The sequence below is a fragment of the Triticum aestivum genome, chromosome 3D, assembly GCF_018294505.1.
Source record: "Triticum aestivum cultivar Chinese Spring chromosome 3D, IWGSC CS RefSeq v2.1, whole genome shotgun sequence".
Classification (NCBI taxonomy): Eukaryota; Viridiplantae; Streptophyta; class Magnoliopsida; order Poales; family Poaceae; genus Triticum; species Triticum aestivum.
This window is the reverse complement of record NC_057802.1, coordinates 603,271,435-603,343,523: the sequence shown is the minus strand read 5'-3', so window position 1 is coordinate 603,343,523 and position 72,089 is coordinate 603,271,435.

The window sequence follows — 72,089 nt, the reverse complement described above, 5'->3', positions numbered from 1 at the left end:
CCAGACCGAAATTACATGACCGCGTTCATGAGCTGATTCTACCGTCGTGCTTCGCACACAGGTGGCTAGTGGGTGTCTGTTTCTCCAACTTTAGTTGAATCGAGTGTGACTATGCCCGGTCCTTGTTGAAGGTTAAAACAACACACTTGATGAAAAATCATTGTGGTTTTGATGTGTAGGTAAGAACGGTTCTTGCTCAAGCCCGTAGCAGCCACGTAAAATTTGCAACAACAAAGTAGAAGACGTCTAACTTGTTTTTGCAGGGCTTGCTGTGATGTGATATGGTCAAGACGTGATGATATATAAATTATTGTATGAGATGATCATGTTTTGTAACAGTTATCGGCAACTGGCAGGAGCAATATGGTTGTCGCTTTATTGTATGAAATGCAATCGCCATGTAATTGCTTTACTTTTCACTAAGCGGTAGCGATAGTCGTAGAAGCAATAGTTGGCGAGACGACAACAATGCTTCGATGGAGATCAATGTGTCAAGCCGGTGACGATGGTGATCATGACGGTACTTTGGAGATGGAGGTCAAAGGCAAAAGATGATGATGGCCATATCATATCACTTATTTGATTGCATGTGATTTTTATCCTTTATGCATCTTATTTTTCTTAGTACGATGGTAGCATTATAAGATGATCTCTCACTAAATTTCAAGGTACAAGTGTTCTCCCTGAGTATGCACCGTTGCTACAGTTCGTCGTGCTGAGACACCACGTGATGATCGGGTGTGATAAGCTCTACGTTCACATACAACGGGTGCAAGCCAGTTTTGCACACGCAGAATACTCGGGTTAAACTTGACGAGCCTAGCATATGCAGATATGGCCCAGGAACACTGAGACCAAAAGGTCGAGCGTGAATTATATAGTAGATATGATCAACATAGTGATGTTCACCATTGAAAACTACTCCATCTCATGTGATGATCGGACATAGTTTAGTTGATATGGATCACATGATCATTTAGATGACTCGAGGGATGTCTATCTAAGTGGGAGTTCTTAAGTAATATGATTAATTGAACTTTAATTTATCATGAACTTAGTCCTGATAGTATTTGCATAACTATGTTGTAGATCAATAGCTCGCGATGTAGCTCCCCGTTTATTTTTGATATGTTCCTAGAGAAAAACTATGTTGAAAGATGATAGTAGCAATGATGCGGACTAGGTCCGTGATCTGAGAATTATCCTCATTGCTGCATAGAAGAATTATGTCCTTGATGCACCGCTAGGTGACGGACCTATTGCAGGAGCAGATACAGACGTTATGAACGTTTGGCAAGCTCGGTATGATAACTACTTGATAGTTTAGTGCACCATGCTTTACGGCTTAGAACCGGGACTTCAAAAACGTTTTGAACGCCATGGAGCATATAAGATGTTCCAAGAGCTGAAATTGGTATTTCAGACTCATGCCCGAGTCGAGAGGTATGAGACCTCTGACAAGTACTTTGCCTACAAGATGGAGGAGAATAGCTCAACCAGTGAGCATGTGCTCAGATTGTCTGAGTACTACAATCGCTTGAATCAAGTGGGAGTTAATCTTCCAGATAAATAGTGATTGACAGAGTTCTCTAGTCACTATCACCAAGTTACTGGAACTTCGTGATGAACTATAATATGCAAGGGATGACGAAAACGATTCCCGAGCTCTTCGTGATGCTGAAATCGACGAAGGTAGAAATCAAGAAAAGCATCAAATGTTGATGGTTGACAAGACCACTAGTTTCAAGTAAAAGGGCAAGGGAAAGAAAGGGAACTTCAAGAAGAATGGCAAGCAAGTTGCCACTCCCATGAAGAAGCCCAAAGCTAGACCCAAGCCTGAAACTGAGTGCTTCTACTGCGAAGGAAATGGTCACTGGAAGCGGAACTGCCCCAAATACTTGGCGGATAAGAAGGATGGCAAAGTGAACAAAAGTATATATGATATACATGTTATTGATGTGTACTTTACTAGTGTTCATAGTAGCCCCTGGGTATTTGATACTGGTTCAGTTGCTATGATTAGTAACTCGAAACAGGAGTTACAAAATGAACAAAGACTAGTTGAGGGCAAGGTGACGATGTGTGTTGGAAATGATTCCAAGGTTGATAAGATCACCATCGCACACTCCCTTTACCTTCGGGATTAGTGTTGAACCTAAAATAAATGTTATTTGGTGTTTGCGTTGAGCATAATATGATTGGATCATGTTTATTGGAATACGGTAATTCATTTAAGTCAAAGAATAATTGTTATTTTGTTTACATGAATAAAACCTTCTGTGGTCATATACCCAAGGTGAATGGTTTATTGAATCTCGATCGTAGTGATACACATATTCATAATATTGGTGCCAAAAGATGCAAAATTGATAATGATAGTGCAACATATTTGTGGCACTGTCGTTTAGGACATATTGGTGTAAAGCGCATGAAGAAACTATATGCTGATGGGCTTTTGGAATCACTTGATTATGAATCACCTGATGCTTTCGAACTATGCCTCATGGGCAAGATGACTAAGACTCCGTTCTCCAGAACAATGAAGCGAGCAACTGACTTATTGGAAATTATACACATTGATGTATGAGATCCGATGAGTGTTGAGGCTCGCGGCAGGTATCGTTATTTTCTGACCTTCACAGATGATTTGAGCAGATATGGGTATATCTACTTAATGAAACATAAGTCTGAAACATTCGAAAAGTTCAAAGAATTTCAGAGTGAAGTGGAAAATCATCATAACAAGAAAATAAAGTTTCTACGATCTGATCACGAAAATGAATATTTGAGTGACGTGTTTGGTCTTCATTTAAAACAATGTGGAATAGTATCGCAGCTCACGCCACGTGGAACACCACAACGTAACGGTGTGTCCGAACGTCGTAACCGTACTTTATTAGATATGGTGCGATCTATGATGTCTCTTACTGATTTACCGCTATCGTTTTGGGTTTATGCATTAGAGACCGTTGCATTCACGTTAAATAGGGCACCATAAAAATCCATTGAGACGACACCATATGAACTGTGGTTTAGCAAGAAACGTAAGCTGCCGTTTCTTAAAGTTTGGGGCTGTGATGCTTGTGAGAAAAAGTTTCAACCTGATAAGCTCGAACCCAAATCGGAGAAATGCGTCTTCATAGGATACCCAAAGGAAACTATTGGGTACACCTTCTATCACAGATCTGAAGACAAGATATTTGTTGCTAAGAATGGATCCTTTCTAGAGAAGGAGTTTCTCTCGAAAGAAGTGAGTGGGAGGAAAGTAGAACTTGATGAGGTAATTGTACCTTCTCCCGAGTTGGAAAGTAGCACATCACAGAAATTAGTTCCAGTGATTCCTACACCAATTAGTGAGGAAGTTAATGATGATGATCATGAAATTTCAGATCAAGTTACTACTGAACCTCGTAGGTAAATTAGAGTAAGATCCGAACCAGTGTGGTACGGTAATCCTATGGAAGTCATGTTACTTGACCATGACGAACCTACGAACTATAAGGAAGCGATGATGAGCCCAGATTCCACGAAATGGCTTGAACCCATGAAATCTGAGATGGGATCCATGTATGAGAACAAAGTATGGACTTTGATTGACTTGCCCGATGATCGGCGAGCCATTGAGAATAAATGGATCTTCAGGAGGAAGACGGACGCTGATAGTAGATGTTACTATCTAGAAAGCTCAAATTGTCGCAAAAAGTTTTCGACGAGTTCAAGGTGTTGACTACGATAAGATTTTCTCACTCGTTGCGATGCTTAAGTCTGTCCGAATCATGTTAGCAATTGCCCCATTTTACGAAATCTGGCAAATGGATGTCAAAACTACATTCCTTAATGGATTTCTTAAATAAGAGTTGTATATGATGCAACAAGAAGGTTTTGTCAATCCGAAAGGTGCTAACAAAGGGTGTAAGCTCCAGTGATACATTTATGGACTGGTGCAAGCATCTTGGAGTTGGAATATACGCTTTGATAAGTTGATCAAAGCATATAGTTTTATACAGACTTGCGGTGAAGCCTGTATTTGCAAGAAAGTGAGTGGGAGCACTGCAACCTTTCTGATAAGTATATGTGAATGACATATTGTTGATCCGAAATGATGTAGAATTTTCTGGAAAGCATAAAGGAGTATTTGAAAGGAGTTTTTCAAAGAAAGACCTCGGTGAAGCTGCTTACATATTTGGCATCAAGATCTATAGAGATAGATCAAGATGCTTGATAAGTTTTTTTTTCAATGAGTACATACCTTGTCAAGATTTTGAAGTAGTTCAAAATGGAACAGTCAAAGAAAGAGTTCTTGCCTGTATTGCAAGGTGTAAAGTTGAGTAAGACTAAGAAAACACACGACCACGGCAGAAAATAGAAAGAGAATGAAAGTCATTCCCTATGCCTCAGCGATAGGTTCTATAAAGTATGCTATGCTGTGTACCAAACCTATTGTGTACCTTGCCATGAGTTTGGCAAGGGGGTACGATATTGATCCAGGAGTGGATCACTTGACAGCAGTCAAAATTATCCTTAGAAGACTAAGGAGATATTTCTCGGTTATGGAGGTGATAAAGAGTTTGTCGTAAAGAGTTACGCCGATGCAATCTCTTACACCAATCCGGATGACTCTGAGTCTCAATCTGGATACATATTGAAAGTGGGAGCAATTAGCTAGAGTAGCTCCATGCAGAGCATTGTAGACATAGAAAATTTGCAAAATACATATGGCTCTGAATGTGGCAGACCCGTTGACTAAACTTCTCTCATAAGCAAGACATGATCACTCTTTGGGTGTTAATCACATAGCGATGTGAACTAGATTATTGACTCTAGTAAACCCTTTTGGGTGTTAGTCACATGGAGATGTGAACTAATCACATAAAGATGTGAACTATTGGTGTTAAATCACATGACGATGTGAACTAGATTATTGACTCTAGTGCAAGTGGGAGACTGAAGGAAATATGCCCTAGAGGAAATAATAAAGTTGTTATTTATATTTCCTTATATCATGATAAATGTTTATTATTCATGCTAGAATTGTATTAACCGGAAACTTAGTACATGTGTGAATACATAGACAAACAGAGTGTCCCTAGTATGCCTCTAGTTGACTAGCTCGTTAATCAAAGTTGGTTAAGTTTCCTAATCATAGACATGTGTTTTCATTTGATGAACGGGATCACATCATTGTAGAATGATGTGATGGACAAGACCCATCCGTTAGCTTAGCACTATGATCGTTTAGTTTATTGCTATTGCTTTCTTCATGACTTATACATGTTCCTCTGACTATGAGATTATGCAACTCCCAAATACCGGAGGAACACTTAGTGTGCTATCAAATGTCACAACGTAACTGGGTGATTATAAAGATGCTCTATAGGTGTCTCCGATGGTGCTTGTTGAGTTGGCATAGATCGAGATTAGGATTGGTAACTCCGTGTATCAGAGAGGTATCTCTGGGCCCTCTCGGTAATGCACATCACTATAAGACTTGCGAGCAATGTTACTCATGAGTTAGTTGTGGGATGATGCATTACGGAACGAGTAAAGAGACTTGCCGGTAACGAGATTGAACTATGTATGGTGATACCGACGATCGAATCTTGGGCAAGTAACATACTGATGACAAAGGGAACAACGTATGTTGTTATGCGGTTTGACCGATAAAGATCTACGTAGAATATGTAGGAGCCAATATGAGCATCCAGGTTCCTCTATTTGTTATTGACCGGAGATGTGTCTCGGTCATGTCTACATAGTTCTCGAACCCGTAGGGTCCCAACTCTTAACGTTCGATGACGATTGGTATTATGAGTTTATGTGATTTGATGTACCGAAGGTTGTTCCGTGTCCCGGATGAGATCACGGACACGACGAGGAGTATCAAAATGGTCGAGACATAAAGATTGATATATTGGACCATGTTGTTCGGACACCGGAAGTGTTCCGGAGAGTGTCGGATAAAATCAGAGTGCCGGAGGGTTACCGGAAGCATCCCAGGGAAGTTATGGGCCTTAGGAGAGAGAGAGGGCAGCAACTAGGAGGTGGCGCGTGCCCCCCAAGGGGAGTCCGAATAGGACTAGGGGAGGGGGGCGCATCCCCTCTTTCGCTCTCCCTCTCCCTCTCCTTCTTCTTCTCCTAGTTGGACTAGGTAAGGGGGGAAACCTACTCCTACTAGGAGTAGGAATCCCCCCTTGGGCGCGCCCCTTGTGGCCGGCCGGCCTCCTCCTCCCCTCCTTTATATACGGGGGAGGGGGCACCCCATAGACACACAAGTTGATCTTTAGCCGTGTGTGGTGCCCCCCTCCACAGTTTTCCACCTCGGCCAGGCGTCGGTAACTTAATCATCACCGTCACCACGACATCGTGCTGACGAAACTCTCCCTTGGCCTCAACTGGATCAAGAGTTCGAGGGTCGTCACCGAGCTGAACGTGTGCAGATCGCGGAGGTGCCGTGCATTCGGTATATGGATTGGTTGGATCGCGAAGATGTCCGGCTACATCAACCGTGTTACTAAACGCTTCCGCTTTCGGTCTACGAGGGTACATTGACACACTCTCCCCGCTTGTTGCTATGCTTCTCCTAGATAGATCTTGCGTGATCGTAGGAATTTTTTTGAAATACTACGTTCCCCAACAATGGACTAGGACACTTGTATCCTAGGCCTCTCATATATAGCGGGGGTAGACACATGATGTAACCTATGCCAACATAATAACACAGGAACGCAGGGGAAGCCGGCGGTATGTGCTGGCATCCAGGGCAACCGGGTGCGGTATTGTAGCGGTGTCATGTCGAGGAGCGCCCTGTGACGCCCCCGATTCAATTGTACACTAATCATACACGCAAACGTGTACGATCAAGATCAGGGACTCACGGGAAGATATCACAACACAACTCTACAAATAAAATAAGTCATACAAGCATCATAATACAAGCCAGGGGCCTCGAGGACTCGAATACAAGTGCTCGATCATAGACGAGTCAGCGGAAGCAACAATATCTGAGTACAGACTTAAGTTAAACAAGTTTGCCTTAACAAGGCTAGCACAAACTGGGATACAGATCGAAAGAGGCGCAGGCCTCCTGCCTGGGATCCTCCTAAGCTACTCCTGGTCGTTGTCAGCGGCCTGAACGTAGTAATTGGCACCTCCAGAGTAGTCTTCAACGGTGGTGTCTGGCTCCTGGGCTCCAGCATCTGGTTGTGAGAACCAGGTAGAAAGGAAAGGGGGAAAAGAGGGAGAAAGCAACCGTGAGTACTCATCCAAAGTACTCGCAAGCAAGGATCTACACTACATATGCATGAGTATATGTGTAAAGTGCCATATCAGTGGACTGAACTGCAGAAAGCCAGAATAAGAGGGGGATAGCTAACCCTGTCGAAGACTACGCTTCTGGCAACCTCCATCTTGCAGCATGTAGAAGAGAGTAGATGGTAAGTTCACCAAGTTGCATCGCATAGCATAAATCTTACCCGGCGATCCCCTCCTCGTCGCCCTGTTAGAGAGCGACCACCGGGTTGTATCTGGCACTTGGAAGGGTGTGTTTTATTAAGTAACCAGTTCTAGTTGTCATAAGGTCAAGGTACAACTCCAAGTCGTCCTGTTACCGAAGATCACGGCTATTCGAATAGATTAAACTTCCCTGCAGGGGTGCACCACATAACCCAACACGCTTGATCCCATTCGGCCGGACACACTTTCCTGGGTCATGCCCGGCCTCGGAAGATCAACACGTCGCAGCCCTACCTAGGCACAACAGAGAGGTCAGCCCACCGGTCTAATCCTAAGCGCACAGGGGTCTGGGCCCATCGCCCATAGCACACCTGCATGTTGCGAGGGCGGCCGGAAGCAGACCTAGCCAAGCAGGCGTTCCAGTCCAATCCGGCGCGCGCCGCTCCGTCGCTGACGTCAAGAAGGCTTCGGCTGATACCACGACGCCGGGATACCCATAACTACTCCCACGTAGATGGTTAGTGCGTATAGACCAAATGGCCAGACTCAGATCAAATACCAAGAACTCGTAAGCGTGTTATTTTGAAATAACCGCAGATGCCGACCAGGGCCAGGCCCACCTCTCACCTAGGTAGTCTCAACCTGCCCTGTCGCTCCGCCACAAAGATCCACACAGAGGGCCGTTGGGACAAAGGTCCTTTCAGCCCCCAATCCGTGAATCACTCGCGGGTACTCTTCGAGCAGACCCGACTTTAGTCACCACATGTATCATGTATCATATGTATATAGTATATACCCGTGATCACCTCCCGAGTGATCACGGCCCGATAGTATAGCATGGCAGACAGACAAGAATGTAGGGCCACTGATGAAAAACTAGCATCCTATACTAGGCAAGTAGGATTGCAGGTAAAGGTAACATAGTAGGAGCAAAGACAGGCTATGCATCAGAATAGGATTAGCGAAAAGCAGTAACATTGCTACACTACCCTAATGCAAGCAGTATAGAGAAGAGTAGGCCATATCTGGTGATCAAAGGGGGGGCTTGCCTGGTTGCTCTGGCAAGAAGGAGGGGTCGTCAACACCGTAGTCGTACTGGGTAGCAGCGGCGTCGGTCTTGGTGTCTAGCGAGAGAAGAGGGGGAAGAAACAATAAATATAATGCAAACATATGCATGACGATGCAAGACAAAGCTAACGCGGTGTTAGGTGTGCCCAAACGCGGTAAGGGCTGATACCGGCGAAGGGGGGAAACATCCGGGAAAGTATCCCCGGTGTTTCGTGTTTTCGGGCAGAGGTACCGGAGGGGGAAAGTTGCGAGTTCGATAGGTTAGAGAGGTGTGGCGGACGAACGGGATGCGTATCTGGATTCGTCTCGTCGTTCTGAGCAACTTTCGTGTTGAAAATATTTTAATCCGAGTGACGGATTAAAAGATATGATTTTCTAAAGATTTTATTAATTTAGTTAATTAATTAATTAATTAATTATTTTTATTATTAAACGTTCAGCGGGGTGGGCGGTAGTACCCCGCGGGTAAGCGGTAGTACCGCGCGGGTAAGCAGTAGTACCGCGCGTTTAAGCGGTAGTGCCGCGCGGGCGGGGATGCGGCAGCAGCAAGGCGTGGGCGCGCGCCGTCGAGCCGTGGCGCGGGCGCGGTGAGCGCGGGCAAGGCGGCTGCGGGCGCTCCGTGGTACGCGGAGGCGAGGCCAGGGGCGGGGCACGCGCAACGAGGCACAGGCGCGGGGAGGCAACAACAGCGCGGGCACAAACGGGAAATGGAGCTCCGGCCATGGCGTAGGACGGCGACATACGGCGTGAATCGAGGTCGAGACAAGGGGGAATTGGCAGAGCAGCTCACCACGGCTGCAGAGTAGGGGACGACGAGGCCGGGGATGGTCGGAGTAGTGCAGATCGAGCGACGGTGACCGAAGGATCCAGTCGGGGAAGGAGGCTGATGTCGACGGCTCGAGGGTGCTCCTGTTCTCGTGAGTTGGTGTAGATGAAGAGGACGAGGTAGTGGTGCTCCCGGACCTGCTCCTTTTCAAAGGGGAACCTGGTGGCTGCGGGATTGACGACGTGCGCTACACGGTGGCTTCGGGCTTCGGAGAAAAAGAAGGGGGCGACGGGAGGGAGAAGGATTGGCGATCTAGGGTTGACAGAGGGGGCGCGGGGCATTCTTATCCAACGCAGGGAGACGGCGGGGAGGTGCAGGATGGCCGCCCCGTGGCTATCCGGCCATGGACGACGCTCCTGCGTCCACGGGGTGCCTGGTGAACAGAGAGCAAGGGGATGACCGGGGATGGGCTGGGCCTGCACTGTGGCCACTAGGGCCCAGTGCAGCAGTAGCAGTACTCTACCTCTTTTCCTTTTTTAAAACTTTTCTGTTTTCTGCTTTTTCTTTTAATATGCACTGTTTGTATTTAACTAAGCCATCAAATATTTTTTTGCAAAATATGGAACTTGGTCCAAAATTGTTGTTGCATTTTTAGGCACTGCCACAAAAAGTTTGAGAGGTATTTGAATTCATTTGAAATTTTGTTTAAATAGAAATGATAAAATTTGAGGATGTTTGGCACAGTTTTGGATAGTTTAGGGCATTTAAACACCTTTTAGAAATGTTGGTTCACCACCAATATTAACAAATGAATATTTTCCAAATGATGAACATTTTAGTTCTAAAGTTTGAAAACTTTTGTTGTTCGCCTTTAATTAAGATTTGAATTTGAATCGTTTTGAACTAACGCAAGTTTTTCAACAGTAACTGAGGTGACATGGCATCATTAGCAGAGGTTTACTATAGCTTAATTATCCAGGCGTCACAATTCTCCTCCACTACAAGAAATCTCGTCCCAAGATTTAAGAGGGGAGTAAGGGGGGAAGGTCTGGTTACGAAATTCTAACGAATCTCCTCGGTCTTGGTTGCTCTTCTCGATGAAGTTAATCCCTTTCGTTGATGTCTTCATTTCTCTTCTTTAGGTCATCAGGATGAAGTCTTCATCCTTTCTTCGGGGGTCTCATCGTACTTATGAATAATGATAAGGGGTATCTTCAGAAGAACTGACCTCTACAAGGTCACGTATCTGGTAGAGAACATCAGGGAGGGTGGCAGATAGTAACTCCCGAATTGAAACTTAAGAAATATCGAGAGCAAGGTAAGAAGGTACCGCGAGAAATTTCAAACGGATAAGCAAGCATCCGATGCCTAATCAGAAGGTGAAAGGGGTTCAGAGCAACGAGAATAAGTATTGCGTCTGATACCTGAATAGATCACTTGGCAGGTGGCCCGTGAGTTACATCAGATGTCAAGCGCGAGGAATAACTTTGGGAACCGGGGGTGTACAGGAGAGTCAGGTTTCGATCCTGTGGAACTGTGAGTTATGGACCCACCATGTGGGTTAATAGTAGAAGGGTGGTGACGTCTTGCACGATCATGTAAGCAAGGCATATCAGAGCATAACCTGTCAGTTATGTCTGCAACAATGTCGGTACCAAGGGCGAGGGACAAAGAGAACCATTTTCCTGCTCGTTGAACGAGGCGGACCAATAGGCAAAGTTCTCGTCCATCGGTGGATACCGGAATGTCATCAACAATAGTAACAGGTTCTTACTGACAGAGTTGTACACCGAGGTGCTTACAAGAGCAGCGACTTATTACTGCATAGATCATATAAACCTCAAGAAGGTTAAACAAAACAGTGGAAAGGAAAATGTGATTATCAGATTAAACAGAACAATGGAAAGTAAAATGTGTTTAAACACATATTCGAGGGTATATCCTTTCCAAGGACAAGCGGAGCATGATATCCATGACAGGATAGAAAGTGGAAAACCATTAAGGTAAGGGGAAGGGATTTCATGATATTGCCCATACAGCGGTGTTTGAATAATTGTGCAAGAATCATTTAGCATTGGGCTTCAAATGTTCTTGTTGAAAATCGGAGTACCATAGACATGCTTCGAGATAGCATTGACATGGGCTTCAAGCAAAGGTCAGACTTTGGATACAAAGGATCCATCAGAAACAACTTATAGAATAAGTCTGACAACTTTCATCATGGAAGAATGGATAACCTTGCTAATAAGGAAACTATAACAACAGGTCATCCGGCCAGTTGTGTTGGCATGCCATCACCTTACCGGGTCATAAAAGACCTGGGTTATAACTCTTGGAAAAAGGTTACAACCATCATATCTGACCGAGATTCAGATCTGATTGGTGTTAGGATACCTCAGACTCGAGATGCCTGAGAAGAAAGGTGCAACACAAATTGTCGAGATGACATTATAAGATTCTCGGGAATTGAACTATGGAAGCGAGTTCCGAAACAAGAGTTCATCATTAAATCCAGGAGAGGTGAGGAGGTGGCTGATTGACTCAGCGACAATTCATTGAGATTTTTAAAAGATCGATTTCCACACATATGTGAACAAGGAGATAACATTTGTCAGATCAAATGATATAATGAGGTATGCTCGAGGAAAACATACACAGTTAAACATTGGTTGAAAGGTGCACCCGAAATATGGGCTTAGGTAGCATGATCAATGTTAAAATGGTGATTCGATAACTAATGGTCTAAGAATGAAATATCGACCATTAACTTCAAAGCAAATGGGTTGCTTGAATTTTTTTTTATTTTATTTTACACATCACAGACCATTTGTCAGTATTCCGGTTAGAAACAACACGAGGAAGAATGGTGATGGTGAGAAGTATTATTATATCAAGAATTGATGGTTGAGGTAATTCCCTCAACATTCTTGACATAACATATGGTAATACTCCAAGGTAAAGAAGAACAAATGCTGGATAGCAAGGAACTCAAGGTATAACACAGAACACGAACAAGTTTGTGTTGGAGGGAAGTCAATAAGTGGTCGATGACTACACAAATTATCGAGGGCAAGGATAGTATTTCTCATCATGGACTCAATTGATATACAGGAAGAGCTCCGAATGCTCATGATGATCACGACATATTTGTCGAGAGAATTCATGAAGAGGTAATCGATCGGCGATGACATCAAGTCAAAGGAATGATGAAGCGAAAGGTTATTGGAACCATGGGTACGACACAAACTCGAAATCAAGCTTGTTGTTTGAGGTGAAACGAAAGGACAAGGAAAATCGACGTAAGCTTAGCTCATCATCGAAAGTTGTGCTCCAAGAATAAGGACCAGGTAGCACAGTTAAAATTTAGTACGATAATGATATAGCCGATCAGGCTAGGAACGACTCGATGGATTAATAAACTCATAAGCAACGAAGATTACTTAGAGTTATTGAACCGTAGTGCGGACTCGGTTCAGTTATCAGTGCCTTTGAGTGTTTAATAACTCAGAACCCGAGGGGGATTGGAATCGGTGAGAATGTAGTACTAGATGAAGAACTCAGTTATGCAGTTCCATGACAATCTTGAGATACCAGGGGGTAATACTCGACGACGAATCAAAGTAGAGGTAGGACTGGGGTATTGCTCTGCAAAAGACAAGTGCTTAAACTTGCATGAGAAATGGTATTTAAAGGAGAACATGGTCGGAACCACGATTGCAAAAGCCAGATCCCATATATAAGATGAACTTATAACAAGGGGATAATTATTTTAAGAGAAGCTTCCATGATAAGATATACATCATGTCCATGGGCATGAACACGGGGTTCAAGGTCGACTCCCACTTGTTCAACGCATAACCTTTCATTCACCTCTCGTATTTCAAAAATGACATTAGTTGTTGGAAGTTTGTACCTAGTGCAATACCAGATAAGTATGACCCGTGAAATCTTTCGGGCTCACAGAGATTAAGGAAGGCACATGTTCAACCCATCGGGGCATCTTAGGAGCATAAACCACAATTTCAAGAATAAATAACACAAGCTCGACAGTAGAGCATGCTTGAGAAAGCACAGGGTACAATTTACCAAAGGCATTATGTATCCGAGGAAGGGCTCACAAGCTTATTGATTACGAAGGACGATGTCGGATAAAATCCGGCAAAGGGTCTTGTGGTCCATAAGGAATCTGATGTGAGCATCGTTACTCTATCAGAAGAAGGAAAGAATGCATAGGCATTGGATTATAGAAACAACTGTCTAACTCAAAGCTCAAATGCAAAGGGATTATGAATTCCAAGACAAGGGATCAGAAGCAATGCTCTAATTAGGGATGGATAAGTTGAATAGCCTTAGGGGTACGATCGATGGCAATTTGATTGGTCGATAACCAGCTCATGTTCAAAATGACATCTGAGCCAGAAAGATAATTTAAAAGGATCAACTGATGATTGCGTGCATTCACAACATATCAAATCAAGTGACTCGAAATGATGGTGACAGAGGATGTCAACGAAGATTACTAGAAGTATGGAATTAACCATAATGCAGGAAGACAAGGAAATTCAAGAGCAATGGGCTGCTGAGGATTTTCAGAAAAATCGAATGGTATTTCGAGGACTTATGTGACACACATAAACAACTGGGGGATGAGCGGATACTCGATAAGGGCGAGAAATTTACCGTAGGGGTATTCAGGAGGCAAAGAATTGCAAGGCGGTAGGCACAATGTATTCTCGGGGTATCTTGTAAAAACAAGATCGACTGGGAATAAAATTAAGCACGACAGGTGTAAGTATTTATCCATAGGGATATTTCGGTGATAGGGAATTGCAAAAGCAATGGGCACAAGGTCTCGAGAGAATATCGGAGAGTATCTTCAAAATCTTCTGGTGCAGCCGACGATCGTTTGTACTGAAGGGGCTCTCCAGGAGAAAGTATTTTCGAGAACCTAAAGTTAGATTTTAGTAAAATCATTTAACCCGAGTAGGAGAGAGTTCAGAGTCCTAGAGTAAATGTCGAGGAGTAAAAGATCCTAGTACCACCCAATTGGCGACGTGGGCCCGTAAGGCATACAGCCATGTTAGTAAAGAGTTTTGCAATGTCTAGACTCGACTTCGGCCAAGGAGTGTGGAAAGGGGATTCCTACAGGCAGTCGGCTCTGATACCAACTTGTGACGCCCCCGATTCAATTGTACACTAATCATACACGCAAATGTGTACGATCAAGATCAGGGACTCACGGGAAGATATCACAACACAACTCTACAAATAAAATAAGTCATACAAGCATCATAATACAAGCCAGGGGCCTCGAGGGCTCGAATACAAGTGCTCGATCATAGACGAGTCAGCGGAAGCAACAATATCTGAGTACAGACATAAGTTAAACAAGTTTGCCTTAAGAAGGCTAGCACAAACTGGGATACAGATCGAAAGAGGCGCATGCCTCCTGCCTGGGATCCTCCTAAGCTACTCCTGGTCGTTGTCAGCGGCCTGAACGTAGTAATAGGCACCTCCAGAGTAGTAGGAGTCATCCTCAACGGTGGCGTCTGGCTCCTGGGCTCCAACATCTGGTTGCGAGAACTAGGTTGAAAGGAAAGGGGGAAAAGAGGGAGAAATCAACCGTGAGTACTCATCCAAAGTACTCGCAAGCAAGGATCTACACTACATATGCATGAGTATATGTGTAAAGTGCCATATCAGTGGACTGAACTGCAGAAAGCCAGAATAAGAGGGGGATAGCTAACCATGTCGAAGACTACACTTCTGGCCACCTCCATCTTGCAGCATGTAGAAGAGAGTAGATGGTAAGTTCACCAAGTAGCATCGCATAGCATAAATCCTACCCGGCGATCCCCTCCTCGTCGCCCTGTTAGAGAGCGACCACCCGGTTGTATCTGGCACTTGGAAGGGTGTGTTTTATTAAGTAACCAGTTCTAGTTGTCATAAGGTCAAGGTACAACTCCAAGTCGTCCTCTTACCGAAGATCACGGCTATTCGAATAGATTAAACTTCCCTGCAGGGGTGCACCACATAACCCAACACGCTTGATCCCATTCGGCCGGACACACTTTCCTGGGTCATGCCCGGCCTCGGAAGATCAACACGTCGCAACCCTACCTAGGCACAACAGAGAGGTCAGCCCGCCGGTCTAATCCTAAGCGAACAGGGGTCTGGGCCCATCGCCCATAGCACACCTGCACGTTGCGAGGGCGGCCGGAAGCAGACCTAGCCAAGCAGGTGTTCCAGTCCAATCCGGCGCACGCCGCTCCGTCGCTGACGTCAAGAAGGCTTCGGCTGATACCACGACGCCGAGATACCCATAACTACTCCCACGTAGATGGTTAGTGCGTATAGACCAAATGGCCAGACTCAGATCAAATACCAAGACCTCGTAAGCGTGTTATTTTGAAATAACCGCGGACGCCGACCAGGGCCAGGCCCACCTCTCACATAGGTAGTCTCAACCTGCCCTGTCGCTCCGCCACAAAGAACCACACAGAGGGCCGTTGGGACAAAGGTCCTTTCAGCCCCCAATCCGTGAATCACTCGCGGGTACTCTTCGAGCAGACCCGACTTTAGTCATCACATGTATCATGTATCATATGTATATAGTATATACCCGTGATCACCTCCCGAGTGATCACGGCCCGATAGTATAGCATGGCAGACAGACAAGAATGTAGGGCCACTGATGAAAAACTAGCATCCTATACTAGGCAAGTAGGATTGCAGGTAAAGGTAACAAAGTAGGAGCAAAGACAGGCTATGCATCAGAATAGGATTAACGAAAAGCAGTAACATTGCTACACTACCCTAATGCAAGCAGTATAGAGAAGAGTGGGCGATATCTGGTGATCAAAGGGGGGGCTTGCCTGGTTGCTCCGGCAAGAAGGAGGGGTCGTCAACACCGTAGTCGTACTGGGTAGCAGCGGCGTCGGTCTCAGTGTCTAGCGAGAGAAGAGGGGGAAGAAACAATAAATATAATGCAAACATATGCATGACGATGCAAGACAAAGCTAACGCGGTGTTAGGTGTGCCCAAACGCGGGAAGGGGTGATACCGGCGAAGGGGGGAAACATCCGGGAAAGTATCCCCGGTGTTTCGCGTTTTCGGGCAGAGGTACCGGAGGGGGAAAGTTGCGAGTTCGATAGGTTAGAGAGGTGTGGCGGACGAACGGGCTGCGTAGCCGGATTCATCTCGTCGTTCTGAGCAACTTTCATGTTGAAAATATTTTAATCCGAGTTACGGATTAAAAGATATGATTTTCTAAAGATTTTATTAATTTAGTTAATTAATTAATTAATTAATTATTTTTATTATTGAACGTTCTGCGGGGTGGGCGGTAGTACCGCGCGGGTAAGCGGTAGTAACGCACGGGTAAGCGGTAGTACCGCGCGTTTAAGCGGTAGTGCCGCGCGGGCGGGGATGCGGCAACAGCAAGGCGTGGGCGCGCGCCGTCGAGCCGTGGCGCGGGCGCGGTGAGCGCGGGCAAGGCGGCTGCGGGTGCGCCGCGGTACGCGGAGGCGAGGCCGGGGGCAGGGCACGCGCAACGAGGCGCAGGCGCGGGGAGGCAACAACAGCGCGGGCACAAATGAGAAATGGAGCTCTGGCCATGGCGTAGGACGGCGACATACGACGTGAATCGAGGTCGAGACAAGGGGGAATTGGCAGAGCAGCTCACCACGGCTGCAGAGTAGGGGACGACGAGGCTGGGGATGGTCGGAGCAGTGCAGATCGAGCGACGGTGACCGGAGGATCCGGTCGGGGAAGGAGGCTGATGTCGACGGCTCGATGGTGCTCCTGCTCGCGCGAGTTGGTGTAGATGAAGAGGACGAGGTAGTGGTGCTCCGGACCTGCTCCTTTTCAATGGGGAACCTGGTGGCCGCGGGATCGACGACGTGCGCTACACGGTGGCTTCGGGCTTCGGAGAAAAAGAAGGGGGTGACGGGAGGGAGAAGGATTGGCGATCTAGGGTTGACAGAGGGGGCGCGGGGCATTCTTATCCAACTCAGGGAGACGGCGGGGAGGTGCAGGATGGCCGCCCCGTGGCTATCCGGCCATGGACGACGCTCCTGCGTCCACGGGGTCCTGGTGAACAGAGAGCAAGGGATGACCGGGGATGGGCTGGGCCTGCACTGTGGCCACTAGGGCCCAGTGCAGCAGTAGCAGTACTCTACCTCTTTTCCTTTTTTAAAACTTTTCTGTTTTCTGCTTTTTCTTTTAATATGCACTGTTTGTATTTAACTAAGCCATCAAATATTTTTTTGCAAAATATGGAACTTGGTCCAAAATTGTTGTTGCATTTTTAGGCACTGCCACAAAAAGTTTGAGAGGTATTTGAATTCATTTGAAATTTTGTTTAAATAGAAATGATAAAATTTGAGGATGTTTGGCACAGTTTTGGATAGTTTAGGGCATTTAAACACCTTTTAGAAATGTTGGTTCACCACCAATATTAACAAATGAATATTTTCCAAATGATGAACATTTTAGTTCTAAAGTTTGAAAACTTTTGTTGTTCGCCTTTAATTAAGATTTGAATTTGAATCGTTTTGAACTAACGCAAGTTTTTCAACAGTAACTGAGGTGACACGGCATCATTAGCAGAGGTTTACTGTAGCTTAATTATCCGGGCGTCACACGCCCATAGTCAGACCCCGTGGATGTAGCCATATCGGTGAACCTCGTTAACAAATCTCGGTGTTGTGCCTCGTGTGATTGCTTGGTCCTCGGATGATCGACGGAGTGCCTCAGATTAATTCTAACAAGTGGTATCAGAGCCCAGGTGCCCGGAATGAATCTCGGTAGACTCACGGGTGGTCGGTCATGGTTGGTGGGCCGGAAATGCTGGTGTTAGTGGGCCCATTGATGACCGATGTGTGAGGGTGGAGATTGTTGGGTTTAGTCCCACATCGGTTGTGGGAGGAGACATAACACGATTTATAAGGACGGGGGTGTCCCCTCCTAATAGGCTAGTCTTTTGGGGGGAGAGGGCCCAAGGCCTCTCATAAGTCGGTGTTGCTCTCCGGTTGGGTCTGGGTGACGCAGGTGGGTCAGAAACGCTCGTGTTAGCGGACCCGGGATTGCGTAACAATAGCTTAGATTTTGTGCGTGCAGGTCATAAACGCAATTGATTGATTGGGAAAACCACCCGGTGAGGGACGCTTATAAAAGCCTCTGCTCACTGGGAACATTCTTCTTGTTCTTCTTCTTCTTTTGAGGGGGCTGCCTGAGTACCCTTTAGCCTTGTATCGTCATGGAGAAAATGAAGATCCGAATGAGAGGTGTTGAGGATATAGCTACTGAGTATAAACCGCCCAGAAGAGGCCGGGTTATACTCATAGCGATTTACCAGTATTGAAGCCCATGAAGACATAGAAAGGTGGCGACTTACGAAGGAGGTTTACTAAGAAGGCCTGAAGCCCAAAGGCGAATTAGGGCCCATAAATGTAAACCGCCATAGGTGTATGACTTGCATTGTAAGATAGGAAAGAGTAGATACCGAGCCGGACACGTTTATATAAAGGGACAACCTGGCGGTGGTTTAGGGACAAGAAACAACAGATCGAGAGCCAGGCTAAGCGTATTCACTCCCTGGTCATCGAAACCCTAGCAATACCACCTCAAACTGGATTAGGCCTTTACATTCACTGCAAGGGGCCGAACCAGTATAACTCCATGTGTCCTTTGTTTCGATTAACCCCATTAAGCTAATCTCGTTGCGATGGCTCCACGACTAAGTCCTCACACTAGGATATCTGCCGTGAAAACTCCACGACAGTTGGCGCCCACCGTGGGGCCAGCACATGGTGGTTTCGAGTTCTTAAAGGGTAACTTCAAAGGGATCAAGGGATACGCCATGGGCCGGATGACCAAGAGTCGTCGCGGCAAGCTCTACATCGATGACGCAGGCTGGGGCTCCGAGGCCGGCTCAATTGAGTACGGGTACCGGGTCCCCATCGGTGGAATTCACGTCTTCATCGGCAAGATCGGCGAACCGGGTCGGTCTTGAGCCGGATATCTGCACTGACATCATCGAGACTGCTTAGCGTGCGAGACCCGCCCGAGTTCAGCTCGCCATGAATCGTGCCTTCGTGGGATTCATCCATGGAGCGGAATCTGAGGATGGATCGGCATCTAGCGGTGACACGGTTGTTTACTCTGATGGTAAGTCGTCCACCGGTGAGACCGAGTCAATGTATCAACTGCAAGACGGCCGGCTTGGCGGCTGTTCCGATGGCGACAGTATTTCGGACCCCTGCAATCTTCATGGCCGGTACGCAGCCAGTACAACATTCTTCAACTGCAGCGGCATTGATTTCCGGGTCAGCAGCAGCGACGGCGGCCGGGGCAGGAGGCACTGCGGGCCCGCCGGCTCAAGTCTTGTCCGACTTACTAGACACCTTGGCAACACTGCTGACGACGGAGGTTAACTCGGATAACCGAGATCAGCATAACGCGGAAGTCGCAAAATTGCGAGATCAGATAGCTCAAGCTAAGGAAGACCTGGCGGCTGAAGACACCAGGATGGCCGCAAAACGGGTTACGTTGGATGCTCAGGTGCAGCGGATTAAGTCGGAGTCTTACCAGCTCATGCTAGATGAGAACGCTTCAAACAAAGTCGTGAGGAGGAGGCATCAGACTCGTCTGCCCAGGGTCTACGAGGCGAGAAATCTCTCTAACACGCCAGGAGAAGGAACCAGTAACCTGCCAGTGGTAGACCGGGTTGAAGCACCTGGGACGGGAATGCCGGTTCAGCTGCGCACGACGGACCCGCCTCGCCAGAACAATATCCCGCCACAACACATGCCGACACCACCGGGTCATTACTCTAACCCTTTGGATAACATGATCGCCGCGGCATCACGATTGGCGGCTCTCCTAGTTGAAGGCGAGTCTCCAACGGCTGTTGAAACACGGAGGGCTAGAGAGCACCTTGAGACAGCATTGGTTTAGCAGTAAGCTTATTCTTACAGTCGTGACATGATTCAGTCCACCCCTCGCCTGAGCCAGAGTTACAGCAGGCATATCGATGAGCTGGCTGTATCAAGCAGCAGGCGACACCACAATCTGCCCCGTGGACATAACCCGGCGGGTGATGGAGCTGATGCACTGAATGTAGTGGATCAAGGTAGGACGCGTCGGTAGACCGAGCTGGCAGCTTAATATGCGGCCCGTCAACCTTCTCTGGTTCGTCCGACGACTTCGGTGGAGCCAGATGTAACCTTTGGGAATTTGGGTGTGCCGTGTTTCGTACCGGCTCTGCGTAACGTAAGTTTGCCCAAGGATTTCAAGGGTCCCCGTAAGGTGCCTAACTACACTGCCGACTTACCCCCTGAAACATGGGTTGAGAGTTATGAGATGGCGATGGAACTGCTAGATGTCGACGACGCTGCATGTGCTAAGTACTTCACCATGATGTTGGATGGGACAGCTCGTACTTGGTTGAAAGGGTTGCAAGCCAACTCCATTGGGTCATGGGACGAGTTAAAAGCCCTGTTTATCTAGAATTTTTAAGATACATGCAAGCAGCCCATGTCAATTGTGGATTTAGCCTCCTGTGTCCAAGAAGAAGTTCAGTTGACAACCCATTGGGTGGGCCAGGTCTCAACAATCCTGTACTCGTCGGATCGCATCAATGCATTCAACGGTCTTAATGTTCGAGAACAATTGTCGTTTCACGCCCCTAAAGCAGAAATTAGGGCGGCTCAAACACCACTGCAATGACATGGGGACACTCATGGCGGCTCTGGTTAAGTATGCTGACTCTGATGGTACCAAGGACCCCGAGTCTGACGATGAAAGTCGGGAAAGGGAAAGAAGAGCAGCAACACTAGATGACAGTAGCATAACCCGGCGAGCCATGGAAACAACGGTAAGTGCAAAGCTGACAATAGTTTGGACTTTGTGGCTAACACCAATACGCAGAATAATGGTCAGCGTCGTAAGGGTAAGCCGCCCCCACGGGCTGGAGGATCGAGCTTCAATCTTGAGCAACTGCTGAATCAGCCCTGCCCAAGGCATGGTACACGAGAAAGACCGTCTGGCTACCTCTGGAAGGATTGCTTCATTATGAAGGAGTGCAAAAATTCCAATCTTTTTCAAGACAATCATGGTCTGGGTGGTGGCTCAGGATCCGGCTCTCATGGACCGGGTTACGGCGGTGGTGGTTCTAGCTCTGGATTCCAAGGTAATCAAGGCAATCAAGGCAATCAGGGTGGCTACCATCAACAGTCAGGTCAGGGGAATCAAGAGCAACAATCTGGGTATCAGAGTAACCCAAAGCAGTTGAATAGTGGTCAGTACCACGTCTTCACCACAAGTTTGTGCAAACGGGATCAGAAGCTTCATAAAAGGGCAGTGAACACCGTTGAACCGGCAGTTCCCCGTTACTTGCACTGGTCTGAGCAGCCCATTGTGTGGAGTCGGGAAGATCACCCGCCCCGGGTTGATAATCCAGGTCACCTGGCGTTGGTGGTCGCACCACAGGTCGGAGGGTATAAGTTCACCAAAGTACTCATGGACGGAGGGAGCAGCATCAATATCCTTTATTATGAAACTTTCCGTCCAAGCAGAGGTATCCGCACTGGCAAAAACTTGTATATGGGGTGTTCATGGCTAGTCGGAAGCTTAAGTAATATTTTTTGGGTCATCCCATCACTGTGGTTATTTCTGCTCCTTTAGGGGATATTATTCAGAATAGATAAGCCACAGGTCGGATAGCCAAGTGGGCCATTGAACTTGGACCTCATGGTTTGAAATATATGCCTCACACGGCCATCAAGTCTCAAGCACTGGTGGATTTCATCAATGACTGGACAGAGCTGCTGATGCCTGAGGAAAAGCCAGATAACACGTATTGGACTATTCACTTTGATTGGTCCAGGCAATTGGAGGGTGAGGGAGTCCTGGACTAAGGGGTCCTCGGGCGTCCGGCCTGCTGGACATGGGCCGGACTAATGGGCTGTGAAGATACAAGATCGAAGACTCTCTCCCTTGTCCGGATGGGCCTCTCCTTGGCATCCAAATATGAAGATTCCTTTCTCTGTAACCGACTTTGTACAACCCTAGTCCTCTCCGGTGTCTATATAAACCAGAGGGCTTAGTCCGGAAAGATAAGTATAGTCAAACAGGCTAGACTTCTAGGGTTCTAGCCATTACGATCTCGTGGTAGATCAACTCTTGTAATACTCGTATTCATCAAGATCAATCAAGCAGGAAGTAGGGTATTACCTCCATAGAGAGGGCCCGAACCTGGGTAAACATTGTGTCCCCCGTCTCCTATTACCATCGACCTTAGACACACAGTTCGGGACCCCCTACCCGAGATCTGCCGGTTTTAACACCGACATTGGTGCTTTCATTGAGAGTTCCACTGTGCCGTCCTCAAAAGGTTAGATGGCCCCTTCAATCATCTACAACAATGTTTTTTGAGGAGAGGTCTTCCTCCCCGGACAAATCTTCGTGTTCGGCGGCATCGCACTGCGGGCCAACTCGCTTGGCCATCTGGAGCAGATTGATAGCTACGCCCCTGGCCATCAGGTCAGATTCGGGAGCTTGAACTATGTCGCGGATATCCGCGGAGACTTGAACTTCGACAGATTCGAGACCACGGCAGTCGCTCCCCATCACCACGATGAACATGACTTAAATCTGTCATCGGACCATACCCAGGGGATAGCACCTGTAACTGCTCTGGCCTTAAATCCGGAGCAGATAACACCATCCGAAGACGGGAAGCTCAACCCCGCCACGGATACCGTAGTCCTAGCGGCGTTCGAGCCGCACACGGACCCAACCTCAAGTGGAATCTGTGTCACCGGAGCCTCGGGCTCGTTTCCGGCTACAGGTTCCGAACCATGTGCGTCCACATGTGTCGAGCTCGATCAGTCATCGATCATTGAATTCAGCTCCGCGGACATTTTTTCGCACTCACCTTTGGCCGACGTGTTGAACTCGCTAAAAGCACTATCCTTAGCGGAGGGCTCACGGCCGAATTATATCTGGTTCGAACTGGAGGCTGATGACGGAGAATTTCGTTTCCCACCCACCGCCCACTTTATAGCCACCGTCGAAGACTTAACCGACATGTTTGATTACGGCTCCGAAGACATCGACGGTATGGACGACGATGCCGAGGAGGAGCAGGGCCAAATCCCGCCTTTTGCCGGACGCTGGATGGCCACCTCTTCTTACGACGTGTACATGCTCGGAGGACAGTAATTATCTTCCACTCTCCGAGGATGAGGTGAGCCTTGGCAACGAGGATTTTATCATGCCTGAGGAACCTCTCGAGAAGGAGCGCTTTAAGCGCCGGCTAATAGCCACTGCAAGGAGCCTGAAAAACAAGCAGCAGCAGCTTCAAGCTGACCAAGTTCTGTTCAACGACAGATGGACTGATGTCCTGGCAGCCAAAGAATACGGCCTCAAGCGCCCATCCAAAAGTTAACCAAAGCGCAAATTGCTACCTCCGTTCAATGATGAGGCACCGGAGCCCCTACCAACATCGCGCAATGCGGCTGACCGACCACTACATGGTCGGGACAAAGCAGCAACTCAAGCCGAACACCAGCCGGCCCCACCTCGCCATAAAGGTAGAGATAAAACAGCTCGGGGTTATACATATGACCTTCGGCAGGACCTGGACAGTAGAACAGGACATACCAGATTGATCTACGGATCGCGAGGACACGCCCCGACACGCGACGACGGCTATCTATTCGGACGTGACAAGCCTAGTCATGCCCGTGCCGAGAACTGCCGACGGACTCCAACGGAGCTACGTCGCGGTGTGGCCTGATATAGAGGCGCCGCACACCCTCTTTGCTTCACTGACAAAGTAATGGAGCATGAATTCCCAGAAGGGTTTAAACCCGTGAGGATTATGGTCGATGATTCCTCTCCCTGGGGATATGCTTCATTAGCAATATTTAGTCAATAACTTGGCCACTAAAGAATATTGCAAATTTTTGGATTATGACCACTAGGTAATGTAGCAGTTACCTCAATATCTAGAGAATTCATGTAGAAAAATGCATTATTATTTTCCTCTTATTTTATAATATGCTTTCTGGACCCGGACCATGTTAGAGTTAGCCTTTATTTTTTGTATTAACCTTTTATGTTCACCTAATACTATTGACTACATAGCCGTTCACACAAGCCATGGGCTACGTTTTTTGCGTAGCATTTTCGCCTATGTTGTTTGTCCACATATAGAACATCCTGGCTTTTGCAACACTACCAGAAGTATCTGTATGCCCATTTTTGTTATCTTATAACACTTTTGCACAAATAAAAAAACTTAATTACATGACAAATAAATATTTTGTACACTTTGTTTCACATGGCCTTTAGCAATGCGTATGTGTTTTCCTAATGGAGCTTTGGAAAAAATGAGAAAGCATTCGTACAGATACAGCCAGATATATACACTAGTAGAAAAAGGAGCTTTCGTTCGGGCCTGGCCAGCCCATTAGTCCCGGTTCGAGAGCCCAGGGGGCCGGCCGGGGCCTCGTGGGCATTGGTCCCGGTTCGTCATGGCCCATTTGTCCCGGTTCTTGGCACGAACCTGGACCAATGTGCCTCGCTCCTGGCCCACAACCATTGGTCTCGGTTCGTGGCAGGAACCGGACAGAAGGATGGCCTTTAGTCCCGGTTCCAAACACGAACCGGGATAAATGAGTTGCCTATATATACCCCATCCCTGGCGAGCAAAGCACTCCACAGTGCTCTGTTTTTTGCTGGCCGGCGAGGGGGAGGGCATTCGGTGCTCTAGCTCACCTCCTATGCACATGAGGTGTTCGATGAAATGCCCGAGCCACACTAGTTAAGCTTTCTCCTCTCGAAGCTCGACCTCCGAGCTCCATTTTTCCCGAGAATTGTCTAGGTTTAGCGGTCCATCACGCCCCGTCCCCGTCTTCACCGCCGTGGATCGCCCGCGCCGATCTCGTCGCCGGGACCACCGTGGTGAGCCTCTTGTTCTTATCTTCTTTCTGAAAGAAAAAAATGCTTACTTTACATAGTTACTTGTCTAATTTTTTTTACTTTTGACACACATAATTATATATAATGCACACAGATGAACCGGCAATGGATGTACGGTGACAGACACACCTCCGAGTACATTAAGGGCGTGCATAATTTTCTCGAAGTGGCTGAGGCAAACAAGCAGAATGGTTTTATGTGCTGTCCATGCCCTAACTGTGGGAATACGAGGTCTTACTCTGACTCGAAGACCCTTCACACCCACCTGCTTTATAAGGGTTTCATGCCACACTATAATGATTGGACGAAGCACGGAGAAATAGGGGTTATGATGGAAGACAACGGAGAAGAAGAGGACAATGACAACTATGTGCCCCCTGAATACAGTGATGCTGCACCGGGGGAAGCTGAAGATCAAGAGGAACCAGACGATGTGCCCGATGATGATCTCCGCCGGTTCATTGTTGATGCAAGTGAAAAGTGCGAAAGTGAAAAGGAGAAGCTGAAGTTCGATCGCATGTTAGAGGATCACAAAAAAGGGTTGTACCCCAATTGCAAAGATGGCAACACAAAGCTCGGTACCGTACTGGAATTGCTGCAGTGGAAGGCAGAGAATACTGTGCCTGACAAAGGATTTGAGAAGCTACTGAAAATATTGAAGAAGAAGCTTCCAAAGGATAACGAATTGCCCGACAATACTTACACATCAAAGAGGGTCGTATACCCTCTAGGATTGGAGGTGGAGAAGATACATGCATGCCCTAATGACTGCATCCTCTACCGCGGTGCGTACAAGGATTTGAACACATGCCCGGTATGCGGTGCATTGCGGTATAAGATCAGACGAGATGACCCTAGTGATGTTGAGGGCGAGCCCCGCAGGAAGGGGGTTCCTGTAAAGGTGATGTGGTATGCTCCTATAATACCACGGTTGAAACGACTGTTCAGAAACAAAGAGCATGCCAAGTTGATGCGATGGCACAGTGAGGATCGTAAGAAAGACGGGAAGTTGAGAGCACCCGCTGACGGGTCGCAGTGGAGAAAAATCGAGAGAAAGTACTGGGTGAGTTTGCAAGTGACCCAAGGAACGTATGGTTTGCTTTAAGTGCGGATGGCATTAATCCTTTAGGGGAGCAAAGAAGCAATCACAACACCTGGCCCGTGACTCTATGTATGTATAACCTTTCTCCTTGGATGTGCATGAAGCGGAAGTTCATTATGATGCCAATTCTCATCCAAGGCCAGAAGCAACCCGGCAACGACATTGATGTGTACCTACGGCCATTAGTTGAAGAACTTTCATAGCTATGGAATGGAAACGGTGTACGTGCGTGAGAAGAGCACAAACAGGAGGAATTTAACCTGCATGCGTTGCTGTTTGTAACCATCAACAATTGGCCCGCTCTCAGTAACCTTTCAAGATAGACAAACAAGGGATACCACGCATGCACGCACTGTTTAGCTGACACCGAAAGTATATACCTGGACAGATGCAGGAAGAATGTGTACCTGGGCCATCGTCGATTTCTCCCGACCAACCAACAACGTCAAAAGAAAGGCAAGCATTTCAAAGGCGAGGCAGATCACCGGAAGAAGCCCGCCATGCGTACTGGTGATCACGTAATTGCTATGGTCTCTGATTTACATGCAATCTTTGGAAATGGTCCCGGCGGACTAGCTGTTCCGAATGAAGCTGAGGGACTGCTACCTCTTGAGCACTGCGTTGGATTTCCCCGAAGAGGAGAGGATGATGCAATAGAGTAGCGTAAGTATTTCCCTCAGTTTTTGAGAACCAATGTATCAATCCAGTAGGAGGCTCCATGCTTAGTCCCTAGTACCTACACAAAACAAATAGCTCCTCGCAACCAACGCGAATAGGGGTTGTCAATCCCTTCACGGTCACTTATGAGAGTGAGATCCGATAGATATGATGGATAATATTTTTGGTATTTTTGGTATAAAGATGCAAAGTAAAATAAAAAGCAAAGTAAATAGCAAAGCAATAATAAAGTGATAAAGATTAATATGATGAGAATAGACCCGGGGGCCATAGGTTTCACTAGTGGCTTCTCTCAAGAGCATAAGTATTTTTACGGTGGGTGAACGAATTACTGCTGAGTAATCGACAGAATTGAGCATAGTTATGAGAGTATCTAGGTATGATCATCTATATAGGCATCACGTTCGAGACAAGTAGACTGACTCCTGCCTGCATCTACTACTATTACTCCACTCATCGACCGCTATCCAGCATGCATCTAGAGTATTAAGTTAAAAACAGAGTAACGCCTTAAGGAAGATGACATGATGTAGAGGGATAAATTCATGCAATATGATAAAAAACCCATCTTGTTATCCTCGATGGCAACAATACAATACGTGCCTTGCTGCCCCTTCTGTCACTGGGAAAGGAAACCGCAAGATTGAACCCAAAGCTAAACACTTCTCCCATTGCAAGAAAAACCAATCTAGTAGGCCAAACCAAACTGATAATTCGAAGAGACTTGCAAATATAACCAATCATACATAAAAGAATTCAGAGAAGATTCAAATATTGCTCATAGATAATCTTGATCATAAACCCACAATTCATCGGTCTCAACAAACACACCGCAAAAAGAAGATTACATCGAATAGATCTCCGTGAGAGAGGGGGAGAACATTGTATTGAGATCCAAAAAGAGAGAAGAAGCCATCTAGCTAATAACTATGGACCCGAAGGTCTGAGGTAAACTACTCACACTTCATTGGAGAGGCTATGGTGATGATGTAGAAGCCCTCCGTGGTGGATTCCCCTTCCGGCGGAGCTCCGGAACAGGCCGCAAGATGGGATCTCATGGGTACATAAGGTTGCGGTGGTGGAATTAGGTTTTTGGCTCCGTATCTGATCGTTCGGGGGTACGTAGGTATATATAGGAGGAAGGAGTACGTCGGTGGAGCAAAGGGGGGCCCACGAGGCAGGCGGGCGCGCCCTAGGGGGGGGGCTCCACCCTCGTGGCCGCCTCTATTCTTTCTTGACGGGGGTCCAAGTCTCTTGGATCATTCTGCGAGAAAATCACGCACCCGAAGGTTTCATTCCGTTTGGACTCCGTTTGATATTCCGTTTCTGCGAAACATTGAAATAGGCAAAAAACAACAATTCTGGGTTGGGCCTCCGGTTAATAGGTTAGTCCCAAAATTAATATAAAAGTGAAAAATAAAGGCCAATATAGTCCAAAACAGTAGATAATATAGCATGGAGCAATCAAAAATTATAGATACGTTGGAGACGTATCAAGCACTTGAGGAGGCCCATTGTTGGAATATACAAGCCAAGTTCTATAATGAAAAATTCCCACTAGTATATGAAAGTGACAAAACAAGAGACTCTCTATCATGAAGATTATGGTGCTACTTTGAAGCACAAGTATGGCAAAAGGATAGTAACATTGTCCCTTCTCTCTTTTTCTCTCATTTTTTTTTTCTTTTCTTTTTTTTGGGCCTTCTCTTTTTTTATGGCCTTTCTTTCCTTTTTTTTATTTCTCACTTGGGACAATGCTCTAGAAAATGATGATCATCACACTTCTATTTATTTACAACTCAATGATTACAACTCGATACTAGAACAAAGTATGACTCTATATGAATGCCTCCGGCGGTGTACCAGGATATGCAATGAAACAAGAAAGAAATGTATGAAAGAATTATGAACGGTGGCCTTGCCACAAATACTATGTCATCTACATGATCATGCTAAGCAATATGACAATGAATGATGTGTCATGATAAACTGGATGGTGGAAAGTTGCATGGCAATATATCTCGGAATGGCTACCGAAATGCCATAATAGGTAGGAATGGTGGCTGTTTTGAGGAAGATATAGGGAGGTTTATGTGTGAAAGAGCGTATCATATCACGGGATTTGGATGCACCGGCAAAGTTTGCACGAACTCTCGATGTGAGAAAGGGCAATGCACGGTACCGAAGAGGCTAGCAATGGTGGAAAGGTGAGAGTGCGTATAATCCATGGACTCAACATTAGTCATAAAGAACTCATATACTTATTGCAAAAATCTACAAGACATCAAAAACCAAAGCACTACGCACATGCTCCTAGGGGGATAGATTGGTAGTAAAAGACCATCGCTCGTCCCCGACCGCCACTCATAAGGAGGACAATCAAAGAACACCTAATATTTCAAATTTGTTACATAACGTTTACCATACGTGCATGCTACGGGACTTGCAAACTTCAACACAAGCATTTCTCAAATTCACAACTACTCAACTAGCACGACTTTTGATATTATCACCTCCATATCTTAAAAAAATTATCAATCATCAAACTTTTCTTAGTATCCAACACATTCATAAGAAAGTTTTTACTATTTTTGTATACCTAGCATATTAAAATTATCAAGCAAATTACCATGCTATTTAAGTCTCTTAAAATAATCTAAGTGAAGCATGAGAGATCAATAGTTTCTATAAAATAAATCCACCACCGTGCTCTAAAAGATATAAGTGAAGCACATAGAGCAAAAATATAAAGCTCAAAAGATATAAGTGAAGCACATAGAGCAAAACTATAAAGCTCAAAAGATATAAGTGAAGCACATAGAGTATTCTAACAATTTCCAATTCATGTATGGCTCTATCAAAAGGTGTGTACAGAAAGGATGATTGTGGTAAACTAAAAATCAAAGACTCAAATCATACAAGACGCTCCAAGCAAAACACATATCATGTGGTGAATAAAAATATAGCTCCAAGTAAAGTTACCGATGGAAGTAGACGAAAGAGGGGATGCCTTCCGGGGCATCCCCAAGCTTTGACTTTTTGGTGTCCTTAGATTATCTTGGGGGTGCCATGGGCATCCCCAAGCTTAGGCTCTTTCCACTCCTTGTTCCATAATCCATCAAAAAAATTCACCCAAAACTTGAAAACTTCACAACACAAAACTCAACAGAAATCTCGTGAGCTCCGTTAGCGAAAGAAAACAAAGGACCACTTCAAGGTACTGTAATGAACTCATTCTTTATTTATATTGCTGTTAAACCTACTGTATTCCAACTTCTCTATGGTTTATAAACTATTTTACTAGCCATAGATTCATCAAAATAAGCAAACAACACACGAAAAACAGAATCTGTCAAAAACAGAAGAGTCTGTAGTAATCTGTAACTAACGCAAACTTCTGGAACTCCAAAAAATCATCCAAACTAGGACGACCTAGGCAATTTGTTTATTGATCGGCAGCAATTGGAATCACTATTTTATCAAGTTCTGGTGATTTTTAACAATTGTTTTCGTGAACAGAAAGTTTCTGGAAATTACAGCAAGATCAAATAACTATCATCCAAGAAGATCCTATAGGTTTAACTTGGCACAAACACTAATTAAAACATAAAACCACATCTAAACAGAAGATAGATAGATAATTAAGTACTAAACAGAAGCAAAAAGAAAAAACCAAAAAAAAAATTGGGTTGCCTCCCAACAAGCGCTATTGTTTAATCCCCCTAGCTAGGCATAAAAGCAAAGATAGATCTAGGTATTGCCATCTTTGGTTTTCAACTTTTTAGCGGGATCAAGCTCGAGTCCGGGAGATTCTTTACGTTTCCCTTCATATTCTGAAAATTTTAAATCTAAAGAGTCTAACCGCTTATTGCAAACAGTGATCAACATATTCACGCGGTGAATATTTCCGCTAATGTTCTTAAGAGGTTCAAGGGACTTTTGTAAAATCTTAGTAACTTCACAAATTTTTTCAAGAACTTGTGCCTTTTCCTGAGTAGGATGAGGCCCCTTTTGTTGAGGTAGTGTTCCCACTATACCTTCTATAATTTCAAGTGCAATATGGGGATCAATTTCAATAAAATTGCCTTTGGCAATGCAATCCAAAAGTTGTCTATGAGACATATTTAATCCAACATAAAAATTGCGAAGCAGTATTCTCAGATTTACTTCCAAGGTACAATTACGATAAGACTCCATTATTCTCAACCAGGCATCTTTTAAGTTTTCTCCTTGTCTTTCTTGGAAGTGAAAGACTTCAAACTCAGGGGACAACGGAGTGGATAAGGGACTAGCCATAACGACAAGCAAGCGAGGAAAACGGCAATCGGAGAAGAGAGGGCGAATAAAACGGCAAGGGTGACGTGGGGGAGAGGAAAACGAGAGGCGAATGGCAAATAATGTAATGTGAGAGATAAGGGATTGTGATAGGTACTTGGTGCCAGAAATTGCTCTTGACTTGATTCGCGCAAACCTCCCCGGCAACGGCGCTAGAAATTCTTCTTGCTACCTCTTGAGCACTGCGTTGGATTTCCCCGAAGAGGGGAGGATGATGCGGTAGAGTAGCGTAAGTATTTCCCTCAGTTTTTGAGAACCAAGGTATCAATCCAGGTGGAGGCTCCACGCTTAGTCCCTAGTACATGCACAAAACAAATAGCTCCTCGCAACCAACGCGAACAGGGGTTGTCAATCCCTTCACGGTCACTTACGAGAGTGAGATCTGATAGATATGATAGATAATATTTTTGCTATTTTTGGTATAAAGATGCAAAGTAAAATAAAAAGCAAAGTAAATAGCAAAGCAATAATAAAGTGATAAAGATTAATATGATGAGAATAGACCCGGGGGCCATAGGTTTCACTAGTGGCTTCTCTCAAGAGCATAAGTATTTTTACGGTGGGTGAACGAATTACTGTTGAGCAATTGACAGAATTGTGCATAGTTATGAGAGTATCTAGGTATGATCATGTATATAGGCATCACGTCCGAGACAAGTAGACCGACTCCTGCCTGCATCTACTACTATTACTCCACTCATTGACCGCTATCCAGCATGCATCTAGAGTATTAAGTAAAAATAGAGTAACGCCTTAAGGAAGATGACATGATGTAGAGGGATAAATTCATGCAATATGATAAAAAAACCATCTTGTTATCCTCGATGGCAACAATACAATACGTGCCTTGCTGCCCCTTCTGTCACTAGGAAAGGACACCGCAAGATTGAACCCAAAGCTAAACACATCTCCCATTGCAAGAAAAACCAATCTAGTAGGCCAAACCAAACTGATAATTCGAAGAGACTTGCAAAGATAACCAGTCATACATAAAAGAATTCTGAGAAGATTCAAATATTGCTCATAGATAATCTTGATCATAAACCCACAATTCATCGGTCTCAACAAACACACCGCAAAAAGAAGATTACATCGAATAGATCTCCACGAGAGAGAGGGAGAACATTGTATTGAGATCCAAAAAGAGAGAAGAAGCCATCTAGCTAATAACTATGTACCCGAAGGTCTGAGGTAAACTACTCACAGTTCATTGGTGAGGCTATGGTGATGATGTAGAAGCCCTCCGTGGTGGATTCCCTTTCCGGCGGAGCTCTGGAACAGGCCCCAAGATTTGATCTCGTGGTACAGAAGGTTGCGGTGGTGGAATTAGGTTTTTGGCTCCGTATCTGATCGTTCGGGGGTATGTAGGTATATATAGGAGGAAGGAGTACGTCGGTGGAGCAAAGGGGGGCCCACGAGGCAGGGGGGCGCGCCCTAGGGGGGGCGCCCTCCACCCTCGCGGCCGCCTCTCTTCTTTCTTGACGGGGAGTCCAAGTCTCCTGGATCATATTCTGTGTGAAAATCATGCTCCCGAAGGTTTCATTCCGTTTGGACTCCGTTTGATATTCCGTTTCTGCGAAACACTGAAATAGGCAAAAAACAGCAATTCTGGGCTGGGCCTCCGGTTAATAGGTTAGTCCCAAAAGTAATATAAAAGTGGAAAATAAAGCCCAATATAGTCCAAAACAGTAGATAATATAGCATGGAGCAATCAAAAATTATAGATACGTTGGAGACGTAAAAGGGACGCGCACCCATGTGGAAGAAGAAATCTATATTTTGGGACCTACCTTACTGGAAAGAGCTAGAGGTACGCTCTTCAATCGACGTGATGCACGTGACGAAGAAACTTTGCGTGAACCTGTTAGGCTTCTTGGGCGTGTATGGAAGACAAAAGATACACCTGAGGCACGGGAGGACCTGCAACGTTTGCACAAAAAAGACGGCATGCCTCCAAAGCAGTATGAAGGTCCTGCCAGCGACACTCGTACCAAAGAAGAGAAGGAAATCTTTTTTGAACGCCTGCTCAGTATGAAGGTCCCGACTGGCTTCTCGTCGAATATAAAGGGAATAATAAATATGCCAGAGAAAAAGTTCCAGAACCTAAAGTCTCATGACTGCCATGTGATTATGACGCAACTGCTTCCGGTTGCATTAAGGGGGCTTCTACCGGAAAACGTCCGATTAGCCATTGTGAAGCTATGTGCATTCCTCAATGCAATCTCTCAGAAGGTGATTGATCCAGAAATCATACCAAGTCTAAGGAGTGATGTGGCGCAATGTTTTGTCAGTTTCGAGCTGGTGTTCCCACCATCCTTCTTCAATATCATGACGCACGTCCTAGTTCATCTATTCGACGAGATTGTCATTCTGGGCCCCGTATTTCTACACAATATGTTCCCCTTTGAGAGGTTCATGGGAGTCCTAAAGAAATATGTCTGTAACCGCGCTAGGCCAGAAGGAAGCATCTCCATGGGCCATCAAACATAGGATGTCATTGGGTTTTGTGTTGACTTTATTCCTGGCCTTAAGAAGATAGGTCTCCCTAAATCACGGTATGACGAGAGACTGACTGGAAAAGGCACGCTAGGAGCGGACCCTATTTTTAGTAAGTACTACTTTATTTTATTTATAGTAATTAAGTGCTTAGTAGTAGTTGAACTAGTTGATTTAAGAAAACTACTTTATATTACTATATATAGAACTAGTTTATTTTTAGCAAGAAACTTAATAGAACTAGTTTATTTTTTTAGTTCAAGCAATTATTCCCGCATCGACATCGACGATGCCTATCCCGCATCCTCGTCGTCGACTCGGCGGAGGAGGCCGGCTTGATCAGAGGGGCCATGTCTAGGACTGGGCTCCGCCGGGCTGGTATAGGGAGGTGCTACCTTCCGGGGTGCGTAGGTTGGTGAGGAGCCAGCCCATCATTGACCCAATCCTTGTTTGGTGGCGGTCGCGTGGGCCTGTGACGGTGCCGAGGCTTCCGGACACCGCGGAGGTGGTACGTCACCGTGTCAGCGAGGAGGACGAGCACGTCCGTCGCTACATGGTTGCGTTGGAGGGCAGGTTCGAAAATACCCGGCAGCTTCTTCAAGGATCTCACTGGAGCTATGATCCTGTGATGGTTCCTTCTCTTTGGGTGTCCACCGCCCGCGCCGACACCCGTCGGGCGCTACGGTTCTAGCTGTACTAGCGATGCTATATGTACGATAGTATTCGAGGTGTATTAGTGATAATATTCGATGATGTACGAAAGCAAGAGATGATGTAGTTTTTCTTATAATTGAATGCATCCTAATTTGAATACTACTTTATTTTGCGATTTGATTTTGCTTATTGAATGCTCAAATTGGAAAACTACTCCTACTTTGAATGCTAAAATTGGAGAGCACTATGCAAGGCGTATGCATATGATTAGTTGATAGCTTATAGGGTTTTTTTCGCAGAAATCTAGGAGCCCTCCTCCATCATCCCCGCTGTCGTCCCCGTCACCGACCCCCTCCGACCTCGAGGTGAGATCAGCCAAATCCTTTTTTAGAAAGATAATTAAATGATATTTCGGGTTGACTTTAAGTCTGTCGAGTCGCCACCATATACAAGAGGACGAAGAATCCCGACTGTTGTCGTGGGGGGTAGCTTCTCCTTCGTTCTCGTGTGCTAGACAATTTGTTGTAATGCACTCGGGAACGAAAGGAGAAGCTACCATCACCGACGGTCGCAAATGTCAGACATGAATCAGTGAGGGAGAGTTCCACCATATATATATGAGAGGACGAAGAATCCCGACTGTTGTCGTGGGGGTCGCTTCTCCTTCGTTCCCTTGTGCTAGATATTTTGGTGTAATGCACTCGGGGACGAATGGAGGAGCGACCATCACCAACAGTCGAAGGTATACACCACGTGAGCTGAGAGTTTTCAAGAAAAGACTCGACAGACCGATAGTCAACCCGTGATGAATAATAATGATCTAACTTAGGTTTTTTTTAGTACATATATTTAATTGTGGACGTTTAATATTTGAATTATGAACGTAGGAAATGTCATACTCAGACGAAAAAAGTCTCCCGGGGGAGTGCGGCTGGTGCCACGACGACCGAGGTCAGTGCGACAGGCCTCACCTGGACGAAGATCGGCGCTTCAGCATTAAGCTGGAGGAGACCTTCGATGTTGAAACGGTATGCAACGACGACAAGTGTTGTTTTTCGTAATTAAGCACGACTTCAAATATTTCAACATGTACTTTTCATATTTTACAATTCGACTAGCTTATCCCATGCCATGCAAGACGCTATGTCTTGGAGAGGATGGGTTTTGAAGACCATGAAAGTTGCGAAACAAAGAAAATTCACCTAAGGACCCATCATGGTGTGGATTTTGAAGTAAATGTCACATCCCTAGTTAGAGTGCATTAGAGTGTTGCATCATGTCTACTTCCACCAGGAACTTGAATTGGGGAAGACAGAACCCCCAGCACCCCCCTGAAAACAACTAGGGTTTACTAACAATATTTTCAATGAACCTGAAATGCCCTTCTAAAAAGTCCACCCCTTTTGTCTTGGGTCAGAACCTCTGGCAAAATTGGTGCACATTTTTCTAGGTCAATAGAAGGTCACTGAATTAAATGATATGTATTTTGCATTTGAGCATTTAAATGCTATAAAATAATTTAAATGCCCAAATAATTCTGGAAATAAGTGTGGGCTGTTGGAAATATTCTAAATAGAGCCCATGATTTTTTTCAGGATTTTTGAAAGTGTTTTGGTATTTTTAATAAAGCCCAGAACTTACAGAAAAAATAGAAAAGAAAACAAATTAGAAAAGAGAGAGAGAAAGGCCAGAGGCCACTTACCTGTACTGGGCCGGCCCACCCGGCCTGGTGCCAGTCACCCCCTACCTCTGCCAGTAGGCAGAGGAGGGGCAGCACACGCGCGCTCGCCGCGCCACGCCACCAGGCTGCCTGCCTGCCTCGCCGCGCCACCGCGATGCCCGCGCCTCCCCTCGACGCCACCTCGACCCCCCTGGACACCCTCTCGTTCTCCCCCCGTGTCCATCCCCTCCTCTGTTCCTTCCTCCTCCCTGCCCGAGCGGAAGTACCGCCGCACCACCGTCGTAGCCGCGGCCACCGTCGACCCCTCGCCGTCTCGCCGTGCCCAGAAGCCCCGCCACCCTCCTCTCCATCGAGTAGACCGAGCCCCGAGCGCTCGTTCGCCCCGGAGCCACCGCACCGACCTCGCCCGACCCCACCGTCGCTGGAGATCCCATTCACCGTCACCACTGCTCCGGCTCGTCCCCGACCTCGTCGTCTGCTCCGCCGTAACCTCCGTGAGCTCAGCTGTCGCCCCATCCTCTCCGTTCTCGCTCTCGAGCCCCGTAGCCACCGCACGATGCTTCACCGAATGCGCCACCGCCCGTGCTCATCGCCGGTGATGCTCCGGTGACCATATGGTCCCGGGCTGGTGTCCTTTGCACTCCCCGCACCGCGTAGGAGCTATAGGTGCTAGCGCCGCCCCGCCTAGGCCACTACAGCGTCGACCCCGAGCTCACCCGAACTCCGGCGTCCGCCACGGTCGTCGCCGGCGACGTCTCCGGCCACCCCAGCTCCACCCACTGCCACCAAACGACGCGGCTCACTCCCAGCTACCCGTTGGTGTGCTCCGTTGTCGTTTTGGTCGCCGGAGCACAAAACCCGCACCCCACCGCCACGTCTGGCCTCGCCGGCGGCTAAACGCCGGCGAGTTGACCCCCGCTGACGTGGGCGTTGACCTGGCCCCACCTGCCAGCCACACTAGCCAGGCCTGGGTCACTGACCAGTGGGCCCCACTGGTCAGGTTTGACCTGGACCTCCCCCTTTGACCACTGACGTCACGCTGACGCAATGCTGATGCAATAATGCAATTACTGGAATTATTTTTATATAAGAACTTCCAGAAATCATTACAAACTTAAAAAAATCATAAAAATTAATCTGTAACTTCAAATGAAAAGATATATATATATATGAAAAATGATCAGAAAAATCCAATCTTTCCATCTGTAATGGTTTCATGCATGTCAGAACATCATAACCTTGCTGTTTTTGCAAAATAAGGGAATGCACTATTATGGCTAGGTTTAATGAGCTAACATTTGAATCTTTGATTCAAATGGGTTCTTTTCCTTCTGTTTTAGCTTGCATTAGGCCAAGACACATTCATATTGCCATGTCATAGCATGCATCATATTGTTGCATATTGTCATGTGTTGATTGTGCTCGGTATGTCTTTCGTGGTAGGTTCTGCCTCCGAGGATACCCACGAACCTACGATCGAAGGGCAGTACCCTACTACAACCTCAGGCAAGCAGCCCATTGATCATTCCGATACAAACCCATGTTCTCGCTTCTGCTCTCATTTACTGCATTAAGACAACGCATTTCTAACTGCTGTGTGCTGCGGTAGTTGAACCCTTATCCTCTGCATGACCTGTCATTGCCACAGTAACTAGATGAAACCCACTAGCATGTGTAGGAGTTGATTGAGCCATGTCTGTGTTTCCTACCATGTTATTCTTGCTATGCTTAGAGTCGTGTCAGGTCTGGTTCATCAGGGTGATGATCTAGAGTGAAACGTTCTGTCGGTGATGAAAGTGAAGTGTTGAACACGAATTGGTAAAGGTATCGATGAGAGGCCATGTAGGAGTACATGGTGGGTTGTTTCATTGAGGCCGTCACTAAGAACTGAGATCTGTGTCTGTGATTTAAGTTTCAGCTACTACCACACATTGGGATCCTTAATTGACTCTCTCGACTTATTAACCACCCCCGTCCTCTGTCCAGGAGTTGCACGTAGTTTCTGGTGTTTGTAGTATGCTGGGGGCCGCACGCAGAGCTGACCTTAGGGGTGGGCTGTGTTGCGGTAGGCACGTGGCACGGTGTACCGAGTCGCCCGTTTGGTGTCTCGGGAACCCTGCACACATCGTTCGGGGCCGTTAGTGGAAACCTCGGCCGGACTCCCTACGGATGGAACCCGAATAGGCAATAAACCTGGACTAGGGACTCGTGTGTTTAGTCAGGTCGTGGCCGACACCCTCGCTGGGCTTCCGCTTGAAGGTTGCCGAGTACATGTCGTGTAGCGGCGATAAGTGGTGAGAGCGTGTGTGAAGAAGTACACCCCTGCAGGGTATAAAACTATTCGAATAGCCGCGTCCGCGGTAAAGGACTACTTGGTCACCTATGCAGTTCATAGACAAGCAAATGGTTACTACTAAAAGACTCAAGATAAGTGTGAGTACCGCGGATGGCCCTCTCGTAGGATGACGAGGGAGGATCCACGGTGGAGTATTGTGATGGTGATTAGTGGACTCGTGTGCGACAAATGCTTTGCAGGTGGTGTCTATCGTAGGATAGCTTAGCCAAGAGTCAAAGCTGGCTTGCTGCAATAACTCCACTACCTTCTTGAGAATGTGCATGTATATTAGGTTTTGTTGTAAGACTTGCTGAGTACCTTTGTACTCATGTTGCTTTAATCAATGTTTTCAGAAGACAACACCGCCCTCAATGGCGGGTTCTACATATACCTCGATATCGACAAGTGACTTGCCACCCAGGTGGTGGACTAAGCCTTGTGAAGGGCCCGATGTAGATAGACAGGCTTCATCAAGCCTTTTTCCTTTCTAGTGTCTGTACCCAGACTAAGTTGCTTCCGCATGTGCTTGTATGACTGTATGACTTGAGTGTTGGGTCGTGTGACCCCTACCTATATGAATATGTTGTATGGCTCCCCAGAGCCTTTTAAATAAATACTTTGAGTCGTAGAGTTTTGTTGTGATGCCATGTTGTATGTACTCATATCGAGCATATTGTGTGTATGATTGAAATGCTTGGTATGAGTGGGATCCGACAATCTAGTTGTTTATCCTTGGCAGCCTCTCATATGAGGAAATGTAGTCTAAGTGCTTCCGAGAGCGATAGTAGTCTGCTACAGCCCGGTTCACCGGAGTCCTGCTAGCCTAGCACTACTGCTCTGGACACTTGACTGGCCGACATGTGTTTCACTTCGTTCCTATGACTGTCCCTTCGGGGAAATGTCACGCGGTGACATCCGGAGTCCTGCCTAGCCTGCTACGGCCCGGTTCACCGGAGTCCTGTTAGCCCAGTGCTACAGCCCGGTTTCACCCGCTGTTGACCGACATGCTCGATGTTGATTCATGTATGCCTGTCCCCATAGGTTAGTGCCGCTTTGGGTTCACGACTAGCCATGTCGGCCCGGGTTCTATGTCATATGGATGCTAGCGACACCGTCATATACGTGAGCCAAAAGGTGGAAACGGTCCCGCGCCATGGTAAGGCGACACCCGTGGGTTTACCGTGCGTGAGGCCGCAATGTGGTATGAGGTGTTATAGGCTGGATCGATGTGACTTGGGATCGGGGTCCTGACAGCGTTGGCATCAGAGCCGGACTGCCTGTAGGTTCGTCAAGCCAAACTGGTCGATGTTGAGTCTAGAAATGCTTTAGTTATATGTAGGGGAATTTATTGTGGGAGGGACGTAAGGCTCTTTTTACTCCTTTACCTTATGCCCTCTGATCTGAGTCATCCTCTTCTCTTTCTAAGTGGGTTAAGGACTAGGCTCTCTTCTCTCTATCAGGTTCACGTGTTACTAATCCGTAGAATCTTAGGATTGTTGGTATTTGGCCTCAGTTCAGTTGAACCAGAACCTTGATATGATGTTGTTGAGTGGTTTTGCAAACTGTTGTGGATGTCTCAAATCTTTTTCTGAGCATTTATAGCCGTTATGCTGTCCGATTTCTCCTAGAAAATTCTAATGCCTTTGCATTATCTCGTGTTTCAGATGGCCACCCGCACCCAGAATCAAGTGGTCCGTTTGACTCGGTGCCTTGATGTGCCTGGTCATACGGCCATGTTAGTCCGAGTGATGATCGAGACAGGCTATCGGTGGTATCCGGAATATACCGCCGAGGAGCAGTTTCGAGATTTCAATCAAAGCCAATACCTTTGCACCGTCCGGATATACCCATCATATCCTGGAGCTACTGAACCCCTTTATTGCTCTTATGGACTCGGGGTTACTGTTGAGATGTCTGTACAAGATGCTGCTTACTCGATGATGACTATCATATGAGCCAGAACTGCATTGCTTCGGAACACCGATTTCCGCTATAAGCCAGCATCACTCCCTGGGGCACAGGGGTACTACCAGGCCCTCTACATTGACTCCAGCTATGAGGATTCATTACTCCGCACCACCACCGAGTTGCTTGAAGACAAGGAATGTGAAAATCGTGCCTTGCGTTTGGAGCTCTTCAACACTCGTGCCGATCATTGGGCCACCTTGACACGGTTTGCACCTGCCATGCAAGTTGGATGTATGGACATGAGGGATCTGTATCCTGTGCGATCTGCCCTGCCCGCCGTGATGGATTGGCGTGATGTGGGAGGCATCACCCCACCCCGTGGTCCCCGTCTGTCACCGTTTGTTGGTCCAAGACCACATCCTAGCCCCTATGGTCCGCAAGCTCCCTAGGACCATCTGTTTCCGGATGATCACGTTGAGCTTCCGGGCTATGGTGGTGACTTTTATGAGGACTACTATGGAGCTGTCTGAGCTAGTAGTAGTATCACTAGTATTGTAATAGTGGTATCCTCCACAGTCCTGTGTGACTAGTGGGATATGACTTGGTGTGTATCACGTTCCGGAGGTGTAGAAAAATAATGTATAGGAGCTTGGAATGCCTCCGATGAGATGTAACGTCTTTCACCGTAGTCGTACTTTAGCCTGGGCTTGTACTAAACTATGTACGGTGTGTATGATCGATGGTATATATATGGCAGTTTCTATATTACCATGTCGTGCAAAGAACATCTCGTCATTCCATGTCGTCCATTACATTCTGCACTTCCTTGCCAGTTTTGCCATCCTTGTCTAAATCGTTGTTTCATTTTTCCTAGGATGGTTAACACCCGCAACAACCCTGCTGCCCCGGAGCAGGGCGAAGCCAGTGCAGCTAGGGATGGAAATCTACCTCTCCCGCCTTCTCTGGCTAAAGTCATGCTGGAGGCGGAAAGAAACAAGCGTGAGACCAACCGCTTGTTGGCACGCATTGAGGAGAATACTGCACATCACCCGAGGAACGACCTGGTGTCGATCAATGACTTTGTCAAGTTGTACCCACCGAAATTCCATCATTCGGTCAAGCCTCTCGACGCGGATGATTGGCTCCGCAGCATCACCCACAAGCTACGTTCTGCCAATGTAGCCGAAGCTGACAAGGTTACCTATGCGGCTTATCACCTCGAAGGCCCTGCCAGTCTTTGGTGGGAAAACTATCAGGCTATGCGCCCAGCTGGCCAAATCACTACGTGGGTTGATTTCAGTGAGGCTTTCCGTGAGCATCACATCCCGGAGGGTCTCATGGATCGAAAGCGGGAAGAGTTCTGCAACTTCACAGAGGGCAGACTGACTGTGGATGCTTACAGTCGTGAGTTTGGTAACCTAGCACGTTATGCTCCTGAAGAAGTATCCACTGACGCTAAGAAGCAGGCAAGGTTCCGCAGGGGACTCAGCCCCGAGCTTCGCCGCGATCTCCGTCTCCACGAGTGCACCTCCTTCCAGAAGCTGGTCAATAAGGCCATCAGTGCTGAGACCAGTCAGACCGACTATGACGCTTCACGCAAGCACTCCCGTGACTTTGGTTCTTCATCCGGCTCTGGACCGCAGAAGCGCCGGGTGTGGATTCCAAGCACAGCCCTGCCACCCAGGTTCACCCCGGGGCCATCCTTTGAGGCGCCTCGCCCCAACCAGCAGTCTGCACCGCCCAAGGCCTATGGTGGCCCCGCTGCTAATGCTGCTTCGCACACCAATGTTGTCACATGCTTCAAATGTGGAGAGGTGGGTCACTACAGTTGTGAGTGTCCCCAGCACAACAACCCCAATCAGTTCGGAAAGTCCATTGGCCGTGTCAAGCCAACAGGAAAGGTTCCCTACGCCAAGCCAGCCACCCCTGCACGTGGCCATGTCAACTATGTCTCAGCTGAAGAGACTCATGAGGATCCCAACGTCGTCCTTGGTACGCTCCTTGTTAATTGCCATCCGGCATCTGTTCTTTTCGATACTCGAGCATCTCATTCATTCATTTCTGAGAGCTATGCTCGATTGCATAACACGACATTCTGTGACATGCCTACCTCCATGGTAATTCAAACCCCTGGTTCTAAGTGGCAAACATCTAGAGTAAGCCATGGGAATGAAATCCTTGTCGATAGATTGGTCTTCCTTGCCTCACTAATAGCTCTCAAGTCCTTGGACATAAATATCATATTGGGTATGGACTGGATGTCAGCCCACTACGCCAAGATCGATTGTTCCACTAGAACTGTTCAACTCACCCATCCATCGGGCAAGACAGTCAACGTTTTGACCCGAGAGTCTAAGCGCGAGCTCTACTCCCTAAATGCCAACCCTCTTCCAGACCTTGAAGATATTCCGGTAGTCCGTGACTTTCTGGATGTCTTTCCAGAAGAACTGCCAGGTGTTCCACCTGACAGGGAGGTCGAGTTCGTGATAGACCTTGTACCAGGAACTGTCCAAATCTCTAGAAGACCCTATAAGATGGCACCCCTAGAATTAGCTGATCTTAAGAAACAACTCGATGAGTCCTTGAAAAAGGGTTTCATCCATCCAAGTTCTTCTCCATGGGCTTGCCCCGTCCTCTTCGTTAAGAAGAAGGATGGAACGGATCGGATGGTTGTAGATTATCGGCCTGTCAACTTGGTCACTATCAAGAACAAGTATCCGCTCCCCAGGATCAACGATCTATATGATCAGCTCGCTGGATCCTCAGTCTTTTCCAAAATGGATTTGAGGTTGGGCTACCATCAAATCAAAATCAAGAACGGGGACATTCCTAAGACGGCCTTCGTTACTCGTTATGGCCAATACGAGTACACCGTCATGTCCTTCGGTTTAACCAATGCTCCAGCCACCTTCTCTCGGTTAATGAACTCAATCTTCATGGAGTATTTGGATAAATTCGTTGTGGTATACCTCGATGATATACTCATCTACTCCAAAAATGAGGAAGAACATGCCGAGCATCTAAGGCTAGTATTGATGAAACTTCGAGAGCATCGCCTATATGCCAAATTCTCCAAGTGTGAATTTTGGTTACCAGAAGTGACCTATCTAGGCCATGTAATTTCTGGTAAGGGTATTGCTGTCAATCCCGAGCGAGTTCAAGCCGTCCTTGACTGGACTCCACCTGAAATGGTCAAGCAAGTTCGGAGTTTCCTTGGCCTAGCGAGCTACTGTCGCCGCTTCGTCGAGAATTTCTCCAAGGTTGCTAAGCCTCTAACCGAACTCCTCAAGAAAGATAAGAAGTTCGAGTGGACCCCACAGTGCGAGTTCAGTTTTCCGGAACTGAAAAGACGCCTGACATCTGCTCCCGTACTCGGGCTTTGTTATCTATTGCGACGCCTCGCGACAAGGACTAGGTTGCATACTCTTGCAAGATCCTCCTGTGATTGCCTACGCTTCTCGACAGTTGCGCCCACATGAGAATAATTATCCCACACATGATCTAGAACTTGCAGCTGTAGTCCATGCACTCAAAACATGGCGACATTACCTCCTCGGTAATCGTTGTGAGATTTACACTGATCACCAAAGTTTGAAATACATCTTCACCCAACCGGATTTGAATCTCAGGCAAAGACGTTGGGTCGAGTTGATCACAGATTACGACTTAGGAATAACTTACACCCCGGGCAAGGCCAATGTCATGGCTGATGCGCTAAGTCATAAGTCTTATTGTAACAACTTGTTGTTACAACAAGGTCAACCACTTCTCCACGAGGAATTTCGTAAGCTTAACCTTCACATTGTTCCTCGAGGATTCCTATCCACCCTGGTGGCGAAACCTAACCTTACGGATCAGATCATAACCGCTCAGCGGTACGATAAGGGTATATCCCGGATTAAGGGAAACATCGCTAGCGGCGCTGCTACGTGTTTTTCCATGGATGAGCGAGGTGTTGTCTTCTTCGAGAACCGTCTGGTGGTTCCCAAGAAACAACATCTACGACAATTGATCCTTAAGGAAGCTCATGATTCACCTCTCACCATTCATCCCGGTAGTACTAAAATGTATCAAGACCTACGCCAGAGGTTTTGGTGGACTAGGATGAAGAGAGAAATCGCTCAATACATTGCTAACTGCGACGTCTATCGTCGTGTTAAAGCAGAGCATCAACGGCCTGCTGGCACCCTTCAACCTTTGGCTATTCCTGAATGGAAATGGGATAAAATCGGTATGGACTTCATTACCAGGTTTCCCAGGACCAAGAGAGGGAATAATGCTATCTTCGTTGTCGTCGATCGTCTTTCCAAAGTAGCCCATTTCCTACCTGTTCGTGAGAGTATAACTGCTAGTCAGCTAGCTGATTTGTACATCTCCCGAATAGTGTCTCTTCATGGTGTTCCATTGGAGATTAACTCAGACCGTGGAAGTCTCTTCACCTCCCGATTTTGGGAAAGTTTTCAGAACGCTATGGGAACGCGACTCTCCTTTAGCACCGCCTTCCACCCTCAATCAAGTGGTCAAGTAGAACGAGTCAATCAAATTCTGGAAGATATGCTCCGAGCTTCTGTCATGTCTTTCGGTATGGATTGGGAGAAATGTCTTCCATTCATCGAATTCGCTTATAACAATAGTTATCAAGCTAGCTTGGGCAAAGCTCCTTTCGAAGTTCTCTATGGACAAAAATGCCGAACGCCTCTTAACTGGTCCGAAACCGGGGAAAGACAACTCTTTGGCCCGGATATGATTCAGGAAGAAGAGGAGCAAGTTCGCATTATTCGTGAGAGGTTGAGAACAGCCCAATCCCGTCAAAAGAGCCAATATGATCGCAAACATAAGTTCATGTCTTATGAAGTTGGCGAGAAGGCTTACCTTCGGGTTACTCCTTTGAAGGGAACCCATCGATTCGGTATCCAGGGCAAGTTGGCTCCTCGTTACATTGGACCCTTCCGCATTCTTGCCAAACGAGGAGAAGTTGCCTACCAATTGGAACTACCTCCGCATCTTTCCAGAGTTCATGATGTCTTCCACGTTTCTCAACTCAGGCGTTGCTTTGCGGATCCTATCCGTGGGGTGGACCACGAAACGCTTGATCTCCAAGATAATCTCACATATCGGGAATACCCCGTTCGTATCCTTGATCAAGCCGAGCGTACCACTCGGCGCCAGAATATCAAGTTTCTCAAGGTTCAATGGTCACACCATTCTGAGAAAGAAGCTACTTGGCAAAGGGAGGATCGTCTTCGACTTGAGTACCCCACCTTCTTCCCGGAGCATCCTAAATCTCGGGACGAGATTCTTTTGAGTAGGGGTGAGTTGTCACATCCCTAGTTAGAGTGCATTAGAGTGTTGCATCATGTCTACTTTCATCAGGAACTTGAATTGGGGAAGACAGAACCCCCAGCACCCCCCACCCCCCTGAAATCAACTAGGGTTTACTAAAAATATTTTCAATGAACCTGAAATGCCCTTCTAAAAAGTTCACCCTTTTTGTCTTGGGTTAGAACCTCTGGCAAAATTGGTTCACAATTTTCTAGGTCATCATAAGGTCATTGAATTAAATATTTACCTATTTGCATTTGAGCATTTAAATGCTATAAAATAATTTAAATGCTCAAATAATTCTGGAAATAAGTGTGGGCTGTTTGAACTATTCTAATCAGAGCCTATGATTATTTTTAGGATTTTTGGAAACGTTTTGGTATTTTAAATAAAGCCCAGAAGTTACAAAAAATAGAAAACAAAACAAATTAGAAAAGAGAGAGAGAGAAAGGCCAGAGGCCACTTACCTGGCTGGGCCGGCCCATCTGGCCCGTGCCAGTCATCGCCTACCTCTGCCAGTAGGCAGAGGAGGGACACCGCGACGCCGCCGAGCTCGCCACGCCACCTCCCTGCCTGCCTGCCTTGCCCGCGCCACCGCGACGCCTTGGGACGACTCCACGGCGCCGCCCCGACCCCGTGGACGTCTCACGCGCCTTCCCCTGCCTCTCTCCCTCGCTCCTCCTCTCTGCCCGAGCGGTAGTGCCGCCGCACCACCGTCGTAGCCGCGGCCACCGTCGACCCCTCGCCGTCTCGCCGTGTCCAGAAGCTCCGCCGCCCTCCTCTCCATGAGTAGACCGAGCCCCGAGCGCTCGTTCGCCCCGGAGCCACCGCACCGACCTCGCCCGACCCCGCCGTCGCGGGAGATCCCATTCGCCGTCACCACTGCTCCGGCTCGTCCCCGACCTCGTCGTCTGCTCCGCCGTAACCTGCGTGAGCTCAGCTGTCGCCCCATCCTCTCCGTTCTCGCTCTCGAGCCCCGTAGCCACCGCACGATGCTTCACCGAATGCGCCCCCGCCGTGCTCATCGCCGGTGATGCTCCGGTGACCATATGGTCCCGGGCTGGTGTCCTTTGCACTCCCAGCACCGCGTAGGAGCTATAGGTGCTAGCGCCGCCCCGCCTAGGCCACTACAGCGTCGACCCCGAGCTCACCCGAACTCCGGCGTCCGCCACGGTCGTCGCCGGCGACGACTCCGGCCACCCCAGCTCCACCCACTGCCACCAAACGACGCGGCTCACTCCCAGCTACCCGTTGGTGTGCTCCGTTGTCGTTTTGGTCGGCGGAGCACAAAACCCGCACTTCCTCCGCCGCGTCTGGCCTCGCCGGCGGTGAGACGCCGGTAGGATTGACCCCGCTGACGTGGGCGTTGACCTGGCCCCACCTGCCAGCCACACTAGCCAGGCCTGGTCACTGACCAGTGGGCCCCACTGGTCAGGTTTGACCTGGACCGCCCCCTTTGACCACTGACGTCACGCTGATGCAATAATGCAATTACTGGAATTATTTTTATACAGGAAATTCCAGAAAATATTACAAACTTTGAAAAATCATAGAAATTAATCTGTAACTCCAAATGAAAAGATTTATATATGAAAAATGATCAGAAAAATCCAATCTTTCCATCTGTAATGGTTTCATGCATGTGAGAACATCATAACCTTGCTGTTTTTGCAAAATAAGGTAATGCACTATTATGGCTAGGTTTAATGATCTAACATTGATTTGATCAATGGGTTCTTTTCCTTCTGTTTTAGCTTGCATTAGGCCAAGACACACTCATATTTCCATGTCATAGCATGCATCATATTGTTGCATATTGTCATGTGTTGATTGTGCTCGATATGTCTTTCGTGATAGGTTCTGCCTCCGAGGATACCCACGAACCTCCGATCGAAGGGCGGTACCCTACTACTACCTCAGGCAAGCAACCCATTGATCATTCCGATACAAACCCATGTTCTCGCTTCCGCTCTCGTTTACTGCATTAAGACAACGCGTTTCAAACTGCTGTGCGTTGCGGTAGTTGAACCCTTATCCTCTGCATGACCTGTCATTGCCACAGTAACTAGATGAAACCCACTAGCATGTGTAGGAGTTGATTGAGCCATGTCTGTGTTTCCTACCATGCTATGCTTGCTATGCTTAGAGTTGTGTCAGGTCTGGTTCATCGGGGTGATGATCTGGGGTGAAACGTTGTGTCGGTAATGAAGGTGAAGTGGTGAACATGATTTGGTAAAGGTATCGATGAGAGGCCATGTAGGAGTACATGGTGGGTTGTTTCATTGAGGCCGTCCCTAAGAACTGAGATCTGTGTTTGTGATTTAAGATTCAGCTACTACCACACATTGGGATCCTTAACTGACTCTCTCGACTTATTAACCACCCCCGTCCTCTGTCCAGGAGTTGCAAGTAGTTTCTGGTGTTTGTAGTATGCTGGGGGCCGCACGCAGCGCTGACCTTAGGGGTGGGCTGTGTTGCGGTAGGCACGTGGCCGGGCATGTCGGGCACCCGATTGGTGTCACGGAACCCTGTACACAACTTTTGGGGCCGTTAGTGGAAACCTCGGCCGGACTCCCTGCGGATGGAACCCAAATAGGCGATAAACCTGGACTAGGGACTCGTGTGTTTAGTCAGGTCGTGGCCGACACCCTCGCTGGGCTTCCGCTTGAAGGTTGCCGAGTACATGTCGTGTAGCGGCGATAAGTGGTGGAAGCGTGTGTGAAGAAGTACACCCCTGCAGGGTATAAAACTATTCGAATAGCCGCGTCCGCGGTAAAGGACTACTTGGTCACCTATGCAGTTCATAGACAAGCAAATGGTTACTACTAAAAGACTCAAGATAAGTGTGAGTACCGCGGATGGCCCTCTCGTAGGATGACGAGGGAGGATCCACGGTGGAGTATTGTGATGGTGATAGTGGACTCGTGTGCGACAAATGCTTTGCAAGTGGTGTCTATCGTAGGATAGCTTAGCCAAGAGTCAAAGCTGGCTTGCTGCAATAACTCCACTACCTTCTTGAGAATGTGCATGTATATTAGGTTCTGTTGTAAGACTTGCTGAGTACCTTTGTACACATGTTGCTTTAATCAATGTTTTCAGACGACAACACCGCCCTCAATGACGGGTTCTACATAGACCTCGATATCGACGAGTGACTTGCCACCCAGGTGGTGGTCTAAGCCTTGTGAAGGGCCCGATGTAGATAGACAGGCTTCATCAAGCCTTTTTCCTTTCTAGTGTCTATAGCCAGACTAAGTTGCTTCCGCATGTGCTTGTATGACTGTATGACTTGAGTGTTGGGTCGTGTGACCCCTACCTATATGAATATTTTGTATGGCTCCCCGGAGCCTTTTAAATAAATACTTCAAGTCGTAGAGTTTTGTTGTGATGCCATGTTGTGTACTCATATCGAGCATATTGTGTGTATGATTGAAATGCTTGGTATGAGTGGGATCCGACCATCTAGTTGTTTCTCCTTGGCAGCCTCTCATATGGGCAAATGTAGTCTAAGTGCTTCCGAGAGCGATAGTAGTCCGCTACAGCCCGGTTCACCGGAGTCCTGCTAGCCCAGCACTACTGCTCTCGACACTTGACTGGCCGGCATGTGTTTCACTTCGTTCCTATGTCTGTCCCTTCGGGGAAATGTCACGCGGTGACATCCGGAGTCCTGCCTAGCCTGCTACAGCCGGTTCAAGGGTCCTGTTAGCCAGTGCTACAGCCGGTTCACAGGAGTCCTGTTAGCCCAGTGCTACAGCCCGGATTCACACGCTGTTGACCGACATGCTCGATGTTGATTCATGTATGCCTGTCCCCATAGGTTAGTGCCGCTTTGGGTTCACGACTAGCCATGTCGGCCCGGGTTCTATGTCATATGGATGCTAGCGACACCGTCATATACGTGAGCTAAAAGGCGCAAACGGTCCCGGGCCATGGTAAGGCGACACCCGTGGGTTTACCGTGCGTGAGGCCGCAATGTGATATGAGGTGTTACACGCTGGATCGATGTGACTTGGGATCGGGGTCCTGACAGTAAATCTGTATAATTCTGAGAGCGTAACCCATTTTGGTTGCAAAAATTGGGAAGCATTTTGCAAGATGTATGGTTTTGATGAGGGTAAGCTTGTCACCATGGATCTTGGTGATCCTGACATCGACCAAGACAATATGGACATTTGGGTCCTTGCTGATACGCCTCCAGTTCTACCGCTATGTGAGTTTCTCAAACATAGTTAATTATTAACTAATTTATATTGTTCATTTCAAAATAGTTGACAACTTATTTGCATTGACAGCTTATTTTGATTGTTCAAAGAATGTGCGGAAGATGGTAGACAGAACCTACTACACCGATGGCTCTGAGTTAACTTATAAGGAGAAAAATCATCTGGTCGGATTTTGTACTGATCTTGAGAATTACAATATCTACAATCAAACTCCTCAAGATTATGGTCAACATGTGCCACTAGTGCACGTGTTGAACTACGGTAACTACCATGGAGATACCCTGGTAAGATTTTTTACTATTACGACATCCGTGCATCTTTTGCATACTTCTAAAACTAGTACATCATTGCTAACTATGAAGTTATTACTATGTTTTTCAACAGAGAATCCCGACGGATTGTGTGCCTCATTTGATGTATGAGTATGGTAGCCTCCATGTTTTGAACATACAACCAGGTCATCCTACGAATCTCAACTGTCCATTCCGGATTTCTAAAAGAAGTGGAGACATGCTAATCAGAGAATAGAAAAAATGTATGGACAGTCGTAAGGAGGTTCTTGGAAGCAAAAGGAAGCGCCACGCAAGAATTGGAGACAGGATGATCTCCATTCTCCATAATGGAGAGTCAGGGTCTATATTGTTTTATGCTATTTTACCTTAAATAGGGTATTTAGGTCCTGCCTAATACTGATGATCATGTGCTAAGAACAATTAAGTAGGGTTGGTTCGATGACTATCAGGATGATGATCGTATGACTTGTTATTAATAACGAGTAGAAGTTGTATGATGATGATTAGTAGGACCTGTTATTATGATCATGCATGATGCGTGCATGAAGAGTTATTATATATCTGTGGGTAAAATGAACATGGATTGGATTGAAGTGAAGGCAACATGCATGTGGTGCATGTCGAAAGTAGTACAATCCAAACTTGATCAAGTTAGGATTAGTATTACTTTCGACATGCACCACATGTTGCCTCACTTCAATCTAAGTCATGTTTAGGCATAGCAGTGGCAGTAGCACAGAGATAAGAGAGGACACATCTCTCTATTAGCTACCTATAACAACCTAAATTAACCCCCAAAACCCCTAAACCACCTCCTTTTAAAAAAACAGCCCCTGAAATGCTGACGCGTGGAAGCTTATTGGTCCCGGTTGGTGCTACCAACCGGGACCAAAGGCCCTCCTGCCTGGGCTCGCCGGAGCGGCCACGTGGAGGCCCATCTGTCCCGGTTCATATAAGAACCGGGACTAAAGGCCGAGGGCATTAGTAACGACCCTTTAGTCCCGGTTCCCCAACCGGGACAGATGGGCCTTATGAACCGGGACAAATGGGCTTTTTTCTACTAGTGATATAGAATGTTGTGAGATACAATAATGTTATTTGTGGTTTCCACTCTCAAGTTGTGAGAACATTTATGTTTCCCTACGATTGTTATACATAGTTGTGCACCATATGTTCTATCAAACTGTAAAATCTCTCTTGCTGAAAAATATGAGCTGCAAGATCATGAATCTTATGGATTTTTATGTTTACATGCTGAGCTGAGAGATTATAGGGTCTAAACGGAGGTATATTAATAACCTGAGTAGTTTCTACTACTTAGTTAATTGTTGTGGTATATTATGTGTTTACAGTGATAGCTAGCCCGTGCAAGTGCACAGGTTGGCGACTAGTGATTTTAATTTCCAATCACATGAGAGTTATTTTGTTGAGTTTGCTCCCACAATTATTGATGAGAATAAATTTGCTTATGTGGAGAGTAATAAGTTTTCTATGCTTTTGTGTCATGAAAAAAATGCTTTATGGGATGGTTATATTGTTGAATTTCTTCATGATGCTACTGAAAATTATTATGAGCGAGGAACTTATGCTTGTAAGAGTTGCAACAATATCAAGTTCCCTCTCTATGTGTTGAAAGTTTTGAAGTTATGTTTGCTTTGCCTTCCTATGCTAGTTGATTCTTGTTCCAATAAGTTGTTTGCTCACAAAATCCCTATGCATAGGAAGTGGGTTAGATTTAAATGTGCTATTCATATGCTTCATGATGTTCTCTTTGTGTTTCAATTCTTGCCTTTATGTGAGCATCATTGAAATCATCATGCCTAGATAAAAGGCATTAAAGAAAAGCGCTTGTTGGGAGACAAACCAACACTTTTACCTACTATTTTTGTGTGTCACATGATTTTGTTTCAATAAAGTGCCAAGTAAAGCCTTTGGGATAATGTTGGGTGATAGTTGAGTTGATCTTGCTGAAAAACAGAAACTTATATGCTCATGAAAATAAGTCTCATTTTTAACAAAGAGTCCTTTTGAGTTAATTATTTTTGAAGAAGTTTAATATACAAATTTCTCACGTGGTACTAAGTTTTTCAGAAGTTTTAGAGTAGCAGAAGTATGGTTTGAGTACAGATTACTACAGACTGTTCTGTTTTTGACAGATTCTGTTTTCAATGCATAGTTTGCTTGTTTTCTAGTTTCCATGGCTTATATTTCTCAATATAAATTGTGGAAATGATATGCTACAGTAGCCATTGTGTGAGAACAATTATGAATCTTGTCTTTGATAGTACCATAGTGAAATGGTTTTCTCTTTATCATACTAACCTATCTCACGAAGTTCCGTTAAGTTTTGTGTGATTGAAGTTTTCAAGTTTTGGGTGAGATGTCGATATGAGGAGAATAAAGAGTGACAAGACCGTAAGCTTGGGGATGCCTAAGGCACCCCCAAGGTAATATTCATGGAAGATCCAAGCAACTAAGCTTGGGGATGCCCCGGAAGGCATCCCCTCTTTCGTCTCCAACATTATCGGTAACCTCACTTGGAGCTATGTTTTCATGCGTCACATCACATGAGTTTTACTTGGAGAGTCAATTTATTTTGTTAGTATTTGCTTGATGTTATTTATAATAATGTTTTCCACCTTTTATTTCAACAAAAGTGGCAATGATAGCCTTTGCTATGCTTATTTTACAAGTCTACATGTTGCTGTTTGAAAACAGAAAGTTTACCGTTGTTGCAAAAATTCCCTAGAAAAGTCAGAATGTGATAAAATGTTGAAACCTTTTGCATAATAAGATATGATAAATTTCTACAGTGGGAATTTTCTTTCATAATTTTTGGAGTTAGGTAAGTATTATGAATCTTGCATTCTTGACAGACTGTACTGGTTTGGCAGATTGCTGTTAGGTTTGCATTGTTTGCATATGTTTGCTTGTTTAATGATTCTATTTGAGGATCGGAGTATAAAATATGCAGAGGCATTTTAGTATGCAATGTTGAATATTAATTTTAGTGATTTGCTACAGTATAGAATGATAAGGTTTTTTCATTTGTTTATACTAAATTATCTCAGGAGTTCTTGTTGAGTTTTGTGTGGATGAAGCTTTTGAGATTTAGGAAAACCGTGATATGAGAGGAATTAAGGAGACACAAAAGCTCAAGATTGGGGATCTCCAAGGCACCCCAAGATAATATTTCAAGAAGTCTCAAGCATCTAAGCTTGGGGATGCCCCGGTAGGCATCTCACCTTTCTTCTTCAACAATTATCGGTTAGTATCGGTTGAGCCTATGTTTTTGCTTCTTCACATGATGTGTGCTATTCTTAGAATGTCATTTTATTTTGTTTTTACTTGTTGTTTTAATAAAATGCTTAAATCTGAAAGCTTTTGAATAAGAGAGAGTGTCGGTGTCAAAACTGGCGGATCTCGGGTAGGGGGTCCCGAACTATGCGTCTAAGGTCGATGGTAACAGGAGACTGGGGACACGATGTTTACCCAGGTTCGGGCCCTCTCTATGGGGGTAATACCGTACTTCCTGCTTGATTGATCTTGATGAATATGAGTATTACAAGAGTTGATCTACCACGGGATCGTAATGGCTAAACCCTAGAAGTCTAGCCTGTATGACTATGATAATGAGTATCCCCCTATCCGGACTACGCTCTCTGGTTTATATAGACACCGGAGAGATCTAGGGTTACATGAAGTCGGTTACATAAAAGGGAATCTACATAGTTGATCGCCAAGCTTGCCTTCCACGCCAAGGAGAGTCCTGTCCCGACACGGGTGCGGTCTTTGGTCTTCGTATCTTCACAACCCATCAGTCCGGCCCATGGCTAACAGGCCGGACGCCCGAGGACCCCTTAGTCCAGGACTCACTCAGTAGCCCCTGAACCTGGCTTCAATGACGAGGAGTCCGGCGCGCAGATTTGTCTTCGGCATTGCAAGGCGGGTTGTCCCTCCCGAACTCCAAAACAGTCTTCGGACGTAATAAGTATATCCGGACTTGTATACATAATTTGTGGAAAATACAATATTTCCTGAATCCAATCTACTGACAATCTTTTGGTAACACGACGTCACACCCGCCCGGTCATTATTTTCGAACCATTGGCTAGCCGGTTGTCCCACGTCTTGAGATGCGGTTTCATTGGCATGTCTTGTCAAAGCAAAGATCGTGTCCCCTTATCATGGGATTCCCATCAATACGGTCAAGGATAACCCAACCGTCCCTTGGGTACAACTCCTCGGGGATAGGCAAGTTTGAGGCCTAGGAGGAGACGCTCGATATTCGTGGTCTTTATATAGGGATACAGACCAGTCTTTCTCTTTCACGCTTGCTTCTTCTACCTTGGCCACCTCGAGTTCCAACCCTCGGGTTCCAATCACCACCAGCTCAATCATGTCCGGATCCAACCGTCAAGGCAGGTAGGTGGCTTCTTCGGTCACAGAGGAGGGTATTGCAAAGCTTCGCGCGGTGACGTATCTGACCCCAGAAATCCTCCATCGGCTTCCTGCTGAGGGGCAGGTTATTCCTACCCCCAGATTTGGCGAGAGGGTAGTATTCGTGTCCCACTTTCTTCATGGGTTAGGGTTCGCGATTAACCCCTTCGTCCGAGGGCTCATGTTCTATTATGGGCTAGATTTTCACGATCTGGCCCCGGACTCCGTTCTTCTCATCTCGACATTTATCGTCACGTGTGAGGCCTTCCTCCGGACTCCCCCACACTTTGGTTTATGGCTCAAGAGCTTTGACGTGAGGCCGCAAGTGACAGAGGGGGAACGGGCAGGGTGCGGCAGCGCCACAATAGGCAAGCTTGCTAGCGCGGTTTGGTTCAGAGGATCTTTCGCCGAGTCTTCCGACCTATGGCAGCAAGGGTGGTTCTATATCAACGAGCCGCGTGGCTCCAGATGGGTGGCTTCACCTGCGTTCCGACCCGACCCTCCAATTCGGCTTGCTTCATGGATTAATAAGGGATTGGACTGGGGATCATTCAATGAAGTGCAGACTCTGCAGAGTCGCCTCCGAAGCCTTGCCGAGAAGGGCATCGACCTTGTCAACGTTGTTCAAGTAATGCTAGTCCGTCGGACCCTGCCATGCCAGCGGCGGCCTCTCCGTATGTGGGAGTTTAATCCAGAAGGGCGGTGGACTCTTCAGCACTTCTTCGGCACTATGCACGAATGTAACACCCCAAAAGTTTTCATTTAGTTTTATCAAATTGTTTATTTAATTGGAAGGAGGTTATTTAAAAAATTTCTAGAAGACTCTCCTTCTCAATTTTTTTTCTTTTATGACAAATACTTTTATGGGTTCTTCCCAACCTTGATTTTGGTCTTGAAGGTTTTTCATCTTGTGTTGGCTCAACACTGATAATTTTGGAAGGTTTTTATAATATCTTTCATTAAAAAGCATTTCCTATAAATTTTTGGATTCATTCTTCCCCTTTCAAAATTTCTCTCTTGCCATGACCTATGTTGAAATCTTTCTTCCAAAAACCACCTCCCCACTTTGGGTCAAGTCAAGCATCAAGTCTAGCAAGTTTCAACTTCCCCTAGATTTTATTTCTATTTATTTTAACCTCAAAATCTTTTTCTGTCATTTATTTGGACCTTAGGGATTTACAAAGGAACTACTAGATTTCCTTTGAGTTTTGGTTCCAAATAAATTCCTCTGGTTAGTCCTTAGTGCCCTCAACCAAGATCCATCAAGATCCACTAGTCCACAATTCATTTTTTTTAATTTGCTTGTTGCAAGTTTGGACCAGATTTGCCATTTTTGGCGAAATTCATTCTTTTTGTCTTCCAAAAATTCTGAGATAAATCAGGCAGCCTCTAGATGCATCAAGAGACCTCCTCACCAAGTTTCAGCTCAAGAAAAATTTTCCACGTGCATGAAACATTTCGTCGAACAGCTGGTGTGCACTATTTCTATTCAAATTCAGAAAGTTCAGTGTTCAGTTCAGACGACAGTGTCGTTTTCTTCAGAGCGTGGCGTCAATCTCGCCAGTGCTCGCGCTGGCCTCTTGCTCACTGCTCCTTCTTATCCAAGGCGCCGCAAGGTCGTTTGGCCGGTCGCGGGCGTCGGTGGCGACCTGTCGCATCAGCTCCGGCGTCTCCCGCAGTGGCAGAACCGCCCGTGGCGGCCAGCAGGGGACCAGCCCTGCCATAGGACGCCGCCCAGCACCGCCCACACCACCAGGAGCCTCCACGTGGCCGTCCTCTTCCCCGTACGTGCTGCAGAACCGTCGCCGTGGCCTGAGAGGCGCAGAACGCGCTCTCTACCACCGACGAGCCCGTGAGCTCCGTTCCGTCGAGGGCTTGGAGTATCGCACAAGTCCGACCAAGATTAGCTGTTGAATGGAGCTAGTGGACCAATCCGAAAATGCCCAGTCACCTAAACCTCCTGCCCGACCACTGCCTCGCCGTAATCACCGCCGGAGTAATCCCATTCTCGGCAACCGCCTCGGGCCGGCTATAAATGGAGGCCCCGAGCTCGCCTTCGACCCAGCACCACTCCTCCACCTCACCAGAGCCGCGCCCAGCCACTAGGAGGACTTCGAGGAGGCCTTCTTCCCCGACTCCGGCCGCCCCGATCCGCTTCGGGCTCCGGCAAGATTCACTCTGGTGAATGCACCCCCGCCTCCCAAACTGTGCCAATAGCATCCTAGTGCACCCACTCCACTAACCCGTGCTTCAATTTGAAGGTTGCAGCTCCCTTCGGAGAGAATCATCCTCGCCCGAACCACCGTCCGCCGGAGTAGAAGCCGCCGTCGACGTGGTGCTAGCCGACGGCCAAGCTCACCACCCACAGACGCAGAAGAACACCGTCATTCCATAGGTACCCTCCAATCCCCCTACCTCGCCGTGGATCAACGCCGGCGACCACCGCGAGCCTCGGGCGCCGGTGTACTATGTTTCAAAGTTTAAACCTGACGAGTGGGACCCCCTCGTCAGCCTCACCACCTCCCTTCGAACCGTTTTTCGTTGGTGCCTTCGGCCCGGATACGTTTTCTCCTCTGGAAGACGTATTCCCAACCGAAGCGTTTTCTGTTTTTCTAAACTGGCCCCTGGAAAGTTTCTGTTTCATCACAGATTAGTCCATGGACTAAAACCTTTATAACTTTTAAACAAAAGAGGATTTTGACTTGATTCTTTTTCTGTTATCTTTATTTTTCTATCTAGTTTTTTATCATATTTATTTGAAAAATATTTGGAACATTTTTTATACACGCACGGTATTTACGTTAGTATCCGATTTCTTTTATACCGTAGATACCGAAGGAGGTGACGGAGACGCAAACTTCATCGAGCTAGACTCCGACTACTCCGAACCAGGCAAGCATGTTTGAACCTTTGATATGATGAGTGTTTTGCATGTTTGCTCGAGTGATTTTTCTCGTGGCATGTTCATATGAGCATTGTGAAGGTGATATTTCATGCAAAGAAAGCTGCGAGTGAGCTTCGATATTGATGTGTTCTTATGATGGTGACATAACCAACCATGTGGTGGCATGATAGGTTGCAAGCTGGTATTGTTGTAGCATGCCAGTCTTATATCAACCGTTTAAACTCCAGTATTAACATGGATCAAGTCTTGTTTCCGTTCGTCCCCTTTTTGTGCCGCCACATGTTTTCTGCAAAGGATACGGTTTAGTCAGTTGCAAATCTCTTTCCTTGTACACACCAAATAGAGGGAGCGTGATGAGGGTTCCATGGCCCTGGATTAAAGCACGTCATCCGGTCAGGGGGCATGGGTGTTTCCGGTTGGGACCGAGAGGGGGGCACCCCTTAGAGCGCGCGGTATAAATTTGATCCCATGCTATTCAAGGTTGTGGCCTCCCCGTCTTAAAGTTTTTCTTGAACATTGCCTAGGGTGATTCCTGGCAACGGAATGTGGAATGGGTGTGTACTGGTTAGATGTGTTTCTCCTAAAATACCGTAAACGGAACTAGTCCTTTGTGACTACTGAAATGCGTTGGCTGTGGTTAAAGAGTACAAACTCTGCAAAGTCAAAACCATTCGAGTAACCATGTCCATGGTCGAGGACGTGGATAACATCTCAGTGTCAGTGTCAGTCTCAGTGACAGTCTCCGGAGAGTAAACATGAAACTAAGAATGGTAAACCCGGCCGAATGTTATTCCTGTGGATGGACTAACCAGTTTATTTTGAATATTCCTTGGGATGATGTTACCTTCATGAACGACGAAATATAAGCCCTTTATGTGATGTCGCTTAGACGTCCGACTGTGGCATTCTTATCATTTAATGTTGAATATAAGCCCTTTATGTGATGTCGCTCAGACGTCCGACTGTGGCAGTCTTATTATTTACTGTTGAATATAAGCCCTTTATGTGATGTCGCCTCGACGTTCGACTGTGGCATTCTTGTTACTTACTTTTATTATAAGCCCTTTTCGAGATGTCGCCTGGATGTCCAACTGTGGCATTCTTGTTATTTACTTTTATTATAAGCCCTTTTCGAGATGTCGCATAGACGTCCGACTGTGGCACGTACTGTCTTTTACTTTTCAATATAAGCCCTTTATGTGGTGTCGCCCTGATGCCCGACTGCGGCATGTTAATTTACCTTTTTACCTTTCGAGGCGTCGCTTCAGACACCTGATCGGTCTTCAGCTATTTTATTGGTTTTTCGGGAGGTCTACCGCCTGACTTCCATTTTTATTTATCATGCAGTGCAAATTAATTACCTGAGTGTGCATTACTAATCTGCTCATGTGCATCATGTTTGCATTTGTTATATCTTATGTCCAAACTGTCTTGCAAGTACATTCAAAGTACCCACCTGGCTTGTTGATTTGGCCAGATGTTGACGAAGGCGATCTTATGGATGAAGAGTACGATAGCGAGTCCAACGCCTAGAGGAGTCCCAGTCAGTCCCGTGCGATCCTGGAGTTGGTCCTTGTATTATATACGCTTCCGCTACCCTAAATAAATCGTCGAGCACCACTCCGGCGCTCGATGAGCTGTAAGATATTGGAGTCATGTCACCCACTTCACCATGACATATCCACCGCCACTTTTATTACGAGTCAGTAGTTATGCCACCATACCCTTGTGTCATATCCGCCTTTATGTATAATATCGGTGTGCTTGTAATAAATTGTTGAGCAGCCTTAGCTCAACCCTGTACAATATAGAGTACTTATGGATTTCTATATCAAGGATTTGTCTACCAGTAAGGAAGATTTTTCTATACTGGTCTGATGAAATGGTCGATTTTTCAATAAATGTTTTATTGGAAAACCGGTCCTGACAACCTTGGTATCAGAGCCAGGCTGACTGTAGGAAGCCACTAGGTGCGATCGCTAATCGGTTATTAGCGTAATAAGTGCTATTTTAACATTTTGCAAATTGTAGCAATTTTCTGTTAGTCATCATAAATTTATGATTTGACTATTTGGAATTTTTGTCTACTTTTGTAGATGGCTGGCAGCGACTGTGAGTCACAGGCGTTCGCCAATGTACCAGAGGGGTTTATCAAGCTTCTCATCTCCATCGTCAAGGACGCGATCGGGCCATCGGCTCGTCCGGAGTTCACCCTCTACCAGCACATGATCAGCGACAGCTTGTCTATGCACCAGGCCGCGGTGCAATTCAGGGGAGGACGTTCTGAGTCACGCCGCTTCCGATTTGTTGGAAGGGCCATGCCTACGGAGAGGCATGCCATCCAGATGGCTGCCCGTGAGGCGATAGCTCGTCTCCGGGATGTTCTTCCTTCGATGAAGGCTCGTCGCTACCGCTACCTCCCTTGCCACGTGCCATACACTTGTCACTATGCATTCGCTTGCCCTAGGGGAGAGCGAGATGAGGCTATTGAGATGCTTGTTGAGTATCTCAAAGCTCTTGAGGCAGCTTTTGATAACCTCGTGGACGACTTTGTGGCCGCCCGTATGGATTCAGTGCAGGGCTGTTCCGCCAACAGGAGGGAGCTCCTCCATACAACACCACCACTGACATACGTCTCATCCTCCGCATCCTATACACCTGCCATCTGAGCCACCGCTCGCCGCCTGCCTACCACTGAGAAGTTTGACCAAGTCATTGCTCCTACTCCAGTCAGTGCTACACCACCTGCCGCGCCTGCACCAGCCCTTCAACCCAGTACTTCGCGCCTGGAGCCTATTAGTGAGGAAGAGGTTGAGTCTACAGCATCACTGGGTCTTACCCTCGGCAGGCCGAGGGAAGTTTTTACCATCTACGACTGAGTGCGCCTAGCAGCCGTGTGATGTACCAGCTTGTATGATATGTTTATATGTATATAGGTTTGGTGAGAAGTAGTTTGTGTGCGCATCATGTAGGAACTCGGAGAAGTGCACTAGCCTAAATTACATGTCAGGATTGTGTACGCACATCCTGAGTGATGTTTTGTATAATTACGGCTTGCGTGTAAGATATGTACTGAGCAGTCCTTCTCCATGCGCAATCGAGTATTTTCTTGAAAAATCTTGGAGTTTTAAAGATTCCGCCTTTGCAAAATTATTTATTTTGCTACTCAGTTTTTCTCGTGAGTTCTACAAAAATACCCCAAAGTGGAAAATGCCTTGTCCCTGGACTCGTTCCATGCCAAGTCCGCCAGAAGAAAATTATGGTACCCAGACAAGTAACAATTTCACACAGGGACAGTCAATTCAGCAAGGCAGTGAAGCAGCATTTTCTCAAGTATGCCGCCTTTATGAGCAAAGCCAGCAGCAGCATCAAGAAATGATGAACCATGTTATCAATATGGGAAATCACCGCGAACCATATCAACAGCATTCCAAATTGTCTGAACTACAGAATACACGTCCCCCAACGTTCCCTCACACTGACAGGCCTCTTGAGGCCGATGATTGGCTTCGAGACATTGAGAGGAAATTAATTATTGCACAATGCTCGGACCGTGACAAGGTACTTTGTGCACCTCACTACCTCACTGGAGCAGCTGGATCATGGTGGAAAAATTTTCTACACATGCACCCCAACGAAAACAACATCACCTGGGAGGAATTTAAGGAAGGTTTTCGTGGGGCGCACATTCCCAGAAGCATTATGAAGATCAAGAAAAGGGAGTTTGATGACCGCAAGCAGAGAGGCATGACAGTGGCTGAGTACAATAGTCAGTTTACTCAGTTATCTCGTTATGCCAACAAAGAACATATGACTGAAAATAAAAAGATGGAAACATTTCTGGACGGTCTGGCACCAGCACTTAAATGCCAGCTGGTCGTGCTCACCTTTCCGGATTTCAAAACACTTGTGGACAAAGCTATTACCTTGGAAAATGAGCGCCGCAGCTTGGAGGATTTTCGCAAGCGCAAAAGGGACAAGACTACTCATGCTCGCAACAACCAGAACAAGACTGATTTTCAGAAAACTTGAGCAAACAAATCCACAGCCATTGTTCCACGACCAAACAAAATATTTCATGCAAGAGACAAGGATTTCACATATCGCCCAGGTGTTACTGGCTACGCTTGTGGAGAGGAAGGACACTATGCCAAACAGTGCCCAAAGACAAGAAACTCAGCCCCCAAGCCGAACAACAGTGGAAATAATTCAGCACCCAAGCGTAACAACTTCAACCCAAATAACAATCACAAGAAGGGTCACTTGAACCATGTGACCAAGGAGGAAGCACAGAATGCCCCGGATATCGTACTCGGTACGTTCCCTGTCAACACAATACCTGCCAAGGTTTTGTTTTATTCTGGAGCTTCTCACTCGTTCATTTCAAAGAAATTTGCTTTGCAACAGGATTTTCCGATTCTTCCCTTGGAAAAATCCATGACCATCAAGTCCCCCGGGAATAAGCAAATCACTCAGAGTTACTGCCAAGGTGTGGTTATTGAGATTGAGGGACTAAAGTTTCAGGGAAACCTCATTGTATTGGAAAATAAGGGACTGGATGTTATCCTAGGAATGGATTGGTTAACCACCAACAAGGGATTTATCGAATGTTTCAATCGGACTGTAATTCTTACTCATCATCACGGGAAGACGATAAAGATTGCAGCTTAAGAAAGAACAATATCACGGCAACCAAGATTGAACAAGGTGGACATTTCAGAGTTAAGAAAAGTTCCAGTTGTGTGTGAATTCCACAGTGATGGGATGACCCAAAAAATATTGCTTAAGCTTCCGGCTGGCCATTAAAACCCCATATACAAGTTTCTGTCAGTGCGGATACCTCTGCTTGGACGGAAAGTTTCATAATAAAGGATATTGATGCTGCTCCCTCCGTCCATGAGTACTTTGGTGAACTTATACCCTCCGACCTGTGGTGCGACCACCAACGCCAGGTGACTCGGATTATCAACCCGGGGCGGGTGGCACTAGTACATAAATGGCCTTTATTCCCGGTTCATAAGGGCCTTTAGTCCCGGTTCTGGAACCGGGACTAAAGGGTCGTTACTAATGCCCTAGCCCTTTAGTCCCGGTTCTTACACGAACCGGGACTAAAGGCCGTCCACGTGGCCGGTGCGGGGAGCCCAGGCACGAGGGCCTTTGGTCCCGGTTGGTGGCACCAACCGGGACCAATAGGCATCCACTGTCAGCATTTCAGTGGCTGGGGTTTTTGTTTTTTTTTCTGAAAGGGGGGTGGATTTGGGGGTTTTGTATGGTTAATTAAGGTGTTTCATATATTGTGTTAGGTAGCTAATTAATTAATAGAGAGAAAAGTGTCCTCTCTTATCTCCGTGCTTGGTCGACGCTAGGTACTATACGTATAGAGAGGCCCTCGACACGCTAGCTAGTACAAAAATGAAGGAAACCATTAAGTATAGAAGTTCGTCGTGCATACCGAGAGAAGTGATCGACCTCTCCTTCTCCGAGAGATTGGTCGAACAACAAGTTTTCGTATTATCTATCCGACGCTACTGGCTACATACATATACAATATGTAAGATTTCTTACAATCCCCTAGCATTTGAACTCAACTTCCACATGGTATTCTCCGGCTTTATTGATGACGTGGTCAAGAAAGAATCCCGCCAATTCCTCTTGAATTGCTTTCATGCGATCTTGTGGTAGGAGTTCATTCCGCATCTCCCACGTCTAATTTGAAGAAGGGGGTTAATACATATATATGAATGAAACTCAACAGAAATGATGGTGTAATAAAATGAAATTGTGAATATTATTGCTTACGCACTTCATGTTATCTTTTAGAGTAGCCCCGGTTATCTTTGCAAGTCGCGTTGTAGATGAACTCGCACACGTAGTATCCACAGTAATCATTCCCTTGTTCCTGCCACAAGCACTTTATGAGAAATAGAGGTCAATCAAACTGATAATGAAGCATTATAAATGGCATTGATGAAAGTAGCTAGAATCAACGAGAGATGCGCGCAACTAGCTAGCTAGTAGTACTTACTTTCGGGTATGTATATCGCAGCTCCTTCGGCAGTCCCGGAGCTTCTGTAGTGAACTGTTTCCAAACCCTGCAAGACAAAGAAAATAATTATTACATGAGATACTAGGAAATGAACAAAAAGTTGCCGATATGGTGCGATAATGATCGATTGAACTTACTTGTTGAGAATTTTAGTCATGTCCGCATAGGTCTCGGGATCTTTTCGTCTCGAGTCTAAGACGGTTACTACTCCCCGCTCAAGCTTAATCTCCAGGAGAATATAGTGGAAGCTGCGCACGCATGCATAACTCATCAATTACATTACTATAACCTCGCTCGAGTAATAAGGGAAACCGAATATGCACACGACAGTAACACTCACTCAGAGTTGTAAGGAAAGATTATTAAATCTTTGTTTTGATTTATTACTAATGATTTGAGCAAGTTGGCCTCGGCCTTGTCGGCGTTCTTTTTAACCTGAAAATGATCTATGAGATTTGTGTTAATGAACCCAATATCATACATTTCTGCTTTTCTGCACTCGACGACCTTCAATTATAAATACATGCAATGAAAGAGCTGAGCTATATATAGAGACTTAATGATAGAAGCAGTACTTACAGACAGTAGCAAGTGACCGTTAATTTATCGAGGGCCTTCTGATTGAAAAACGCAAAGAACTCCTCAAATGGAACAGGCAACAGATCAGTTCCAATGAGGTCGTGCTCATCTTTAATTCTCAGATACAAAGTATTCGTCCCCCCAGACTCTCTGCAGGTTTTCATGTACCAATTATGGAATCTTCGCATCATCGTTGTTAGAGATTTTTCATCTTTTACGAGAGGCTTCCCGTACTCGTATATGTGTTCGTCCACCTCCAACAAATCATAATGTACATCGTCGGGCAGGGAATCTCCAGAATTTCTATAACCAGGCACCATCCCCGGAGCATTAGCGACGATGTCGCTAGACACATTGAGCGGGGGGAATGATTGGTTCGCTTGTTCTCCGAGCTGGGCAATTTCTTTCCCAGCTGGTCGGTCTTTTAACCTTTGATCACTGACAGTACTTCCCGACCGCTCCGCTTCAAGATATGCCTTTTCAGTAATGCGCTCATAGTTGGTTTTCGGCGGAGACTTTGGTGGTTTCCTCAGGGCATCGATAGTGCGCTTTGCTTTCACCGGATCTACCTTCTCCTCCGGAGGTGGATGTCTCTTTGCTTTCAACCCTTGAAAGAAGTCCTTCACCTCGATCCACACGATCTTCGCGGTTTCGTATGGGGTCCTCTCGTACGGTAACTTCTCTAGAGGCTTGAGAGGTGGACCGTATCTGTATTGCCTCACGCCTCTGGTTGTACTGCTAGACGCCAGAGCAGACGGGGCGGCTGCGGGTTTCTTCTTTCGTGCTTGCTTACGAGGCGGAGGAGAAGGAGTACGACGCGCCGGAGCAGCTGTGGCGGCGGCGTGTCTCTTCCGCCCTTGCTGGCGAGGCGGAGAAGGAGGAGGCTGGTGGTTGCTTGGGCGCGCCAGCGCAGGCGGAGAAGGAGGCGGAGTGCCGCCACGCGCCGGAGAAGGAGGCTGAGTGCCCTGATCGTCACTCGCCGGAGGAGGAGGCGGTGGAGGAGGCGGAGTGCCCTGACTCCCCGGAGGAGGAGGAGGAGGCGGAGGCATCCAGTTCGGAAGGTTGATGAGCTCCTTCCGCCATAGGCATGGAGTCTTCAGACAAGAACCCAGCCGAGTCTCCCCTTCACCCGTAGGGTGGTCAAGCTGGAGGTCCTCAAATCCTTCTGTGATTTCATCCACCATCACCCTAGAATATCCTTCTGGAATCGGCCGGCAGTGAAAAGTTGCGCCAGGTTCAGGAGGTGCAACAGAGCCAACAGCCGCCTTGACTTTCAATTGCATCCACTGCGTCATAAGGTGGCAATGCTGAGACTCCGTGATAGCATCTACGGGGTGGCTAGCAGGAGCCGCGAAGTCAGGCTGAACCAGCTCGGTGGAAGCCTGGCTGGTTCTCCGCTGAGATGGCGGGGTAGCTTCGGGGGTAGTTTCGGCAGGTCGCTTGCTGCGATTTGCTTCTCGTTCCTCAATCGCTTGTACCCTTGCGTGCAGCGCCTGAATTTGGATTTGCTCCACTTTTGCCTCCACTCCTGGCATTTGTAACCGCCTGCGTCCGGAAAACCAGCCTTCCACGGAACAGAGCCTCGCGTGCCCCGTGTCCGTCCAGGGTGCTCAGGATTCCCGAGGGCCATTGTGAGCTCGTCGTTCTCTCTGTCTGGAACGAACGTCCCTTCCTGCGCTGCATCGATATAGTGCTTAAGCTTCTTGACGGGTATTGCAAGTTGCTCGTCCGTCCAACGACACTTCCCTGATACAGGGTCCAAGGTCCCGCCAGCCCCGAAGAACCAAGTCTGGCAACGGTCTGGCCAGTTCATTGTCTCTGGTTCGATCCCTTAATCAAGCAGATCCCTCTCAGCCTTGGCCCACTTAGGCCGGGCTTTGAGGTAGCCCCCTGACCCCGTGCGATGGTGAAGCTTCTTCTTCGCAGCATTTTGCTTGTTTGTCGCCGACATCTTCTTACTCTTCTCCGATGTCTTGTGGGCCAGAAATGCGGGCCATTGATATCTGATCTTCTCATATTTGCCGATGAATTCTCGTGTCTCTTCTTTGTCAACAAACCTTTTCAGCTCATTCTTCCACCTCCTGAATAGGTCTGCCATCTTCTTAAGAGCATGAGACTTGATTAATTGCTCTATAACTGGCTTCTTCGGATCCTCCTCTGGCGGGAGGGTGAAATTTGCCTTCAGCTCAGTCAAAAGATCATCTTTCTGCATATCATTGAAATAAGACACCTCAGGGTATTCGTTCTTAGGCTTATACCATTGGTGGATGCTGATCGGGATCTTGTCCCTAACAAGAACCCTGCACTGAGCAGAAAAGGCTTCCTTTGTCCGGATGGGTTCAATCGGTTGGCCGTCGCGCGCGATTGCTGTGATCTCAAACCTTTCATCCGCGCGCAACTTTTTCTTCGGGCCTCGTCTCTTTACCGAAGTTGTGCTCGATCCGGAGGGCTAGAAAAAAGAAGAAAGACGAGAGTTAATTAATATGTGTACATACCAAAACAATGAATGCATCAATTAGCTAGTCAGCACAGGCTTACCTAATATATTTACCTGGCCGGACTCTGTTCGGTCACCGAAGCCGTCAACACGGGCTCCTTCTTGCACCAGCATTGGGTCACCGGAGCCATCATAATCATGTCTTTCCTCCTCCATTCTTCAATCATCGTAACCTGCTTCTTCACCCTATTCTTCCAGACCATCATTGTCATTAAGATACGACGACATGACATCACCTCCGGCTAAGATATTGTCCCCCAGCACCTCTTCTGCTTCCTCGTCTCGTCCGTGCTCCATTGTTTCTGCAAATATTACAACATGGCAATTATTACACAAACATGACAGCATGTGGATATATTAGTGGCAAACGTAGACCTAGCTTATTCCGGGTTGGGGGTGGCCTCGGCAACGCTTCAAGGGTAGGGGCGCGGCGCGAGGCGGTAGGAGACCGACATCATTTTTTTCTAGGGTTTCGGTGTCCTCGAGAGTCTTGGTTGAGCGAGAGGGTCGGGGGTTGCTCCCGTGGTATAAGTTATCACAGTCGAGAGGGGGTATATATATCGACCGCCCCTCATATCGAAGTTATTCGGGAGGGGGTAATATCGACAACGACGACATACATACACGGGAAAATAATGTTATCGGGGAGGGGGTATTTCGCCCCCCCACGTGTTGAAGTTATCGGGAGGGGGTTATATCGACAACGACGACATACATACACGGGAAAATAATGTTATCGGGGAGGGGGTATATCGACCCCCCCTCGTGTTGAAGTTATCCCCCCTCGTGTTGAAGTTATCGGGAGGGGTATATATCGACGACGACAGACCCGATAAAACATAAGAAAACGAAGAAGAAATAAAAAGAGGAGAAGAAGAAAGGAATAGAGGAGAGGATCGAAGAAAAAAAAGAAGAAAAAAAAGAGGATAAGAAGAAAGGAATAGAGGAGAAGAAGAAAAATAGAATATTTTCTATTTTCTCTCCTCTATTCCTTTCTTCTTCTCCTCTTCTTTTTCTTCTTTTTTCCTCTTCTTATTTATTTCTCCTCTTCTTCCTCTCCTCTTCTTCTTTCTTTCCTCTTCTTATTTTCTTCTTTCCTATCCTTCTTTTCTTCTTCTTCCCTTCCTAGCTAGATAATAAAACTTTTCTAAAATTGTAACTTTTGCATATATAAAACTTTTCCATGGATCATCATTTCTCATATATATCGAATATATATCCATTGTCATATATAAAAACTTTCTATATATGAAAAACTTATGAAAAAAACATTTTTGACATATATATTCATACATTTTGAACATCTACATACATACAAAAAAAATTTGTTCACATATACATTATAGCCACATACACATATACATCACATATGAACAAAAAAATTAAACTAATAAAAATAAAAAACATATAGCCACATATGAACAAAAACATATAGCCACATACATACACATATACATTATATATATATATATGAACAAAACAATTAAACTAATAAAAAAACAGAGCCGGGGCGGCGGTTGTCACAGCGGGGGTGGCTAGGACGATGGCGACGGCGGGGGCGGACGGGGCGGGGGCGGCGAGGGCACCGGCGAGCACGCGCGGGCCGGGCAGGCGGCTTGGGGCGCCAGGGCGGCGCGCGCGAGCAGGGAGCACGAGGCGGGGCGGCGTGGGGGCAGGGCGACGGCGACAAGCACCGGGCGGCGACCTATCGGGGCAAGGGCAGCCTGGCGGCGTCGGGGGCAACTGGCGAGGGAGATCTGAAAATTTCCCAAGTGTTGCTTATATAGCAAAGGCTTTGGTCCCGGTTCGTGGCACCAACCGGGACCAATGCCCCCTTTAGTCCCGGTTGGTGCCACCAACCGGGACCAAAGGTCCCTTTTCAGCAGCCCAAAGGGCGGGAAGCGGCGGCCTTTGGTCCCGGTTGGTGGCACCAACCGGGACAAAAGGGTGGGCATTGGTCCCGGTTGGTGCCACGAACCGGTACCAATGCCCCCTTTAGTCCCGGTTGGTGGCACCAACTGGGACAAATGGGTGGGCATTGGTCCCGGTTGGTGCCACGAACCGGTACCAATGCCCCCTTTAGTCCCGGTTGGTGCCACGAACCGGTACCAAAGGCCTTGCGCTGTCCGCGGCCAAAAGTTTAGTCCCACCTTGCTAGTTGAGAGGGGCTCGGAGTGGTTTATAAGCCCCACTGCGGCTGCCCTCTCGAGCTCCTCTCAAATGCAGGCTTACGGCCTAATGTCACACTGTGCTGTCTGTGGGCCGGTTGGGCCTTCCGCGGACCTGAATCCTGGCCCAGGTTGGGTTTCTAGTCGTATTCAGGCCGTGGTGGCCCAACAGGTGGCAGGGTTTTTTTTCCAGTTTTTTGGTTTTGTTTTTGGCATTATTTATTTTCTTTTGTTTTTTGCTTTATTTTTTAATTTTTTTTGCTTTTAGGTCAGAAAATTTATAAACTTTCTGTTAGTGCCATTAGTTTTCAAATTTGAATAGTTAAAATTTGAATTCTATTAAATTTGTGTGAATCACAAGTTTGTGATTAACTTTACTATAAAAATAGTTTTTTTTCAGTTTTTTTGTTTTGTTTTTTGGATTATTTATTTTCTTTTGTTTTTTGCTTTATTTTTTAATTCTTTTTGCTTTTAGGTCAGCAAAATTATAAACTTTCTGTTAGTGCCATTAGTTTTAGAAAAAATACAAACTTTCTATTAGTGCCATTAGTTTTCAAATTTGAATAGTTAAAATTTGAATTCTTTGAAATTTGTGTGAATAACAAGTTTGTGATTAACTTTAGTATAAAAATAGTTTTTTTCCAGTTTTTTTGTTTTGTTTTTTGCATTATTTATTTTCTTTTGTTTTTTGCTTTATTTTTTAATTCTTTTTGCTTTTAGGTCAGCAAAATTATAAACTTTCTGTTAGTGCCATTAGTTTTAGAAAAAATATAAACTTTCTTTTAGTGCCATTAGTTTTCAAATTTAAATAGTTAAAATTTGAATTCTTTGAAATTTGTGTGAATCACAAGTTTGTGATTAACTTTACTAAAAAATGAGCATAGATGTGCCTATAGAGAGAATTCGACCTAAATTTATAATAAATTTCTATGAATTTCAGAGAAATTCACTATGAATTTAGGTCAAATTCCCTGTATAAGGGCATCTATTCTCACTTTGAGAGGAGCTCAACAAGGCAGAGAGGGACGGGCTTATAAACCGGTGTGAGCGCCCTTCGGTTGGCAAGGTGGGACTAAACTCTGACCGCAACGAGGACCAACTCTTTAGTCCTAGTTTGTGGCACTAACCGGGACTAATGGTCATGGTCCAGGGGCGAGGCGCATTGGTCCCAGTTCGTGCGTGGAGAAAGTCTGTTACAAAGTATCATAATTTCATCCACATACCATGTGCATGTACAAAACGGACAATGGTATCATACTCGTCTGTTACAAAGTTGGCATGGTATCATCATAATAGTTGCGGGAGAAAGTCTACACTTTTTCATCGCTTGTGTCATTTGCTTATTGCGCCGTAACCATGGATAATCTTCATCGTTTCTCAGGATGCTTGGGTCAGCCTTGACTTTGAAGGGAGGAATTTCATGAAACTTTTCATAATCTTCAGACATGTCTGTCTTGCCCTCCACTCCCACGATGTCCCTTTTTCCTGAAAGAACTATGTGGCGCTTTGGCTCATCGTATGATGTATTCGCTTCCTTATCTTTTCTTTTTCTCGGTTTGTTAGACATGTCCTTCACATAGATAACATGTGCCACATCATTGGCTAGGACGAACGGTTCGTCGGTGTACCCAAGATTTTTCAGATCCACTGTTGTCATTCCGTACTGTGGGTCTACCTGTACCCCGCCTCCTGACAGATTGACCCATTTGCACTTAAACAAAGGGACCTTAAAATCATGTCCGTAGTCAAGTTCCCATATGTCCACTATGTAACCATAATATGTGTCCTTTCCCCTCTCGGTTGCTGCATCAAAGCGGACACCGCTGTTTTGGTTGGTGCTCTTTTGATCTTGGGCGATCGTGTAAAATGTATTCCCATTTATCTCGTATCCTTTGTAAGTCAATACAGTCAAAGATGGTCCCCTGGACAACAAGTATAGCTCATCACAAACAATGTTGTCACCTCCTACACGTGTTTCCAACCAACTGCTGAAAGTCCTGATGTGTTCACATGTAATCCAGTCGTCGCACTGCTCCGGGTGTTTGGAGCGCAGACTGTTCTTGTGTTCATCGACATACGGGGTCACCAAGGTAGAGTTCTGTAGAACTGTGTAGTGTGCTTGAGACCAAGAATATCCGTCCCTGCATATTATTGGGTCCCCTCCAAGCATGCCTTTTCCAGTCAGTCTCCCCTCATACCGCGATTTAGGGAGACCCATCTTGTTAAGACCAGGAATGAAGTCAACACAAAACCCAATGACATCCTCTGTTTGATGGCCCATGGAGATGCTTCCTTCTGGCCTAGCGCGGTTACGGACATATTTCTTTAGGACTCCCATGAACCTCTCAAAGGGGAACATATTGTGTAGAAATACGGGCCCCAGAATGACAATCTCGTCGGCTAGATGAACTAGGACGTGTGTCATGATATTGAAGAAGGATGGTGGGAACACCAGCTCGAAACTGACAAGACATTGTGCCACATCACTCCTTAGCCTTGGTATGATTTCTGGATCGATCACCTTCTGAGAGATTGCATTGAGGAATGCACATAGCTTCACAATGGCTAATCGGACGTTTTCCGGTAGAAGCCCCCTCAATGCAACCGGAAGCAGTTGCGTCATAATCACGTGGCAGTCATGAGACTTTAGGTTCTGGAACTTTTTCTTTGGCATATTTATTATTCCATTTATATTCGACGAGAAGCCAGTCGGGACCTTCATACTGAGCAGGCATGCAAAGAAAATTTCTTTCTCTTCTTTCGTAAGAGCGTAGCTGGCAGGACCTTCATACTGCTTCGGAGGCATGCCGTCTTTTTCGTGCAAACGTTGCAGGTCCTCCCGTGCCTCAGGTGTATCTTTTGTCTTCCCATACACGCCCAAGAAGCCTAGCAGGTTCACGCAAAGGTTCTTCGTCACGTGCATCATGTCGATTGAAGAGCGGACCTCTAGGTCTTTCCAGTAGGGTAGGTCGAAGAATATAGATTTCTTCTTCCACATGGGTGCGCGTCCCTCAGCATCATTCGGAACAGCTAGTCCGCAGGGACCCTTTCCAAAGATTACGTGTAAATCATTGACCATAGCAAGTACGTGATCACCGGTACGCATGGCGGGCTTCTTCCGGTGATCTGCCTCGCCTTTGAAATGCTTGCC